Consider the following 72,089-nt stretch of genomic DNA (forward strand, 5'->3'; position numbering starts at 1 on the left):
GGAGATTAGCTACAGTGCCATGGGTTGTAATTAGGGATGATCGAATACTTCAAATATTCGGCTTTGTGAATATTTTCCGAATACCTCGCCGCTATTCGATGCATAATATAGGTCTATGGGAAGCCCGAATAGTACCGAATAGTTGTTATTCAGGTTTCCCATAGACTTACATTGCGCATCGACTATTCGCGAATAGTCGAATAGCAGCGAGGTTTTCAGAAAATATTCGCGAAGCCAAATAATCAAGTATTCGATCATCCCTAGTTATACTCTTTGTGATTATTTTGTAAACCATGGTCAAAGGAACATCAAGATCTCTGGAAATGGATTTGTAACCTTGAGATTGTTGATATTTTTCCACAATTTTGGTTTTCAAGTCCTCAGACAGTCTAAGCTCGATTTTTGTCCAGGTCTGACATTGTGCGTGGAGCTGGGGCGAGACAGGGGTGTGACCTCTCTTACTGGAGTAAGATTAGTAGCAAGGCACATAAGTGCGCACTACTTCACTGACGGTCCCGATTCATGCAGCGGCATATGCCTCTTGATGAATCAGGAACGTCTGACTCGAAATGTTGATGAATCCAACAAGATATCTAAGTCTTAGGACTCAGGAGGATCATACAACGTAATTAATGTCGATAATGTGCAATAATATTTTAAATTGTGTCAGGCCTCATTCATACTTCAGTGATTTTTCTCATACAAAAACAATGATCTGAGTTTTATGTATTTTTTTTTTTAACAGAATTGGGTCATTGTGTCAGTAAAGTTTGGTCAGAGTTTCCTCAGTCTCTCTCTGATGGAAAAAAAAAAGAAATGATGAAGGTTTTTAAGCTTCTTTTATTAAATAGGGTGGGAAAAATGCACACAGATGACCTCTGAGTGCTGTTGCTGTCTGATTTTTTTGATGGACCCATAAACTTTTATTGCATTTTGATCCAAGAATCAAATCAAGATCGATTCTGATGGGGGTAAGATGCCCTTCTAGAATCCTATTAAGAATAGGTGTACTCGGGGTTTTGCACCTAACCTGCAGTATACGTCAAGAGTTTTCCACACAGTATACTGTAATATCATAAGCGAACATTTCTCAGATGGAGACCAGAAGTGTGTTCTTTCAGCCTCCACCTAGTCAGCATGTTTAACTATTTAGGAAAGCATACTGCTAAGAAATATGTGCCATGTGGCATACATGTCACGTGTGTGTCACAGGTGACAGACAATCCTGTGGTTGTTCAGTTGCAGAAGATCGCTGTGTTTGGCTGCACAAACTGCTCCTTGATATTCCATTCCTTCTTCTGTGGTGTGAATGGCATTATATATATTCTCTCTGTTAGGGTTAACTCTTTACATTTTAGGACCCTGCAGATAGCTTTACCTTTCAGCTGCTAATCATTATGCCCTCCCTGTGTCTATATATATATCTGCATTACCCCTTGGATTTTCACAGATTATAGAGTTTTCTAGATGGTCCAGATTGCAAGCAGTCGGCTTGCAATCTCCTTGAAACACATTGTTGTTTGTTGCTGTTGTTTTCCTGAAGTCATCTTGAAGATAAGTTGTTTGTTTACACCTGTTTGTTCTCTTTGTGTGTTGAGACTTAGGGTACCATCTCACTAAATGATGTAACAGCGATTCCGACCACGATACGACCTGGTCAGGATCGCTGGTGCGTCTCTACATGGTCGCTGGTGAGCTGTCAATCAGGCAGATCTCACCAGCGACCAGCCACCAGCGACTCGTGTAACGATGCTGCGCTTGGTAACCAGGGTAAATATCGGGTAACTAAGCAAAGCGTCTTGCTTAGTTACCCGATATTTATCCTGGTTACCAGTGTACACCGCTTACAGGCTGCCAGCGCTGGCTCCCTGTATACGTAGCTAGGGTACACTGATACTGATTACCTGATATTTACCTTGGCTACGTGTGTAGGGAGCCAGCGCTAAGCGGTGTACGCTGGTAACCAGGGTAAATATCGGGTAACCAAGCAAAGCGCTTTGGTTAGTTACCCGATATTTACCCTGGTTACCAGCGTACGCTGTTTACACAGAGTCGGTGCTCGTTGGTCTCCCGCCGTCAAATACACCGATGTGTGCTGTACAGCGGGAGACCAATGAGCAAAAAATGAACCAGAACAGTGTGTAACGATCAGCGATTTCACAGCAGGGGCCAGGTCGCTGCTTAGTGTCACACACAGCGAGATCGCTGATGAGGTCACTGGTACATCACAAAACCTGTGGCTCAGCAGCGGTCTCGCTATGTGAGAAGTACCCCTTAGTAGGTTTGTCTAGTACTCCTTCCGCCCAATCATTACCTAGGGCTAGACATGAGCGAACCTTTGGAAGTTTGGTTCAGAGGGCACAGTTGAATCTTAGCTAAGGGTTCAGTTTGTGACCCTGGCTTGATCCGAGCCTCAAAGGAAGTCCGTAATTGGGCAGTTCATGTCTCCAACCACATGATGCGAGCCATAAGCAGAACACTTACAGGGGAGAATGGGTGGGGTTTTTCAAAAAAAAAATTTGTGTGTGTATACTACTTCAGATCATGCTGATTTTATTCAATCACTGCACGCGGCTCGCACAGGGCTGAGCATCAATCATACCCAAGCACAGCTTGCTTGGGTGCTTGGCACTCGTAACTCACTCAAACTTCGAACCAAAACTTTGTTTTTTCAGTAGTCAGTTTCTGAACCTCAGGTTCGCTCATCTCTAACTAGGGCCCAGTTCAGGGTCAACTATGGTCTAGGTATCCTGCTTGGAGCATAGGTGCGTAACCTATCTAGGGACATCAGGTGAGCCACGGGCCAGCGGAAGGTTTTGTCAGGGGCTACTATCTCCCCCTTCCCTAGACACAGGAATCCCCTCTTTCCACCTCACCCTTTTCGCTGTTCCCTCTGTATATTCCCACACCCAGCATGTCAATACCGTGGTGAACAGATGTCCATCCATTATGACCGTGCACTTTGAGGGCACCTACCTACAGAGCGAACGGCAGATATAGTGTGAAATGAACCAAAAATGTACCGTTTTATAATATTTATTCTATATCAGGCAGGCAAATCCTTCCATTTGTCTTGTTTCTAACCAAGTATATTAGTTTTAGATCTCTAAATAAATCTAGCCATCTCTTTGAGAAACAAAAAGGGGTTAACATTATTTGCTAGGATTTGAAGTAGATATAAGACTTTGGGTAGCATAATCGTTTTTAACAGATTTGACCGACCAAACCAGGAGAATCAAATGGAATTCCAGTCTTTGAAGGTTTTTTCAGTATTTGCTCCTAATGGAACATATATGGGAAGCAAAGAAATTGTCTGCTGTTTTAAATGGAAATTACCTTGTCATATGGTTCCATAGGTCTTTAGGAACATTCTTGTGAAACAATGTCATGAAGTTTATTTTGAAATTTGAGACCAAACTGAAATCTTTCTAGTCTTCACAATTTAGAGGGGACATGTACAGACAATAAATACAAGTGAAAAGTCACTGGTTTGAATTGAGGAGCAGTCATGAAGAAGATTTCTCAAGAAAAGAAAAACATCAACATCCAGCTCATCGATAATGGTGTCTCAGCCAAGAAAATTGCAAAACGGCATCATGTAAGGCCGTGACAGGTGGAAGAATATGAAAAGAAGTCCATACATCCATTCAAAAGCCAAAAGATGCACGTCCAGGAAAAATATCAACAAGTCGGCTCATCACAAGGTCTATCAGTTCTGGCACAACAAACGCGGCAGTGGAGGCTGCTCGTACAGTATGTTTCGTAATGGTGAGATCACAGAAGTCCATGCAAGCACCGGGCGATGCACATTAAACAAGTCTGGAATGGTGGCCTGAAAAAAAGTGAAGAAGCCTTGACTTCAACATCATCATTAGAAGCGTCGGCTTGAGTTTGCAAAAAAAAGGAGGAAAAATGGACAGTAGCAAATTTGAAACAAATAATATGGAGCAATGAGACAATGAAACAAAAATCAATAGACTGCTCTGATTGGTGCCAATGGGTCTGAAATAAGGAAGGGAAAAAGGGGCTAACAAATCAAGAAATTGAAGAAACTGTGAAGTTTGGTGGAAGAAGCCTGATAATATGGGGTTGTTTCCTAGCCAAAGGCATTGACTAGGATCGATGGTGGTCTCAATGCTGAGATATATGTGAGGATCCTACAAGATGAGTTACTTCGTACACTCGAGTACTATGGGTATGAAAATAATGACATAGTGTTCCAACAGGACAGCGGCCCGAAGCATACAGCTAGATTGGGTAAGAAATGATTCAATGACAATGAAGTAGAGGTGCTGGATTGTCCCCACAGTCACCAGACCTCAACCCAATCCAACACTTGTGGGCAGAGTTGGAAAAAAAAGCTGTATACATCCCCAAGTGAGCCGACCAATTTGCATCAATATTGGGAACGTGTAGAAGAGACCCGGGATCATTGAACCTGATCAAGAGCATGCCCAGAAGGACTCAGGCAGTGTTGAAAGCTAAAGATGGATTTACAAAATACTAACAAAATAATATTTTATTTTTTTGGGGAGCAAAACAGTAACAATGCAGTGACATGGCAAGAATCTGTCTAACTAATCATATGCTAAAGTCAAATTTATGTATGAGATAGCCAAGATGATTGTCTATAAAATGATGGTAGCCTCATATTTGCAACTGTCCTGGCTGGTGAGATATGGAACCTGAAAGTCAAAAGTTCAAAACATTGTTACCCTTTTGCTCATCAGTGTAATATAAAGGACCATATTTTGAGGAAAATTTAGGAAAGGAACAGAGATTATTTAGATTGGCTTATCACTTCACCACACCATTCTGAAGAGATATGTTTTTAGGGTCCGCTTAAAGCTGCAGATACTTGGAATAAATCAGATAGCCAGGGCAATGCTTATTAGAGAATTGGCACACCATGAGAAAAGTATTGAAGAAGAGAGCAGGAGGTACCAATTATGGAGAATGTTAATGGTCGATCATTGGCGTAAAAAAATAGAAATCAAGGTTAAAATTGCTGCTTTGTTTAGTACATAAAAGAACTTTTATGAAGGTGTTAAAGTTTAGATATGTTGTCGTGTATTGTCTACACACTTTAAAAGCCAGACTGGCTACTTTTTCACACCACAATCTTTGATTATTAGCAGACTGAAGAACATGCATAGGGTTATAGACAGAGAATGAGGAGGAGATTTAGGATGCCGAAGAACTATGGGGAGCTTTGTGGGTGACAGTGATAAGTTTATGTTGTAGTATGTAATGGAAGGGTAACCAGTGCAATGACTGGCACAGGATGGAAGCAGCAGTGATGCGGCTGGATAGAAATATGACACTGGCTGCTGCATTCAGATTAGTAGAGAGTTGCAGTAGTCCAGACGAGAATGAACAAGACCAATAAAAAAGGGTTTTGCAGTTTCAATGGTCGACTTTGGAGATGTTTTTCATGTGCAGGTGACATGAGTGGGTGAGGGATTAAATTTAAGGAGTGAAGGAAAGATTTTAATTCACTATAACACCAAGATAGCGAGCATGCTGGTTTGGGTTTATCGTAGAGCTGCACACATAAATGGAAATAACAGATTTAGACAGGTTAGTATAGAGAGAATAAACAAGGAGTTCAGTTTTTGAAAGATTTAGTGTTAGATAGAGGGAAGACATGCTGTTAGAGACAGTCTACAGGCAATCTCTTGTATTTTATCATAATGCAGGGGTGACGTTAAAAGAAGATGTATATAATTTAGTGTCATCAGCCTAGAGATGGTTCAGGAAACCAAATCTGCTGATGGTTTGTCCAATAGATCATTTGGAAATTTAGTAAGGGCAGTTGCTGTAGAGTGGAAACCAGATAGTAAAAGGTCAGGAGCAAGTGAATCTGAAAGATAAGAGTGGATTAGACCAAAGAAAAGTTTAGAGATAAAGGAGAGATTAGAGAGAGATCTGTAGTTAGGGTAAGTTCACACAGTGCGTTTTTCGCGGCGTTTTTGCACAGTTTTCGGGTGCGTTTTTGCTCAGAAAACTGCATGACTTTGCTTCCCCAGCAAAGTCTATGAGTTTTCATTTTTGCTGTCTGCACACAGCGTTTTTTTTCAGCTGCATTTTTCACTGCACTTTTCATCCATTGAGTGCAATGGGATGTTGAAAGACGCAATGAGAAACGCAAATAGGTGCGTTTTGGTGCGTTTCTAAGACCAAAAACGCAGCTATAAACGCAGGAGGTGGGTAGTAAAGTGACGTGTACAGGAAGAGGATTCCTTCTGTCAGTAAACATAGAAGCGTGAATCCTCCCGGTACCGTCACCGCCGCTTCCACCTCCCATCCTGTGCATGTCTGCTGCCGTGCGGCGCTGTGTCTGGGTGGGAGGTGGAAGCAGCTGCGAAAACAAAAGTTAACAGTAGAAAAAAAAAATGTCATACTCACCTGTCTGCAGACTCCCGGTGCCATGCCCGCTCCCATCTCCTCCCGGTACCGCCGCTCTGGGTGTGTGCAGTCTCCCCGGGTACGTATGCCTGCAGGATGCAGGACCTGGCGATGGATCACCTGATGCAGTCACCTGACGCGTCAGCTGATCGTAAGTCTCGGGCTGACGCCGGCGCCCGGCCGGTTATCAGCGGATGCGTCAGGAGACTTCATCCCTGATTACCGGCAGCTGCTGCAGCGATCAGACGGGATCAGACTCCGCTCCAGGAGCTGCCGGTAATCAGCACATAAGTGAGTTTTTTGGGTTTTTTTGCACCGATGCATCAGCTGATTGTATAAACGGCTTTTATACAATCAGCTGCTGTGTGATGTGATTCAGGCACTTGATCCTGACATATCATCTGATCGCTTTGCCTTCCAGCAAACCGATCAGATGATATTGGATCCGGATTGGACGGCGCGGGACCCTTGACCCAGGATTACTGCGGAGGGGGGTTCTTTATTTCAATAAAGATGGAGTCACTAATTGTGTTGTGTTTTATTTCTAATAAAAATATTTTTCTGTGTTGTGTTTTTTTTATTTTTACTAGAAATTCATGGTGGCCATGTCTAATATTGGCGTGACACCATGAATTTCGGGCTTAGGGCCAGCTGATAATATACAGCTAGCCCTAACCCCATTATTACCCAGTGAGCCACCCGGCATCAGGGCAGCTGGAAGAGTTGGATACAGCGCCAGAAGATGGCGCTTCTATGAAAGCGCCATTTTCTGGGGTGGCTGCGGACTGAAATTCTCAGCGGGGGTGCCCAGAAAGCATGGGCACCCTGCACTGTGGATTCCAATCCCCAGCTGCCTAGTTGTACCTGGCTGGACACAAAAATTAGGCAAAGCTCACATCATTTTTTTTTTTTAATTATTTCATGAAATTCATGAAATAATTAAAAAAAAGGGCTTCTCTATATTTTTGGTTCCCAGCCGGGTACAAAAAGGCAGCTGGGGGTTGGGGGCAGCCCGTATCTGCATACAAAAATATGGCGAAGCCCACGTCATTTTTTTTGTTTGGGGGGGAAAAGAAATCCTGCATACAGTCCTGGAAGGAGGATGCTGAGCCTTGTAGTTTGACAGCTGCTGTCTGCTCTCCTGCATACACTATTGGATGGAGGATGCTGAGCCTTGTAGTTCGACAGCTGCTGTCTGCTCTCCTGCATACACTATTGGATGGAGGATGCTGAGCCTTGTAGTTCTGCATCTGTCTGCTCTCCTACATACACTAGTGGAGAATGAAGAACATATTGAAGAAGGAAATGACATCAGACCTTTTTTTTTTGTTCACTGATAAAAAACGCATAAAGACGCAGTGAGCAAAAACGCAGCAAAAAACGCAGCAAAACGCGTGCGTTTTTTGCCGCGTTTATTTGACGCGGGTGCGGTTTTTGCCGCAAAAAAAATGCACAAACGCAGCGTCAAAAAAACGCAGTGTGTGAACCTAGCCTTAGCAGTGCAGTTCTGTTGAAGGTTGTTTTTGGTGTGAGGTGTGAATGTATACGGTCTCTGGTGCAGGTAGTAGGGAAAGAATAAGAGAAAAGCCTGAGACTTCTTTGACTATTTCTAAGGCTGGGGCCACACGTGGATCTACTCCGATCCTCGCATGACACTCGGCTCATGCTGGCAGTACAGCAGAGCCGAGTGTCATGAGTGTCACTGCGACTGAGGTCCGATCATGCGATCGGACCTCAGCTGCTGGGGGCGAGCCGACTTTGAGGAGGGGAGGGGCTGCAGGCGCTGCGGAGGGGAGGGAGAGATTTATCTCCCTCTCTCCTCCGTTGCTGGCATTGCCATTCTCGCCCTGCACTCACGGTACACCAGTGTACTGCGAGTGCAGTGCGATTTTTCTCTCACCCCATAGACTTGTATGGGTGCGAGAGAAACAAGACTCGCATTACAATCACAGCATGGTGCGATTGTTTTCTCGGTCCTATTAGGACTGAGAAAATAATCGCTCATGGGTGCTGACACACAGGCTAATATTGGTCCGAGTGGAATGCGATGTTTTATCGCATTACACTCGCTCCATTTTTCATAGCGTGTGTCTTAGGCCTAAAGGCCCCGTCACACGCTACGATATATCTAACGATATGTCGTCGGGGTCACGGAATTTGTGACACACATCCGGCATCGTTATAGATGTCGTAGCGTGTGACACCACCGAACGATTGTTAACGAGCAAAAATACTCACCTTATCGTTGCTCGTTGACACGTCGTTCATTTTCATAATGTCGTTCCTCCTTCTGCGCGCCGGTTGTTCGTCATTCCTGAGGCAGCACACATCGCTACATGTGACACCCCAGGAATGTCGAACACAGCTTACCTGCATCCCGCCGGCAATGCGGAAGGAAGGAGGTGGGCGGGATGTTACGTCCCGCTCATCTCCGCCCTTCCGCTTCTATTGAACGGCCGCTGTGTGACATCGCTGTGACGCCGAACGTCCAACCCTCTTCAGTGGTTTTAGGAGTTTTGGGAATAATTTTGCGCCGGATATGGTCAATTGTTTCAGTGAAATAAGTGACTAATCATCCGTGCTTAGGTTGTAGGCAGGAGAAGGGAGCAAAAAATGAGGAAAAGTCGTTTTGGATTGTTGGTTAGTGTAATGATAAGGGTGGTGAAGTAGGCTTGTTTGGCAGGGTGAAGAGCAGGGTTATATGTTTTGAGCATAAAGCTATATTGGATGAAGTCTTCTGAAGAATGTAATGTTCTCCACAGACGTTTGGCTCACCTAGAGCACTTCTGAAGAAAGTATGTTTGCAGTGTGTACCAGTGTTCCCGTTGTCTGTGTCAGAGTGTTCTGCTTGTAGCTGGTGTGGCTTCATTAAGGGCACTTGTCAGTATCTTAGAATGTATCAAAGATAAGTTGGGACAGAAGGATGAAGAGATTTGTTCTGTTTGCTGTGTCTCTCAGTGGAGATTTTCAGGCTCTTTATTAGGTAGTATTGTCAGCCATTACATCTCTCTCTGCTACCTGCACTCTGTCTGCAGTACCAGCGAGTACCCACTTGCTTGTGGTGAACACATACAACTAGTGAGACCCCTAGAGGCCATACAGCATATACATATTGCTACATCCTTTCTCTTTAAACAAAAAGAACAATCAAACTTAATAAACACAACAGTTAATCTGACCAAGTAAAAGAGAATTACAATATATACAATTAGATATAATCCTTGAGGTGCGCAGGCTTTCTGATCATTCTGCCCGCCCTAGTAACATAAGAAGAGTCAATGTCCACCTCTGGTAGTCGTTCTGATTCTGGTAATGTGCCTTCTGATATTGCCTGTCTCTGGTTAACAGTCTCACCCTGATGGTCAGCAGTCACTGTTGGTACTTGGCTTGGACTTGCTGCCTCGTTATCTTGGGTATCAGGATATTGCTCAAAAGGCCATGAATCATCTTGTTCTTGTGTTTTCCTCAAATATCTCCTATTTCTCCTTAGGCTTCTTCCGTCTTCTGTTACAATTTCGTAGGACCGAGGTCCTAGTTTCTGGACAACCTTTGCCTTTTGCCAGTGTTTGTCGTATTTGCTGCTTGGCTGCAGCTGTATGTTGTCATTCCTCTGGAGATCTGGCAGATCCTTTGCAGATTTATTGTAATAGAAAGCTTGCCTATCTTGATTTTTCTTTAGTTGAGCTTTGATGTTTCCCACCAACTTTGGCTTTAACAGATGACTAGCGGTTGGTATGAGTGTCTTTGTACGTCTACTCATGAGCCTCTGTGCCGGACTACTGTCTATGCCTTGGGTGGGTGTGTTTCTATGATCCAGTATAGACAGATATACATCAGTACCTGCCTGTTTTGCTTTTTTTAGGACTCTTTTGGCCGTTTTTACTGCGGACTCTGCCTGCCATTACTCTGTGGATATCTTGGAGAAGACGTCTGGTGTTCAAATTCCCATCTCTTGCTTGAAGTTTTAAACTCTTCTGAAGTAAACTGAGCAGCATTGTCAGAGAACACGATATCTGGAATGCCATACCTGGCAAAATGGGCCTTGAGTTTTTTTAATCACTGTTCTCGCTCTTGGGTCCTGTAACAAATCAATCTCCCAAAACTCAGATAAATAGTCCACTGTAATCAGGTATTCTTTGTTATCCCATGTGAACACATCTGTTCCAATTTTTGACCAAGGCCTCTGTGGAATTTCATGAGGTTGCAATGTCTCCTTCTGTTGCTTATCACTGCAGGATGCACATACCGTATTTTTCGGACAATAAGACGTACTTTTTTCCCCCAAATGTTGGGGGAAAGTTGGGGGTGCGTCTTATGGTCTGACTGTGGCTGCGGGGAATGAGGTGCTGCGGTGGAGCGGGTCATCGGGGGCACGAGCAGGCTATAGCAGCCTGCTGTGACCACGTGGGCCCGCTCATTACATATGCACGCCCATCCTCCCGCCCATTTCTCAGCGCAGAAGCCGGCGCTGACAGGTGGGCGGGAGGACGAGCGGGGATGCGTGCATAGTAAAGAGCCGTCCGCATGATCGCCCCTGGCAATTACAGCCGGGAGTGATCATGTGCGGCTGTATTCACTGCCCCCCGCGCGTCATCATCAGCGCGGGGTGCAGTGAATCAGTGTACTCACCCGTCCCCGTGTGTGGAGCCGTCCCCCTGCAGCACGCAATGTCTTCCTGTCTGTGCCGGTCAGCTGATCTGTGGTGGTCAGCTGATCGGCACAGACAGGAAGACATCTCGTGCTGCAAGGAAACGGCTACACACACACACACACACACACACACACACACAGTGGTGCAAAGAGGAAGATAATCGGCTGCAGGGAGTGAGGAAAAGGTGAGTATAAACATTTGTTTTTTTTTCTCTGTGCTATAGGATACAGGCCATATACCAGGATGGTATATGAGCACGATGGGGGCATATAGCAGGATGGGAGTATATGAGCAGGATGGGAGTATATGAGCAGGATGGGGGTATATGAACAGGATGGGGGTATATGAACAGGATGGCAGTATATGAACAGGATGGGAGTATATGAACAGGATGGGGGTATATGAACAGGATGGGGGTATATGAACAGGATGGGGGTATATGAACAGGATGGGAGTATATGAGCAGGATGGGAGTATATGAGCAGGATGGGGGTATATGAACAGGATGGGGTATATGAACAGGATGGCAGTATATGAGCAGTTTGGATGGGGGGTATATGAACAGGATGGGGGGTATATGAACAGGATGGCAGTATATGAACAGGATGGATGGGGGGTATATGAACAGGATGGATGGGGGGTATATGAACAGGATGGATGGGGGGTATATGAACAGGATGGGGGGTATATGAACAGGATGGATGGGGGGTGTATGAACAGGATGGGGGGTGTATGAACAGGATGGGGATATATGAACAGGATGGGAGTATATGAGCAGGATGGATGGGGGGTGTATGAACAGGATGGGGGAATATGAGCAGGATGCTGGTATATAAGCAGGATGGGGGTTTATAGCAGGATCATATACAAGGCAGGAGGATCATTACCAGGATGGGGTACCTTAGTAGAGAATTTGGGGACATTACCCCCATAATAGTGTCAGCAGCAGATCCTCGCCCCATAACAGTGCAGGATTACTAATTCTGTTTTTTTGTTTTAATAAAGCTTGTGATATGAGAAAATAAAAATGCAAATTCTTTTTAAAATAGGTCATTTTCTGATGATAGTTCATGACCACATTTTTTTGCTTAAAGTTTTATTTTCCTATTTTCCTCCTCTAAAACCAGGGTGCGTCTTATAGTCCGAAAAATACGGTATTTCAAATTGTGCTATATAGTTTTTAATGTGGTCATTCATTCCTGGCCAATAAGTAGATTCTCTTGCTCGCCGTAGACATCATTCCCTGCCTAACTGAGAAGAGTGCAGTGTTTCCAGTATGTCTCTTCTGAATGCTTCTGGTATAACAGCTCTATCTCCTTTAAAGATGATTCCTTGCTGCACTGACAGTTCATCTCTTATGTGGAAGAATGGAGAAACTTCCCTAGGCGCATGCTGCTTGTATTTTGACCAGCCCTGCAAGTTGACAGTCTTTAAGATCTGGAGTATTTTATCCTTGTCTGTACAAGTCTGTATTTGCTTAAACTTGTCTTTTGACACTGCCAGGTAGTCACACATATTGATGGTTTCAATTTCATTCTCCTCATCATTTGTGACAGGTAGGTATGCTCTGCTTAGAGTATCTGCAATCAGTAAGTCTCTTCCTGGACAGTAACAGATGTTAAAATCATATTTCTGAAGTTGTAACAGCATGCGCTATAGTCTATTTGGGGCATATAGTGGTGGTTTCTTTGTAATGCTCTCCTATGGCTTGTGATCAGATTGCACTGTTACTTGTTGACCATAGGTGTACTGGTGAAACTTCTCCATCCCAAATACCACAGCCAGTAACTCCTCAATCTGAGCATATCCCTGCTCTGTTGTTGAGAGGGCTCTGCTTGCAAACGTGATTGGCTGTTTGTTCTGCATTAGTGTAGCTCCAAGGCCTTTTTCTGAAGCATCACATTGTACCACCACTTCTCGATCTGGGTCGAAATACTTCAGGGTTGCTGCATCTGCAATAGCCTTCTTTACTGACCAGAAAGCAGTTTCCTGGTTTTCTGTCCATTCCCAGAGCACATCTTTGTGGGTTAGCTGTCTCAGTGGCTCACACATATCTGACAGATGCTTGCAAAATGTGGAGAGATAATTTACCATGCCCAGAAATCGTTGTACTCCACACACATCAGTTGGGGTTGGAAATCTTGAATTGCTCTCACCTTTTCTGGATCCACTTTTACACCATTTGAGGTCAGAAGATGTCCAATATATGCAACTTCTGTCATTTTCAGTTTGAATTTGTCCACATTCAGCTTTATTTGTTTTGCTCTACATCGGTCCAAAAATTGTATCATCTTCTGATCATGATCCTTGATTGCAGATTCCATATCTTCGCCTTCTCCCACTATAAGGATATCATCTGCTATTGTTTTTACTCCAGGAAGTCCTTCCAAAGCCTGCATCAATTTCTGCTGGAACATCTCCGGAGCAGGTTTTAGTCCCATGGGCAGTCTCAGCCATTTATAGCGTCCAAATGGTGAAGAAAATGTTGTCAATAAACTTGATACTTCAGTCAGTTCCACATGCCAGAATCCATTTTTGACATCACATACAGCAAATATTTTAGCCTTTGATAGATCTGGGAGAACATCCTCCAATGTTGGCATCGGGTAATAATTTTTTTTCAGCGCCTTGTTGAGTGGCTTCGGATCAATGCATATTCTTAACTTGCCTGATGGTTTCTGCACTATGACCAAACTGCTGATCCAATCTGTGCTCTTCTGGACTGGTTCTATCATGCCTCTTTTCTGTAAATCTTGTAGCTCTACTTTCAGTGGTTGCATTAAAGCTACAGGCACCCTTCTTGTAGGTAATCTGGTAGGCTGCACGGTTTTATCAATTTCTAGCCTGTATTTACCTTCAAAACACCCATCACCTTCAAATAAATCAGCATACTCCATTTTTATTTTTGAAAGTCCAAATTGCGCTCTGCATTTAGTTTGGGATTTGGTATATCCTGGGAAACTTCAACAGACATAATGTTCTGCGACTGTACTTTTATTAAGTCCATTGCCTGCACTGCTTTTACTCCCAATATTGGTACATGGTTCCCACCATGCAGCACGGTACATTCAGCTCTGTAACTTTTCCTGTTACATGGGTTCCGTATTTTGAGCTTACATGTCCCCATAGGTTTCAGAACACTTTTGTTGTACATCACCAGTACCTTGTCCGTTGGCTCAATGGAAACCTGTTTGTTCAGCAGAGCACTTGGAATGACATTGCAGCTTGCTCCACAATCCAGCTGAAATCTAATGGGCTTCTCATCCAACAGGAAGGTTGCATAGAGCTGCTTGGCATCCTTGACTACTGGCTGCCTGATTACATTGACATTCTCTGTTGCAGGTTGCAGCTGTAGCCATGTAATGTCCTCTGCACTGTCAGTGTCTGGTGTCACAGTGTGGACCTGTCTATGCTGTTTGCTTATTCCCAGCCTGCAGACAGCTGAGAAATGATTCTTCTTGCCACATAACCTGCAGGTTTCGCCATATGCTGCACACTTGGTCTTGTCTCTCTCATGTCTCTTACCACAATATTTGCAGTGGATCATGCTTATAGGGGAGCTTGGTCTTGTCTTTCCTCTCATAGATACTGCATGTACCTCATCATCATCATTATTATCACTGGTGCCTGCCATCATCTTCAGGCTGCGCTTTGTCAGCTCTGCAGCCCTGCAGATTTGCATGGATCTCTCTAAGGTCAGCTCTTCGTCTCTGAGTAAACGTTCTCTGAGGCGAGTATCCATAATGCCACATACAATTCTGTCTCTTATGAGGCTATCTCTGATTTTCCCAAAGCCACATGTTGCAGCCAGTGTCCTCAGCTCTGTCACATATCTGTCCACATTTTCACCATCCGCCTGCTGTCTTGTGAAAAACTTGTATCTCTCCACAGTCTCATTTCTCTTGGGGTCACAGTGCTTATCAAATGCCTCCACAATCTCTGCTAGGACGAGGTGGTCTGTGTCTGGCAGTAAGGTCTGGGCTAGTTCTCTGCCCTTTTCCCCAATTAAGTAATAAAACGGCTTTACTTTACGTTTGTCATCACTGGGGGCCACTGTCAGATCCACATAAAGAGTAAACTCCTCTTTCCAGTGTCGCAATGTCTGGGATAGATTACATGAGGAGACATCCAGTTTCTGAGGGGGCTTCAGACCAGTCTCCATCTTGTATAATGACAGGAAATCTATACTCACAGTTGCTATGATGTTCTGTACAGTCCCAGTCTCACACACAAGCTCTGAGGATTTGCAGGTGTGTCACATGAAGGTTCTGTGCCCAGCTGCCACCATGTTCTGTTGTTGTGTCTCTCAGTAATCACACTCAGTGGAGATCTTCAGGCTAATTATTAGGTGGTATTGTCAGCCATTACATCTGTCTGCTGCCTGCACTCTGTCTACAGTACCAGCGAGTTCCCACTTGCTTGTGGTGAACACATACAAGCAGTGAGACCCCTAGAGGCCCCTAGAGGCCATACAGCATATACATATTGCTGCAAGATTGAGGCCAATTCTGACTGTATAGTCTTGGTTTTTGGTTATTGATTCCATGAAGATCTCTATATGTGCTGTATGTATTTGTGTCATGAGTGGCGCGAAAAATATTAACAGAAACTGAAAGAAGACTGTGGTTACAGAGTAGGAGAGAAGTGTTAATAAAATTATACACTGAGCAAAGTTGGAAGAAGAGCTGGTCCAGTGCATTCCCATATTCATATATAAAAGGGTTAGTAAGATGTGAAAGGCCTAGAGAGGAGCTTAGAGACAGAAGATGAGTGACAGATGGGGAAAGTGGATTACCAATATGGATAGTATATCCCTGCATTATGAGAGTGGGAATGTCATAGCATGGAAAGTTCAGAAGCCAGGTTTTAAAGTGAACTAGAAACTGGTTGAGTTTGCCTGTAGAGCAGTAGATAACTGCCACCCTGAGGGAGAAGGGGTGAAGACGTCTGATGGTCCGGATCTTGAAAGATGGGAAAACAAATTAGGGCATTTTGGGGCGGGAATGTGAATAGCTAATTTTGAAGAAAGAAGGTGAACATCTCCACCAGGACCTTCTCCACGTTTTCGTGGGCCCCGGGCGAAAGAGTCTCAGTGGGCACCATGCACACGCAGACATACACAGAACCGTACACATACAGGCATATGTGCAGATACATATGATATAGAAGGGTTAATAGCTTCTGTATTTCTCGATTTTAAATACTTTATTATTCCATTAGTACATCTTGTGTAAGTGTGACGCCCTGGCCGGGCCAGGTAGTCACAGATAGGGCCCTGCATTACACCCAGTCCCCTAACAATGTGACAGCAGCCAAACATTTAAACCCTAGTCACCCCCCTCAGTGCTTGATGCACACACCAGGGGGCGGAGCCAGGCGATTAAACACGCCCACCGAGGAGTTCGGATGGCCTGAGGTGGGAAAAGACAGTAGTTCAGTTTGAGAGTTCAGTGGAGGAGGTCAGGCCTGTGTGACAGGCCTGTAGCAGACTGACAGGTGCCAGGGTAGGAGCCCGGGTACCTTTGGCTAGGAGGCAGACGGAGGCCCCTGTCTGCAGGACACGGGAAGATGGCTCAGTGGAACCGTGGTGGACCGGGACAAGGTAGTGGCCCGCCGGTACCGACCCAGGGAACCGACTCGGAAACCGGAGCACAAAGGGGGGTACTCAGACCCTGAAGCTAGGTCCAGAAGCTACTGGTGGCTAGCTAATTAACTGATTGCGGCCAGGACTATAGGTCCTGTCCCACCCAAAGTCCCGACTGAAGGCAACAGCCCAACGAGGGGGATAGAAAGCCACCGCCACGGTAGAGAGATACCACGGGCCAGCGTCTGCGGGCAAAGGGCTCCTCAGGCAACCACAAGCCGGGGAGCGGACTCCTGAAGTTGCAAGCGCAGGTAGTTCACCATGACAAAACAGGTGCAGGAGAAAGGCAGAGACCACCAACCGGGTAGGGGACCAGACTGCAGCCGGCTCGTGTGTTTACTAATAGTGAATACATCAGTGCCTTCTGGCCGCCCATCTCCCTGCACCACCCAACTCCCCCAACGGGTCCTGGGGCCACCATCCCTGCCCATGGAGGGGTTAACAACTTGCTGCGCAAAATCTCCCCCAGGTGCCCCGTAACTGCAGCGGTGGTGTCCACCTTCACCACATCCCGTGGGTGGCGTCACAAACTTAAACACGGCTCCGGCTGTACACCTACGTCCCCACACCGCCAACCTCTTTTGATCGGAGTGACCGCAGGACCCCCGGGTCTGGAGACCCTCGAGCCACCCACTGAAGGTCCGGACCCGAGCGGCTCGGCTGCCGAGCACGGGGCGGCACATAAGTTCATAGCCACTGTTTAGTTTACTAAAAACTCAAGGATTCTTATTGTCTGGAATATTTTTCTTATGTTATATGCAAGACTCTGTATTTCTGTATTTCTCAAACTTAAAGGTCATATGATCAACTGGTAAATTTCCTAATTAAAAAGGACAGAACAAAACAGCTGCATCACATATTTAACAACAAAGTCACAAAAACACATCTAAATAGACAAATCTATACACAGACATATACACTGACAAACATAGATGCACACAGACGCATTAGAGATATTTTTAATATGGGGAAGTCGACAGCAGCCTCACTCACCTCCTCCACCTATCTCCATCCAGCTTCTCCTGGGCATGTGGTGTGCCGCGCTGATTGGTGGTCATGACTAAAGGTACCGTCACACTAAGCGACGCTCCAGCGATCCCACCAGCAACCTGACCTGGCAGGGATCGCTGGAGCGTTGCTACACGGGTTGCTGGTGTGCTGTCACACAGGCAGATCTCACCAGTGACCAGCCCCCAGCCAGCAGCGACGCGTGGAAGCAATGCTGCGCTTGGTAACTAAGGTAACTATCGGGTAACCAACCCAATATTTACCTTGGTTACTAGCGCACACCGCTTAGCGCTGGCTCCCTGCACTCCTAGCCAGAGTACACATCGGGTTAATTATCCGATGTGTAGTCTGGCTATGTTTGCAGGGAGCAGGGAGCCGGCACTGACAGCGTGAGAGCGGCGGACTATGGTAACGAAGGTAAATATCGGGTAACCAAGGAAAGGGCTTCTTGGTTACCCGATATTTACATTGGTTACCAGCGTCCGCAGAAGCCGGCTCCCTGCTCACTGCACATTTAGTTGTTGCTCTGTCGCTGTCACACACAGCGATGTGTGCTTCACAGCGGGAGAGCAACAACTAAAAAATGGTCCAGGACATTCAGCAACAACCAGCAACCTCATAGCAGGGGCCAGGTTGTTGCTGGATGTCACACACAGCAACATCGCTAGCAAGTTGTGCCTCAGCAGCGATGTTGCTAGCGATGTTGCTTAGTGTGACGGTACCTTAACAGACATTGCCGCACACAGTGCACACTGAACCTATTATATATACACATCACAGGAGAGGTTGGGGACGTACAGCAATGGGGGGGACATACATGTCCAGAGAGGGCATAGAGCTCTAGAGGGGGGAATTCAACTCGAGGGGGTCTACAGCTCTGTAGTGGTATACAGCACTTTGATGGGGAACATAAAGCTCTGGGGGGTATACAGCACTGGGGTCAAGGGACAGACAGTTCTAGAGGGTATACAACACTGGGGTCAGGGGACAGACAGTTCTGGGGGTATACAGTACTGGGGTCAGGGGACAGACCGTTCCATGGGGGTATACAGCACTGGGGTGGAGGGGACATATAACTCTGGGGTGGTATACAACACTGGGGTCAGGGGACAAACAGCTCTGGGGCTATACAGCAATGGAGTCAGGCAACAGACAGTTTTGGAGGGTATACAGCACTGGGGTGGAGGGTACATACAGCTCTGAGTGTATACAGCACTAAGGTCAGGACACAGACAGTTCTGGGGGTATACAGCACTGGGGTCATGGGACATACAGATCTTGGGGGTTTACAGCACTGGGTCAGGGCACAGACAGTTCTAGAGGGTATATGGCACTGGGGTCAGAGGACAGACAGTTCTGGGGGTATACAGCACTGGGGTCAGGGGACAGACAGTTTTGGTGGTGTACAGCACTGGGGTCAGGGGACACAGTTCGGGGGGGTATAAAGCACTCGAGTAGAGTGGACATACAGCTCGGTGGAATGTTGGTGCTTTTATTCCTCTCTCTTCATCTGTGGCACAGGAGGTCAGCACACCGCGCGCTAACTCCGCCAACAGATGAACTGTAATGCCCCTGCACACAGCATTCAGCAGTGAAATCTGTGTGCAAGTGCCGATTTTAGTGCCGGCAATCAGGAAAGTACAGTTGATAGCCTGAGGACTGCCAATGGTGAGTGGGCTCCTCCGGCGGTCCAGGGACCCGGCACTGTCTTGTCTAGGTGTATGTGAAAAATGTATGGGGAGATAAGGTATGCACACCAGTGACTATGTAAGGGGAATACATGAAATAGCAGAAACTGCTGTGTGAATACTGACTTGAAAAATCCAATAGCTATATGTAAGAGTGAAAATGTGAAAAATGGAATCTGCATTACTGCCATGAACATATGAATCAAGAGAAATTTAGCTACTGAATTGATCAATGCAATAGAGCCCCAACACTACGCCAAAGTATTTCTCTACGTTGGGGTCCCTAGCTTGTGTGTGTCCTCTCATGCAGTTAAAAAACTTACCGTGTATGGGAAGCTGAGACCCAGGCTATTTATGCGTATGCTATGGATTGGCAATAGGTGTGGTTGGGGAGGGTTCACAAACGAAAAACTACTAACAAATAAGGAATAACGTTTGGAACACCATTCTAAGTCTGAACTGGGTGCAAAAACCTAAAAAACATCACTATGGGGAGATAAGGTATGCACACCAGTGACTATGTAAGGGGAATACATGAAATAGCAGAAACTGCTGTGTGAATACTGACTTAAAAAATCCAATAGTCCAATAGCTATATGTAAGAGTGAAAATGTGAAAAATGGAATCTGCATTACTGCCATGAACATATGAATCAAGAGAAATTTAGCTACTGAATTGATCAATGCAATAGAGCCCCAACACTACGCCAAAGTATTTCTCTACGTTGGGGTCCCTAGCTTGTGTGTGTCCTCTCATGCAGTTAAAAAACTTACCGTGTATGGGAAGCTGAGACCCAGGCTATTTATGCGTATGATATGGATTGGCAATAGGTGTGGTTGGGGAGGGTTCACAAACGAAAAACTACTAACAAATAAGGAATAACGTTTGGAACACCATTCTAAGTCTGAACTGGGTGCAAAAACCTAAAAAAACATCACTATGGGGAGATAAGGTATGCACACCAGTGACTATGTAAGGGGAATACATGAAATAGCAGAAACTGCTGTGTGAATACTGACTTGAAAAATCCAATAGCTATATGTAAGAGTGAAAATGTGAAAAATGGAATCTGCATTACTGCCATGAACATATGAATCAAGAGAAATGTATCTACTGAATTGATCAATGCAATAGAGCCCCAACACTACGCCAAAGTATTTCTCTACGTTGGGGTCCCTAGCTTGTGTGTGTCCTCTCATGCAGTTAAAAAACTTACCGTGTATGGGAAGCTGAGACCCAGGCTATTTATAAGTATGATATGGATTGGCAATAGGTGTGGTTGGGGAGGGTTCACAAACGAAAAACTACTAACAAATAAGGAATAACGTTTGGAACACCATTCTAAGTCTGAACTGGGTGCAAAAACCTAAAAAAACATCACTATGGGGAGATAAGGTATGCACACCAGTGACTATGTAAGGGGAATACATGAAATAGCAGAAACTGCTGTGTGAATACTGACTTGAAAAATCCAATAGCTATATGTAAGAGTGAAAATGTGAAAAATGGAATCTGCATTACTGCCATGAACATATGAATCAAGAGAAATGTATCTACTGAATTGATCAATGCAATAGAGCCCCAACACTACGCCAAAGTATTTCTCTACGTTGGGGTCCCTAGCTTGTGTGTGTCCTCTCATGCAGTTAAAAAACTTACCGTGTATGGGAAGCTGAGACCCAGGCTATTTATAAGTATGATATGGATTGGCAATAGGTGTGGTTGGGGAGGGTTCACAAACGAAAAACTACTAACAAATAAGGAATAACGTTTGGAACACCATTCTAAGTCTGAACTGGGTGCAAAAACCTAAAAAACATCACTATGGGGAGATAAGGTATGCACACCAGTGACTATGTAAGGGGAATACATGAAATAGCAGAAACTGCTGTGTGAATACTGACTTGAAAAATCCAATAGCTATATGTAAGAGTGAAAATGTGAAAAATGGAATCTGCATTACTGCCATGAACATATGAATCAAGAGAAATTTAGCTACTGAATTGATCAATGCAATAGAGCCCCAACACTACGCCAAAGTATTTCTCTACGTTGGGTCCCTAGCTTGTGTGTGTCCTCTCATGCAGTTAAAAAAACTTACCGTGTATGGGAAGCTGAGACCCAGGCTATTTATGCGTATGATATGGATTGGCAATAGGTGTGGTTGGGGAGGGTTCACAAACGAAAAACTACTAACTGCATGAGAGGACACACACAAGCTAGGGACCCCAACGTAGAGAAATACTTTGGCGTAGTGTTGGGGCTCTATTGCATTGATCAATTCAGTAGCTAAATTTCTCTTGATATTTCATGTATTCCCCTTACATAGTCACTGGTGTGCATACCTTATCTCCCCATAGTGATGTTTTTTAGGTTTTTGCACCCAGTTCAGACTTAGAATGGTGTTTCAAACGTTATTCCTTATTTGTTAGTAGTTTTTCGTTTGTGAACCCTCCCCAACCACACCTATTGCCAATCCATATCATACGCATAAATAGCCTGGGTCTCAGCTTCCCATACACGGTAAGTTTTTTAACTGCATGAGAGGACACACACAAGCTAGGGACCCCAACGTAGAGAAATACTTTGGCGTAGTGTTGGGGCTCTATTGCATTGATCAATTCAGTAGCTAAATTTCTCTTGATTCATATGTTCATGGCAGTAATGCAGATTCCATTTTTCACATTTTCACTCTTACATATAGCTATTGGACTATTGGATTTTTTAAGTCAGTATTCACACAGCAGTTTCTGCTATTTCATGTATTCCCCTTACATAGTCACTGGTGTGCATACCTTATCTCCCCATAGTGATGTTTTTTAGGTTTTTGCACCCAGTTCAGACTTAGAATGGTGTTCCAAACGTTATTCCTTATTTATATGTGAAAAATGTAAGCCACCGTAGTAGAGACCAATTGAGGGGGTGTTGTCCGATTGTTGAATCCTGGTTTCAGTAAAGCCCGCTTTACACGCTGCAATGTATCTTACAATGTGTCGGCGGGGTCACGTCGTAAGTGACGCACATCCAGCATTGTAAGGTACATTGCAGTGTGTGACAGGTACGTGCGATTGAACGTTAAAACGTTTATCGCATGCACATCGTTCATTTCAATAGAATTGAATGTCATATTGTTCAACGTTCCCGGGGTAGCACACATTGCAGTGTGTGACACCCCAGGAACGATGAACACATCTTACCTACGTCCGGCGGCTCCTGGCCGGTAATGCGGAAGGAAGGAGGTGGGCGGGATGTTTACGTCCCGCTCAGCTCCGCCCCTCCGCTTCTATTGTCCGGCTGCCGCGTGTCGTTGATGTGACGCCGAACGTCCCTCCCACTCCAGGAAGTGGACGTTCGCCGCCCACATCAAGGTCATATGGAAGGTAAGTATGTGTGACGGGGGTTAATCGTTTGTGCGGCACGTCCAACAAATTGAACGTGCCACACATACGATGGGGGCGTTAAAAATCGCATACGATATCGTATGCGAAATTGCAACGTGTAAAGCAGGCTTAAGAAACAGAAGGTTAAGGGAAATGGAAATTAAGAAGTTGTGAAATTAGGAAAGATTATTACACACTGACTGAAAGTTTCAGAGTTCAAGGAGAAAGGAGAAGGCATGCAATGAATGTTAATAAGAAAATGAAGGTTTCTATTTGCAGCAGAAAATAAGTTAAATTTAGCAGTACAAGGAGGTCAGAATTAACAGTGATATTTCCTTCAGCTACTAAAAGAAGTAAGTGACAGCGAGCAGTTGGTTCAGTGATTTGTAAGAACATCTTCTGCATTGTATGGTGGGAATGCATGGTTTTGAGTCTTTTAAGAATGTGAGTAAAGCATGTGAGCTGTACATGGGAGAGAGGAGGAGAGATAGAAACTGACATGGAAAAAGTGCACTCAATGCATGCATGAAATGTGGAACATTTGTAAAAAAAAACCCAACAAAACAGCAACTAAGACATGTATGACGCAAATAAACATGGGAAAAAAATTGTAGCTAAGGTGAACTGGAAACAAGTTAGTTTGAGCATCTTGCATAACATATCTGTCTTGCCCTTTCAAACTGCCAAGTTTAACTACTAGTCACTTTGAAAATTCTGATACTTAGAAAGGAAGCCACTTATTGTTCCCCTTCAGTTAAAATTTAAATTAAGTGATATAATTTTGCTGGAAAAGCCAAACTTTTACAAAATTGAATGAGTGATGAACAAAGTCTATCGAATGCATTTTCAACAGTTGACCGATAAACAGCTTAGATATTCCTAAGTCTAAGAAAGTTTAAGAATAGGATTGTTCATAGTATTTTCCGTGGGTAACAATACCTTGGTCTGTATTGGCAAGTAAGGGAACCATTTTTTTAATATACAAGACAATTTATTTGGCATGTAACTTAATGTAATTATTTAAAAGGAGAATTGGTCTATAATCACAACACCTGAGTTATGTCTTTGTTGCGCATTGTAATGTTGCATGGAATTCTTCATGATGTTACATCAGTTCACTTCTCACCACTCAGGTCTCTACAATATTGGATCCTCTCAGCGGAGATCTTCTGTATAAAAGAATTTTCCTGATTAATCCATTAAGAATGGATAGAGACAGGGACAAGATGGCGGAGAGGATATTACACCTCACCCTAGAGATCCTCTTCCGACTTACTGGAGAGGTGAGAGATTCTGATGACGTCACATTACACCATTCTTATCTATGGGAATAACTGTAGATTAACAAACTTAATAAGTAGAAATAGAAGTCTCCTCATCTCACCGCTCCCCTGCCCTGCCACTCTCGCAGCCTGCCATCTGAATCTCCACACATCTTTATGCCCTCCCCGTTACATGCAGAGGAACTCATGTGATTCTTAATTTGAACCTGATGGTAGCACACACAATGATGTCAGAGGCCTAGTAAGAGTCAAGCAGGCCAAAGAAAAATACATGCAATGAAAGAAAACAAAAAAAAAAAGAGGCACGAAAAACATTACAGCCAGATGCATATGTGGCAGAACAGGTGGGCGGGGAGTTATTATTTTTTGTTTTACACACCTAAAATTTCTACGTTTATTATGCGCTGGATTCTGGGGAGACCATAATAAGAAACTTTCAGTTGGCATAATTTCCATGTAAATCGAATTTCCTTGTCAAATTCAAGTGATTTGCCGAATATGAATCTCGCAGACATAACGGGTGAGGTGAGGTGCTTGATAGTGAGATTCACAAATATGTTTCTCTATAAACAGGATTACACAGTGGTGAAGAAGACCTCTATTGAGCGCTGCCAGGCCCCTGTGTCTGAGGGATGGGGAAGACCCCTGAGCCCAATCACGGGGCCTCCACCTCACCCCCCAATACATGAGGACATCAATGAGCAGAAGATCCTAGAACTCACCTACAAGATGATTGAGCTGCTGACTGGAGAGGTGACACTGCTGGGAATGCTGGGACATTATACAGTAACGCTATGAAGGGATCGGGGTGACGGTATCATTGTATGTGTCAGGTTCCTATAAGGTGTCAGGACGTCACCGTCTATTTCTCCATGGAGGAGTGGGAGTATTTAGAAGGACACAAGGATCGGTACAAGGACATCATGATGGAGGTTCCCCAGCCCCTCACATCACCAGGTAATAGACAGGACTAAATACACACGGCCTATAATTATCTGTATGTAAGGAATGAATTCAGTCCCTGTATGTGTCTCCTCCAGTTCTATCCAGTAAGAGGACAACACCAGAGAGATGTCCCCGTCCTCTTCTCCCACAGGACTGTAAACAAGAAGATCCCGATGTTCCTCAGGACCATCAGGTAGAGGGAGAGAAGGTGCCATGAAATTTTCCCTGTGATGTGTAGACTGCTGTGAAGGTCTTTTGATTATTGAACTTCTCTGGGAGCTTAGCTGATTGGAAAGGATTTAGTTTTTTTCATTCCTACCGATCTCACGTTGATGACCTGTCTTAAGATTAGGTTATTAATATCACATACCTGGAAAAAACTTTAGCCCTTTACATGCCGTGGTCAATAATGACTCTGGCTTCTAATCGGTTAGTTGAGAAAATTTACAGACGTTTCGTAGTTACAAATGATCTAACAATCATAGATTGATCTCCCATAGGAAAAAAAGAAGACACTTTCGAACATAAGAGAAACATCTTTTTAGAAATTTAAAATGGATGAATAGGGAGTTTTTTGGTCACTTCATCTCCCCACAAAAGGATAAAGAATGTTAAAAAGTCACACAGCAAAAAATTAAAACAAAGAGATATACATCTCACCCTAAAAAAAAACAACAAACAAACCAAGCCCTCACACACAAAAATAACAAAAAATTATGGTGACAAATACAATGTAAAATATAAATACCATAACAATTTGGTAATTATACCGACTAGGAGAATAAAATTATCATGTCATACTTATTGCACAGTGAATATCTAAAAATTGAAACCTAAACAATTATATGCAAATATTTTGTCTTCATTTCAAACATTTTACTTGACTTCTCCATCCTTCTGTGACTTTTACAATATTTGTTTCAGGGTGAAGATCTGATCAATGTTAATATTATAGAGACATATGTGAGGGGTGATGAGCTGTGTAAAGAGGAGATTCCTATAGATAATCGCCCAGGTGAGTAGTTTATTGTTGCACCATTTGTCGTCGTACTGATGAATATTTTTTTCCCACTTTTTGGATTTGGGGGCTATACTGGTCACTAGGGACTTGGTGGAAAGAATCATACTTACTTGATTATCATTAACATGTATTATCTATCCAATTTGGAGTAGTTTTGCCTTGGGCCACAGCCACTCGTTGAGTTTTTTACCTTTAGTATTTGTTAGCAAAAATCAGGAGTAGATGAAAAATGCAGATGTGGTACACATGTTTCTTTCATACTTTTCCTCTGATTGCTCCAATCCTGGTTTTCACTTACAAATACCGATGTTGCTTTAAAAGGGAACTTGTGCTAGAAACAATTGTCTTCTTTTGTTACCCATGGTTAAATTCAAGCAAACATATGCTGTCATCATTAATATGCATCATAAAGGCTTTATCAGTAAGGACATTGCCGCTTGTAAGATTGACCCTATATTGCTCACTTATCGGATCATCAAGAGGTGCAGTTGCTGTGAAGAAGACATCAGGGCACTTGAGAAAGTCAAAAAAGTGCTGGGACTGTCCCCTAAAGAAAATTCAGATATGAGAAGAATTCAATATCAGTGCATTGCTTGCTAAGGAATCACAGCAGGCAGGTGGGTTTTGGAAGCTCGTCTGTTGTCAAGAAGGGCAGAAAAGAAGCCACTTTGTCTCCAAGAAAAACCTAAAGGACAGACTGACATTCTACATCAAGTACAGGGATTGCGGAGGACAGGGGTAAAGTGATTTTCTCTGATGAAGCCACCTTCAGACTGTGTGATTCTAATAGAAGAATGATTGTGTGAAGAAAAAAGGTGAGTCCAGTGTTATGCCAACAGTAAAGCATCCTGAGAACATTCATGTGTGAGGGCTTTTCATCCACAGGAGTGGTTTCACTCACCATTTTGCCTAGGAACACTGCCATAAAAAAAAAAAAAACGGTATCTAAACATCCTCGAAGGAGCAACTTCTCCCAACCATCGAGGAGGAATGTGATAATGATGCTTTTTCCAGTAGGATAGGGACCATATCACAAGGCAAAAGTGAGAACTAATTGGCTTGATGAACAAAACATTAACATTTTGATTCTATGGCCAGGAAACACCCCATATCTCATTGAGACCCTTTGGTTAATTTTCAACAATGGGTGGACAAACGAAAGTACAGAAATTTTGATAAAATCCAAGGACATTTTAGGCAAGAAGTCTTGAAAACTAAGGGTCAACACTGTAAACATTGAGTTTCTGCATAAAACAAAAGTTTAAATACTTAGTCAATGCTAATTGACCGCCCGTGGGCACAGTTTACTGTAAAGCTGGGGTCACACTAAACGACAGCGACAACGACGTCGCTGTTACGTCACCATTTTCTGTGACGTAGCAGCGACCTTGTAAGTTGCTGTTATGATCGTTGCTTAGCTGTCAAACACAGCAGCCGAAGCAGCGATCATAACGACACGCGTCGCTGTGCTGCAACATTTGCAGAGAGCAGGGAGCCGCGCACACTGAGTGCTGGCTCCCTGCTCTCCTAGCTACAGTACACATCGGGTTAATTACACGATGTGTACTGCAGCTACATGTGCAGAGAGCAGGGAGCCGCGCACACTGCTTAGCGCTGGCTCCTTGCTCTCCTAGCTACAGTACACATCGGGTTAATTACACGATGTGTACTGCAGCTACATGTGCAGAGAGCAGGAGCCGGCGCTGGCAGCGTGAGAGCGGCGGAGGCTGGTAACGAAGGTAAATATCGGGTAACCACCTTGGTTACCCGATGTTTACCTTGGTTACAGCTTACCGCAGCTGCCAGATGCCGGCTCCTGCTCCCTGCTCGCTTCATTTCGTCGCTCTCTCGCTGTCACACACAGTGATCTGTGCGTCACAGCGGGAGAGCGACGACCAAAAAATGAAGCTGGACATTCAGCAACGAGCGGCGACCTCACAGCAGGGGCCAGCTTGTTGCTGGATGTCACACACACCGACAGCGACAGGACGTCGCTGCAACGTCACAGAAAATGGTGACGTAGCAGCGACGTCGTTGTCGCTGTGTGTGACACCACCTTAAGATCCATTCTCCTATCTGGGAGGATGACCAGCTTAAGCTCCCAATAGGTCTACCTGGACCATCTCTGCAAGTTGCCATAAATGAAAATCCTACTGCCAAGATCTAGCCTCCATGTCCATTGACTTGATTTAAAAAAATTTCAGATCCAATTCCAGGTACACTTAGACAGTTTTTGACAGAACGTGGCAGGAAGGTTGTTCCAAACGTTTTTGAGAAGAAACCACAGATCTTCTGTGGATGTAGGCTTATAGAAATCTTTGTCTCTTCATGTCATCCCACAGCGACTTGATGATGTAAGATCAGGGCTCTCTGGGACCTTATCATCACTTTCAGGACTTCTTGTTCTTCGTTACTCTGAAGATAGTTTGTAATGACATTGGTTGTATATTGGTGGTCGTTGTCCTGCAACAGAAAAAAAAATTGAGCCAATCAGACACATCTGATGGATAATATCTGCTTGTATTTCTCAGTATTGAGAACACAATTTATCCAGACCAAAGAGGCAGCTGATTGGCTCTAAATTTATTCTGCAGCAGTACAATGACCTATTTAATTTACTATAAATATTTTTCAGTATTGATAACACCATTAATCATGTGTCTCAGATGTGCTGTTGTCTGTCACGGAGGTATCATGGCCAGCTGACAATCCAATGGCAGGGAGTGCTAGAAGATCACTGACATTGGCGGCACGTGTTGTTATCTGACAGTTCCCTGTTTCTGTAGCTAGTGGACACTATGACCCTGGGGCTCTGTCCTTCTGCCTTTCAGTTGCTATCCTCTGACTTATTTTATTAACCTCACCATGGGGTGGTTTGAGTGCAGTTTATAGTTTGCTCATTGTTGTGGTCTGCAGTGGTCGTCTCCTGTTGCTCCAGAGACTGTGGTTCCTGCTCCTCAGATAAGTGGTTGTCTTTTGCGATCTACCAGGGCTCTGGTGATTGCAGTCGTGTTTCCCCTGTATTATTCCCTTGTGTCTTCCTTTAGTATTAGTGATGTTGACTAGCGCTCATACCCACCATCCTTACTTAGGGCCCATTTGGCAGGGGAAGATAGGGCTCTCGGTAACCAGCCTAGTAACAGGTGTGGAACCTGTATAGGATTGGTGAGGGCAGAGAAGGTGAGCTGTAGATTGTCAGGGTTCACCACTTCCCCCTTTTCCTAGCAATAAGGCATTCCTCTCCCCTTCTTTTGTGTTGTTCTATATGACTGGTATAGCCTTTCTTCCCTGCCATAACATTATGACCAAAGAGGCATCTGATTGGCCTCTAATTTATTCTGCAGCAGGACAATGACCCCAAACATACAACCAATGCCATTGAGAACAAGAAGTCCTGGAAGTGATTACATGGCCCCCTCAAGGCCCTGACCTTAACATTATCGAGTCTGCCTGGGATGAACAAACAGAAGGATTTGTGAAAGCCTACATCCACAGAAGATCTGTGATTAGTTCTCCAAGGGCCTCCTTGCTGAGTTCTTTCAAAAACTGTGCAAATGTTCATGCAAAAATTGATGCCGATTTGAAGACAAACTCTGATCACTCTAAATATTGAATATTGTATGCTTTATATTTCTCTTTTTTCATTTACTTTGTATTTTGTTAATTGATGAAAATAACGTTTCAGGATTTTTTCTGCACCTGCCTAAAACTTTTCTACAGTATAGTATAGTTTACCACATGACTTTTAATTTAAATAAAAAGTGGACATTATAAAAAAAAATAAATTCAAGTTTAGCAAAATTATATATAAACACAATACATATGGGTTTATTTTTGGCAGATAATTATACCAGAAACTCAGATGTTATCGCAGATGATCGTAACATCACACAAGATATACTTGAAGAGCCTGTCAGTACCCCAGACATACCTTCAGCCCATCTCAGCAAAGATCCATCGTCATATGTTTGCATACCAAGTCCTTCTGATTCATCACAGATTGTTAAACAAAAAATCACCAAGAAATCAAATTTTGTTGACCATCAAAAAGTTTTCACTAGGGAGGAGCCTTATACATGTTCAGATTGTGAGACATCTTTTACCAATGAATTGGATCTTGATGCCCATTACAGAATTCACACAGGGGAAAAAACTATTTCAAGCTTAGAATGTGGTAAACAGAAATTAGATTTTGTTCATCATAAAGCTCACACAGGGGAGAAGCCATTTTCATGCTCTGAACATTGGAATATTTTTAACCAGAAATCAGGTTTAGTTGCACATCAGAGAACTCACACAGAAGACAAACCATATTCATGTTTAGAATGTGAGAAATTTTTTAGCTTGAAATCAAATCGTGTTGACCATCAAAAAGCAGTCACTGGGGACAAGCCACATTCATGTCCAGATTGTGGGAAATGTTTTACTAAGAAATCGGATCTTGTTATACATCAAAGAGTTCACACAGGGGAGAAACCATTTTCTTGTTTAGAATGTGGGAAATGTTTTAGCCAGAAATCCAATCTTTTTACACATCAGAAAATTCACACAGGAGAGAAGCCATATTCATGTTCAGAGTGTGTAAAATGTTTTAGCCAGAAATCAAATCTTCTTAAACATCAGATAATTCACATAAAGGAGAGACCATTTTCATGTTCAGAGTGTGGAAAATGTTTTACCAAGAGAACAAATCTTGTTAGACATCAGAGAAGTCACACAGAGGATAAGCCGTTTTCATGTTCTGAATGTGGGAAATGTTTTACTAAGAAAGCAAATTTTATAAGACACCAGAGAAGTCACGCAGATCAGAAGCCATTTTTATGTTTAGAATGTGGGAAATGTTTTAGCCAAAAATCAAACCTTGTTACACATCAAAGAAGTCACATAGAGAAGACATTTTAAATCTTTTGAATGTGCAAAATGTTTTTTTTTGTTTGTTTTTTTTTAAATATCTTAAATATCAGAGGGGTCACCAAGGGTAGAAACCATTTTTATCTGGTTGAAAAATGCTTTAACCAAAACTTGGCTCAAAACATCTTAAATTGGAAAAAAATTATCATATCAGGAATGTTGGAAAAGGTTTAACCACAAATCAGTTCTTCTTAGAAATCAAAGAACTTTTTATTGACAAATTTTTAAAAGCCCCATAGAACAGATAAAGTAAATTGATGTTGACAGAACAAAATAAACTATCTGGCAAGTAGTGTGTAGGAGGGGTAACTATGTCTGATCCTTTAACATAGGAGAGGTAACATGACCAGGGATAAATGCACTGCTAATAATGCTCTTTAGTCATTTTTTGTCTTTGAAGGATATGTAATACTTCCTCAAAGTGTTCCTTTTCGGAACACTGGCATCTATGATTTTCACGGAGAGCACTCATACTCATCACATTCAATGGGACTGCACAAGTCCAATATTTTCCTCCGACTGAGCGGGTCAAGTAAAATATCGGATACGTGTCCAATTTTGATCCAAGTGTTGGACCAAAATTGGCAATGCATGTCTATGGGTCCATGAAAAACATCGGACCACTACCCAAAGTTTTATAACATACTATTCACAAAGTTAGGGATATTTGGCTTTCGGGTGAAGCTTCAGGATGGTAACTCTGTACCCCCTCAAGGACCCCAGTAGACAATATCTCCACTTGTGACCAGCATGAAACGTCGTTGTAAAGCTGTAATTGATGCTCCAGACCACATGACATAAGTTGAAATATAAAGATTTCCGGCAACCGATCTTCTAAAAATACAATTCTTTATTTTCAAGGTTTTAAAAAATCACAGGGATGGTAGTACAAAAATACCAGACCGCTATAGTGTCACAAAACAGACGCGTTTCGGAAGAGATTTAGTCCTTAATCATTGTTTCTGACAAGAGACTTGTGCTGCATGGCTTTTTACATCATTTCCTCACGGTCATGTGTGCAACACAGCAATTCAATTTTTTTTTTAAAAATTGCAATAGTTTTTTTGGGTTTTGATTTTACAGAACTCATTATATAGTAAAAATATAATGTAATGTAAGTCAGTAGTAACTCTAGATCAGTATTATTACGGCATACCAAACTTGTATAGCCTTTTTTTATTTTATTTAAATAAAAAATTTTGGGGGGAAATTCATGAAAAAAAATAAAAAAAAACAAATTGCATGTCATGTCTCCATTTTCCGAGGTCTCTAATGTTTTTATTTTACGTCGATGGAGCTGTGCGAGAGCTTGGTATTTGCGTGGAGAGCTGTTGTTTTTATTGTTACTTTTTTGGGTAGACACTACATTATCATCGCCTCTTATTGCTATCGCAAACAAACACAATTGTGGAGTTTGTTTTTTTGGCATTCAACGATTGGGTTAATTTTAAATTTTGATAGATCGGACTTTTATGGACATAGCCATACAATACTTTTATTTTTCTCATTTCTTTATTTTTAATCTGGGGGAGGGGGATGGAAAGGGTTATTTGGATTTTTTTAACTTTTTAAATTTTATTTTTTTACCTTTTTTTTTTAGCTCCTGTAGGGGCTAAATCTTGTGATCATCTGATTAGAGATGAGCGGTTTCGTGGAGGTTCGGTTTGAAGGCAGCAAATGAGCCGCGCCTCCACTGGCTTGAGCTTGACCCGAACCCTGTAAGTAACTGATTGGCAGTTTCAGTCTCCACCCACAAACAGCCAACCATAAGCAGATCAGTTCCAGGGGATTGTGGGCAGGCTTTTTCATACTATTATTTAGGTACATACTACATGTAATCATGTTGTTTTTACCCCCAGTGTGCGCCATTCAAACACTGTAAGCAGCTTGCACAGGTCTGAGCACTGCGTTGCTCGCACAAGTGAAGTTCGCACATACAGCATCCGAACCTTGAACTCGAACCTTGATTTTTTTACGTTGGTGTTTGGTTCGACAATCAAACCTCAGGTTCGCTCATCTCTACATCTGCTCACACTTACTATATACTGCAGTACATCATTGCAGTATATAATGAATATGACATTCTCCTATGAAATCCACCACAGGCTTGGCTTCACATGAGGAAAACTATTGCAGCTGTGGGGGCCTCCATTGGGTCCCCAGCTACCAAGGCAACACATTGGCACCCCATGATTGTGTTGCAGAGGGTTATGGATGCATAGAATGGAACATACCAAAACTGCATGCTTTAAATGTCGCTGCCTTGTCCACTACTCTTACACTGAAGGCCTATCCTTAAGATAGGTCATCAAAGTCTGATCTTCTGACACCCCGCACCCCTGTTTATCTGCTGTTGGTGCAGGGGCAGGTGGCTGGAAATGCTCAGTTCAGGAGCTGCTCCATCTTCTGATAGCAGCTGCAATACTGCGTGTCTGCTTCCTATTGATATGAATGGGAGGTGGATGTGCAGCACCGGGCTGTAGCCGCTATCAGAAGATGGGGTAGCTCGGGAACTGAGCATTTCGGGCTTCGGCACTGAGAAAAGTTGATCGGTGGGGGTGACTTCGGCTGATCAGACATTGATGCCCCATCAGTGTAAAAGTAGTGGACCACTTCTTTAAGGAGTTAGCCTCAGATGGCGCCCTGCTTGCAGATGTTAGAGGCAGATGCTGGCTGTGTAGCACAGGAGCAAGGTGCAAGCTTAGCTCCTAAGCTGCATCAAAAATGGGGACCCGACGTATGACGTACAAGTACCATATGTCGGAAAGGGGTTACATTTGTTTTAGAAGGAAGATACTTCATTACTGTCTGTTTTATCTGTGTGAACTGTTTTCTGTAGGTAGTGTAGTAATGAGCATCACAATTTGTTGTCTTTTCACTTCTGTCTTTTTGTAAGGATTATCGTTTAATAAAGTGTTCAGATTTAGATTCATGTTTCCCTGTCGAGTCCTTTTTTTTTAATATAACATGTTCTGGATAATTCCTGATCTCTTAATCCTTCTTAACTTCTACTTCAAAGATCATCTGAACCTTTTTTTCTAAGGAGAGCATTTACCTCACTATGCAGTATTTCCAGATTATAAGTCGCACTTTTTTCCCCCCAAAACTGGGGATTCGTCTTATAATCTGGATATGGCTTACCGGGACGGCGGTGGCGCAGGGTCAACTCGCAGGAAGTGGTGTCACTGCAGAGGAGCAGATCAGAAGGGTCACAGGACTAAGGGTCGCAATACTGCGGGCTCGTGGGTGTCGTGGCAGCAGGTGTCATTGATCTTCTTGCAGACTGCAGAGTCCTTTTGAATCGTTGGTGGTTGATGAGATGGACATTCAAGAAAATGGCCACGGAGGCCAATCTACGCACGCGCCACCTCCAAGGCTATCTTCTTGAAGTCCATTGCCTCAACTGCCGGCGATTCAATGGAGCCCGCAGCTCACCGGCAGATCAATGGTGCCCTAAGCCTGCAGTATCGCCGACCCTCCGTCCACTGACGCTCCTGAGCCGCGACACCCCCTCCTCCTCGTCCGCAGCATCGCCGACCCTTCATCCACTGACCCTCCTGAGCAGCGATATACCATCATCCGAGCCCGCAGCATCGCTAACCCTGCCTCATGTGACACTACCACCACTCCCCCTGGTGAGCAAATAGAAAATGCACTAGGATTATGACAGACCCTCATTTTAACATTAAAAATTATTTTTTCCCATTTTCCTCTAAATTTGGGGTATGTCTTATAATCAAGTGTGTCTTAGAAAAAATATTGTACATGACGAAAACGAAGTTTCAACTTTCATATCGGAAGCCCTCAAGACAACATGTGTGGCCTGGCTATAAGCGGCAAAATGAACTCAACTATTGCTCTGGCAAAAATTGGTCATCTGTAATGCTGTCATACTGCTGTATAGATGGCAAAGAGTGGTCATCTGTAGTCAGAATCTCTGTTTCCATGTGCTTACCAAATTATGTGAAATCTTTTGTTACCTCTTATTTGGAAAACATGTCCTCTGGGGCTCGTTTAGACTCTTATTTCCTATTGTTCCAGGAAACAACAAATGTACATAGCCACAATAGTTAGATCCTGTACATATCTTTGCTATTCTAAGATTCCGATTCATCATCGATTGTTTATTGTCTTGTTTTGCGCCTTTTTTATTGCACCCAAATCATTATAATATTTGCATATTTTTTAAGTCTATTTTATATCTATTCTATATGTCCTTGCCTGTTTTCGTTTTCCGTCTTGTGGGCAGAGTTTAATCTTTCCAGATGTTTTTGGCGGATTCATTAATTGCAACTTTTTAAAAAGCCGAAAACTTTAGCACAACTCTACTTCAGTAGTACTTCCCCTTGGCGTATTTTTTTGCATGTGTGTCTCCAAGTTGCAATTTTTTTACGACTTTTTGCTGAAAAAGCCGCAAAAATGGTTAATGATAGGAAACGAGCACTTTTTTCGACTTCGTGCCAAATTCAAGAACTGTGTGCACAATTCTGATTATTTCAGAGCAATAAATGTTTGAATACCTCAACACACGTAAATTAAAAAGTGACTTACCCCCCTCCCCCCCACAAATGATGAAAAGGGGCTAAAGTGTCTGATGAACGTGTGCACAGAGTAATGTAAAGGGAAGTGGGTTAGGGTGAACTGTGACATCACGTATGCTGTCATTGTAATCCTTCTAATAATATGAAGCCATGCTGAAAACGTTTGCTGAGCAAACAGGATGTATGAATCCAAAATAGCCCTTTGACGAGTGTGTTAATGGCAAGATTACTAATTTCAGGGGGGAAGGGGGAGGGTTCTGATTTTTTTTTTTTTTTTTTTTCAATAAATACAGTGATATGAAACCTTGTCAATATTTTTATTTTTTTAAATACATGTAAGTGTCACTCTCAGACAAGGGGATGTCCAGTGCACAGCGCAACACAGGGGTCACAAACGGAGATGGAAACGGGTAGTAAGGCCCTTATGGTAGGGAGAGGGGAAATGAGTCACCACTTGACACTAACCTGACTCTGCACCCTTAGCTTTCTAAGGTATCTAAGCAGATCCTTCCCTCCGCCACCGTCATGTGCCTAGTCCCTAGCTGTCTCCCCACTCATGCTGGCTAGTGGGAAGGCCGGTAAGTACATTACACATCATCAGTACTGTAATAAAACGCAGGGAAAGGAAGTCCAACAGAGGAACATAGACAAAAGGATATGCAACTCCTGTTGCAGTCAAACACCAGGACTGCAGGTGGCACCACTCCAGGACCTTCAGCAAGCTTCCACCTACAAAGGTAGTCAGTTCAGAATGATTTCTCTTTCTCTAACCGGCATCAGGTGATAGGACATGTGACTATTTAAAGGGAATGGGAGTGGTCACAAACCGGTTTCAGTGAGATGAACAAGAAACTACCAACAAGGAATGAGTCATTAACCATTGCTGCACTAAAAAAATGCAAATATGTTCCATATTCAGAGTCTCACAAGGCAATGTGAGACACTGATCCCAAACCTGTCACAAGTTTCCTCAGGACAGGAGACCCTCAGGTCAGTAAGATAAAACCTAATTTAAACAACAGGTAATTTTCTAATAATAGCTTCCTTTTAAAAAAACAAACTGTTTTTGAGTGAAGTTAACTGACATTAAAAGAAATACCTTTATCTCTGAACTATAGCTACGCACTTTTGCTCGATTGAGGACGGGACAGCAGAGACAGAGGTTCCAATGCCCCATTCTCTGGATTGTTGCTGCTTCTAGTGGTAACACCTTCAGCAATCAGCAAATTCAGAACGTTTTTGGGGAGAGGGAACAACCCACCAAATCACACATTCATTAAATTGGAGAACCAATCAACTTATTTTCTTTTAATGGCCTTCATCTCCATTGCAAGCCATGGCGACTTGATGGATGAAAGCTCTGTTGAAAGATTGATCTTGTGCAGCCTAGATAGGTCCACCAAGAACTTCTCCACCTAGATAGGTGCACCAGGATCTTCTCCATCTAGATAGATCCACCTGAGTCTTCACCTAGATAGATTCACCTGGATCTTCTCCACCTAGATAGATCCACCTGGATCTTCTTCACCTAGGTAGATCCACCTGGATCTTTTCCACCTAGATAGATCCACCTAGATCTTTTCCACCTAGATAGATCCACCTGGATCTTCTCCACCTAGATAGATCCATCAGGGTCTTCTCCACCTAGATAGATCCACCAGGGTCTTCTCTGCCTAGATCGATCTATCAGGGTCTTCTCCGCCTAGATAGATCTACCAGGGTCTTTTCCGCCTAGATAGATCCACCAGGGTCTTTTCCTCCTGGATAGATCCACCAGGGTCTTTTCCACCTAGATAGATCCACCAGGGTCTTTTCCGCCTAGATAGATCCACCAGGGTCTTCTCTGCCTAGATAGATCCACCAGGGTCTTCTCCGCCTAGATATGTCCACCAGGGTCTTTTCCACTTAACTAGGTCCACCATGGTCTTCTCCACAATTATCTTGATGTTATCAAGCAATCGGGTTGCTAGTCTTCCTCTTCACCTTGTTCCTTCTATTCCTGCAGCCATGATGTCTTTCTCCAGTGATTGCTCTCTTCGTATGATGTGTCTAAGTTAGGCAATCTTAGCTTGGTGATCATTGCTTAGAGCCAATCAGCACCAAGCATTAGCTCTCAGCTGCACTTAAATATATATTACAAAATGCTACTTAGCAAACACTGTAGGAAAAAATGACCTAAACCATCAGATAATGGGGTGGGGGAGCTTGTTACACTTTTAGAAAACCCCGGCTGTCTTCATTGCTGCAGTTACATATGTACTGTCACTCAAAGAAGTGGATATCTGGAAAAACTGTATGGAGACAACATGTATGTGTCCTTGGTCACAGTACAAAAGTATTGCAATATAGCTGACCAGCAATTAAGCTTGTGACTAATATAAAACAAGTAATAATAGTTAAAAAAATGTTTTGTTTTTTTTTCAAGTATGAAAAAAATAACAGAAACATGTTTCACAACTGTAAACAAAAATAGTACATTGTTGGTTTCGACGTATCCGGACAGTCCTAATCTATAACACTATTCCATTATTTTACCCATGGTTTTATGGTTAACACCATAAAATTTAAATGAAAAAAAAACCATGACAAAAATAAAGCTTTTTCATCATACTGATGCAAGCAGTCCCCAACTTAAGAACATCTGACTAAGGCTACTTTCACACTTGTGTTCATCGCAATCCGCTGCTATGGAAAGTAGCGCAGTCCGTTAATGGACTGTGCTATTCTCCATAGACTTGTATTGACGATGCACTGTGACGCAAGTGTCTGCGTTACATCCGCTGACCGACGCTCAGTCGTTATTTTGACTGAGCGTCGGGCGGAGGGAACCCAGCATGTAGCGTTTTTGGTGTCGTTAAAACAACTTTCCGTTGGAATCCGCTAAGGTATCTAATGATTGTCTATGGTGGCGGATTCCGCCGCAATGCGCTAAGCGGTGGAATCCGCTGACTGATTCCGTCACGTTCGACTGAGCATGCTCAGCATGTCCAGCAGAACGATCTAAATCATTTAAAATCACTTCTGGTATCTCTATCTCTCTCTGTCGGTCGGTCTCTCCCTCTCACCCTCTCTCTCATACTCACCGATCACGGGCGCGGCGCTGCACAGCTGTCACACTGCTCTGGTGGCTTCTCCTCTTTTGAAAATTCTGGCCAACCATTATTCCATCTCGTATTCCCTGCTCCCCCCGCCCACCGGCGCCTATGATTGGTTGCAGTCAGACGAGCCCCCACACTGAGTGACAGCTGTCTCACTGCAACCAATCACAGCCGCCAGTGAGCAGGTCTATATCGTGTAGTACAATAAATAAATAATTTAAAAAAAAAGTCATGCGATTTCCCCCCCCCCCCCCCCCCAATTTTAATACCAGCCAAGGTAAAGCCACACGGCTGAATGCTGGTATTCTCAGGATGAGGAGCCCCACGTAATGGGGAGCCCCCCAGTCCAAAAATATCAACAAGCAGCCGCCCGGAATTGTCGCATCCATTAAATGCAACAGTCCCGGGACTCTATCTGGCTCATCCCAAATTGCCCTGGTGTGGTGGCAATCGGAATAATGCATTACTGGCAGCCTATAGCTGCCACTAAGTCCTAGGTTAATCATGGCAGGCGTTTATGAGACACCCTCCGATGATTAACCTGTAAGTGAAAGTAAATAAACATATACACCTGAAAAAAATCCTTTATTTGAAATAAAAGACAAAAATACACCCTTTTTCACCACTTTATTAAAATCCCCAAATACCCCTCCAGGTCCGAAGTAATCCACAGAGGTCCCACGAAGCTATCAGCTCTGCTAAATGAAGCTGACATGAGCGGCCACAAACCATGACCGCTCTCGGTCTCCTCCACGCAGCAACTGAAGTGAATTGCGCTGTTAGCGGGGATGTCACTGAGTTAGTGCTGGTGTGTGCAGTGATGATGGGGGCGTTAGTGCCTGCGTCTGTGCGGTGATGATGGTGGCGGTAGTGCTGGTGTGTGTGGTGATGATGGGTGCGGTAGTGCTGGGGTGTGTGTAGTGATGATGGGTGCAGTAGTCTCTCTCTCTTCTTCTCTCTCTCTCCTTCTCACCCCCTCTCTCATACTCATCGATCACGGGCGTGGCGCTGCACAGCTGTCACGCTGCTCTGGCGGCTTCTCCTCTTTTGAAAATGCGAGCCGCTCATTATTCCATCTCGTATTCCCTGCTTCCCTCGTCCACTGACGCCTATGATTAGTTGCAGTCAGACGCGCCCCCAAGCAGAGTGACAGCTGTCTCACTGCAACCAATCACATCCGCCGGTGGGCGGGTCTATATCGTGCAGTACAATAAATTAATAAATAAATAATAAAAAAAAAACCGGCATGCGGTCCCCCCCAATTTTGATACCAGCCAAGGTAAAGCCACACGGCTGAAGGCTGGTATTCTCAGGATGGGGAGCCACACATTATGTGGAGCCCCCAGCCTAAAAATATCAGCCAGCAGCTGCCCGGAATTAGATGCAACAGTCCCGGAACTGTATCCGGCTCATCCTGAATTGCCCTGGTGTGGTGGCAATTTGAGTAATAAGGAGTTAATGGCAGCCCATAGCTGCCACTAAGTCCTAGGTTAATCATGGCAGGCGTCTGAGACACCCCCCCATGATTAACGTGTAAATGAAAGTAAATAAACACATACACCCAAAAAAATCCTTTATTTGAAATAAGGCAAAAATATACCCTCTTTCACCATTTTATTAAAATCCCCAAATAACCCTCCAGGTCCAACATAATGCACAGAGGTCCCACGACGCTTTCAGCTCTGCTACATGAAGCTGACAGGAGCGGCCACAGACCATGACAGCTCTCTGTCAGCTCCACGCAGCAACTGAAGTGAATCGCTCCGTCAGCGGGGATGTCACTGAGGTAGTGCCTGTGTGTGCGGTGATGATGGGTGCAGTAGTGCCAGGGTGTGTGTTGTGATGATGGGTGCGGTAGTGGCGGGGTGTGTGCAGTGATGATGGGTGCGGTAGTGTCGGGGTGTGTGCAGTGATGATGGGTGCGGTAGTGCCGGGGTGTGGGCAGTGCTGATGGGGGCTCTCTCTCGGCTAAAGAAAACTAACACAACGCGTTATTTCACAGGAATCTGTTGTCATTATTATCACACTATTTACAACGCATCCATCACATGCGTCACACAACGCATTGTGACGGATGCGAAACGACGCAAGTGTGAAAGTAGCCTTACGTATGACCCGTAGTTAGACTCATAGTTAGAAAAAGCTAATAATTGCCAGTGGAGAGGGAAGGGTAGGGGGAAGATGGGATCCAGCACCAGCAAAAAATAGAGTAGTTTATATAAAAATCTAAAATTTATTAGAACATAGAAATTAAAATGAAAAAAAAATGCAAATGGGCAAAGGAAAAGACAACAATTACATCCTTACGCGTTTCAGACAGGGAATTAAAAACATGTCCTTAATCATAGGTAAGCAAAAAGTCCAATGCGGCAAACCTTTAGTAGTTGATCATCATGGTATGAACTTGGAAACAAGGCAGTTCCGGGTGGAGTGAAAAAAATCAAGAAACAGAGGTGGATCAAGAAAGGGTTAATGCCAATCAAATACAAGAGGTAAAAATAAATATATATATACATACATATATATATGAAGGGAACATATATATATATGGGAAAGAAATATATATTCATAATACATAAAAGCTTAAAGTACGCATATACAAATATATATATATTTGTATGTGTTTTAATGAGATATGTATAGAAAATGTATTGTATACAGTATATATTTGGATAAATATATTTTTGAATAAAAACTAAAAATGAATGATATGTATTATTCTAATATATGATGGGAAATAATATGTTATACATAAGGAAATACATGTACATGAAAAATAATGATAGGGTAGGAAATTACGGGGTAATCTTTTCTATATGAATACCCCGTAATTTCCTACCTTATCATTATTTTTCATCTACATGTATTTCCTTATGTATAGCATATTATTTCCCATCATATATTAGAATAATACATATCATTCATTTTTAGTTTTTATTCAAAAATATATTTCTCTGACGCCTCATTGAGGGACACAGGACCATGGGTGTTATGCTGACTAGCCATAGGAGGACACTAAGTAGATGCAAAAAGCATTAGCTCCTCCTCTGCAGTATACACCCCCTGGCCAGACCAGGCAACCTCAGTTTTAGCTTAGTGTCTGTAGGAGGCACATCCTTTCAAGGTTTTGTTATTTTTTGAGGGCGACGGTTTCCCTTGGGGACCGATCTCCCAATACCCATCAACGGGCGGGAACGCGGAGTGTTACCTCCACGTACCCCCTCCTGTGACGCTGGATCCTGGGCTACCTTTTACTGGACGACGGGTCCCACAGACACCGATTTTCCAGAGCCCAGGGCAGATGCACAATTCCTCAGCCCCTCTTTGCAGGCTCTGAGTTGATACATTGCACCTGTGTGGCCGGGCACAGCAAGCTGACTCTGCTATTTCCACTGCCTGGACTGAGGCAGTGTTAAGGTGAGATCCCCCCTGACTGGTTTCCCAGACAAAGGGAGAAAGACGGTGCAGGGAAGGCTCCCAGGACTGCTGAATTTACAGTCTTTATTCCCACCATAGCTGTGTACTGGCTGGAGGAGGGGAAAGTCCCTTGCTGATTGCAGGGAATCCTGCAGAGATAATCTAACGGTGGCGGGAGGAGGGCTCCCAGGGCTCATAAACTCAGTGTTTATTCCCTCTAGCTGCGTGCTGGCTGGAGGAGGGGGCGTCCCTTGCTGATTGCAGGGACTCCTGCAGAGATAATCTACTGGTAGCTGTGTGCTGACTGGAGGGAGAGGGAGAAAAACTCGCAGAAGCTCCCTTCCCGCCGTTTTTTACTACCGACAGCAGGGGGGCACACTGACTTCTTCTTGGCGCTCTTTAAGCGCTAAGCCCCGCCCCCCGCGGGCCGCGATAAGCCCCCAGGAAAACGCGCGAAGATCTCCACAGAGACTCCTTCCTGAGGACGCAGGGCCATCGGCTGATTCTGGTTAGGTACACCGAAGCAAATACAATCCTTGCTTCCCACTGCTTCACTTGTAGCTCTGCATATCATTGCTCCCCCTCCTGGCATACTCCTATTAGGAACATGCAGAACTCTAAGGGTACTAAGAGTGCTAAGGCTCACATAGTCTATTATTCAGCCTGCACTGCCTGCCACGCTGAGCTACCACGTAAACACACCTCTTCTCTCTGTCAGTCCTGTGCCCCTATAGCCCCCCAAGACCCCTCCCGCCACCACCGCCTCAACCATCAGCCCAGAGCCTAGGGCTCCCAGCCCACCGGAATGGGCACAGTTTCTGTCCCAATCCATGGAAAAACTGTCACAGAACCTGGTGCTGGCTATGCAATGTCGTCCTCCACACCCTTCTGGGCGCCTGAGGATACCCCTATGGAGGATTCTTCTGAGGTAATCCGGGCCCATGCTTCACCGGTTACAGGGATCAGAAAAAGAGCACACGGCCGGGTGTCTCCAGCACTTTCTCATGGCCCCCATGGCTCTCCCTCGGGAGCACACAGGGCAGGCTCTCCCACACGCTCCACGGCTTCTGAAGAGCTGGAGGAGGGAGAATGCTGTTTGTACCAGGATGATTCCTTGGTTTCACCCTCCCCAGATGATCAAACTGCAATAGACTCCCTTAGGCTTTGTGCGCACTAGGCGTTTTTGCTGCGTTTTTAGCGGCGTTTTTTACCGCGTTTTTGTGCTGAAAACGCAGTGACATTGCTTCCCCAGCAATGTCTATGGGTTTTTATAAGTGCTGTCCGCACACAGCGTTTTTTTGTAGCTGCGTTTTTGTGGTGACCACAAAAATGCAGCATGTCAATTATTTCTGCGTTTTTCACGGCGTTTTTCACCCATTGAGTTCAATGAGATATTCAAACACGCAATGAAAAACGCATATAGCTGCGTTTCTATGACTAAAAACGCAGCTATAAATGCAAGGGGTGGGTACTAAAGTGACGTGTACAGGAAGAGGATTCCTTCTAAACACAGAAGCATGAATCCTCCCGGTACCATCACCGCCGCTTCCACAACCCGCCCGGTGCCATGTCAGCTCCCGTGCGGCAGCATGTCTGGGCGGGAGGTGAAGGCAGCGGCAAAAACAAAAGTGAAGAGTAGAAAAAAAATGTCATACTCACCTGTCTGCAGACTCCCGATGCCATACCCGCTCCCAGCTCCTGTCCCGGTACCGCCGCTCTGGCTGTGTGCAGTTTCCCCGGGGCACGTACGATGCTTGCAGGACCTGGCGATGGATGACCTGATGCAGTCACCTGACCCATCAGCTGATCGTAATTCTTGCGGTGTCGGCCGGGCGGCTTAACTTATCAGCTGATCCTGCAATCAGGAGACTTCATCAGCTGATTACCGGCAGCTCCTTCAGCGATCGGACAGGATCAGACTCTCATCTGATCGCTCCAGGATCTGCCGGTAATCAGCACATAAGTGAGTATTTTTATTTTTTTTTTCTACTGATGCATCAGCTGATTGTATAATCGGCTTTTATGCAATCAGCTGATGTGTGATGTGATTCACATTCTAGAACCTGACACATCATCTGATCGCTTTGCCTTCCAGCAAACCGATCAGATGATATTGGATCCGGATTGGACGGCGCGGGACCCTTGACCCAGGATTACTGCGGAGGGGGGCTTCTTTATTTCAATAAAGATGGAGTCACTAATTGTGTTGTGTTTTATTTCTAATAAAAATATTTTTCTGGGTGTTGTGTTTGTTTTTATCATTACTAGAAATTCATGGTGGCCATGTCTAATATTGGCGTGACACCATGAATTTCGGGCTTAGGGCCAGCTGATAATATACAGCTAGCCCTAACCCCATTATTACCCAGCGAGCCACCGTCACCAGGGCAGCTGGTAGAGTTGGATACAGCGCCAGAAGATGGCGCTTCTATGAAAGCGACATTTTCTGGGGTGGCTGCGGACTGCAACTCGCAGCAGGGGTGCCCAGAAAGCTTGGGCACGCTGCACTGCGGATTCCAATCCCCAGCTGCCTAGTTGTACCTGGCTGGACTCAAAAATTGGGTGAAGCCTATGTAATTTTTTTTTAAATTATTTCTTGAAATTCATGACATAAAAAAAAAAAGGGCTTCCCTATATTTTTGATTCCCAGACGGGTACAAATAGGCAGCTGGGGGTTGGGGGCAGCCTGTACCTGCCCGCTGTACCTGGCTAGCATACAAAAATATAGCGAAGCCCATGTAATTTTTTTTCTTTTTGGGCAAAAAACTCCTGCATACAGTCCTGGATGGAGGATGCTGATCCTTCTAGTTCTGCAGCTGCTGTCTGCTCTCCTGCATACACTAGTTCTGCAGCTGTCTGCTCTCCTGCATACAATGAAGAACATATTGAAGAAGGAAATGACATCAGACCTTTTTTTTTTTTTTTCCATCAGCAATCTTTAATGGCATTGTGCACTGATTAAAAACGAAGTGAGCAAAAACGCAGCAAAAAAACGCACCAAATTGCGGTAAAAACGCATGCGTTTTTGCCGCGTTTTTTATCCGCGGGTGCGTTTTTTGAGACAAAAACGCACATAAAAACGCAGCGTGAAAAAAACGCCTAGTGCGCACATACCCTTATAGCAGCAATCAACCAAACTCTGCAGGTGGAGGATCCCCCATCCACTACCACTGACCATGTGGTCTCCTTTAAGAGGGCAAGGAAACCCCAAAAGGTTTTCGCTGATCACCCAGAGTTTCAGGATATCCTCACAAAGCAAAGGGAGAATCCTGACAGGCACTTCGGTAACCGTAAACTCATGGAGTCCCGGTACCCTTTTGCCTCACCTGCCCCTAAGGGCTGGGCTGATCTGCCCTCGGTCGACCTCCCGCTCTCCCGCCTTGCCACAAAAACGCTCCTGTCTTTACCCGATGGTTCCTCCATCAAGGACCCGACAGACAGACAGGTGGAGCACCTCGCCCGCTCTGCCTTTGAGGCTGCGGGTTCCTCCCTCTCGCCCTCCTTTGCCTCTGTGTGGGTCGCAAAGGCGATCTTGGTCTGGGCAGAATCCCTTAACACTTCGCTTGAGGAATCCCAGTTCCTTCATACCGTCACAGAGGTAGCAGCTCAAATTGCCGCTGCGGCGGAGTACCTCATGCAGGCCTCTATTGATGCTGCTACCTGCGCAGCTTTTGCCGCCTCAAATACCATAGCCATCCGTAGAGCTCTCTGGCTCCGACAATGGCAAGCGGACTCTGCCTCCAAGAAGTCTCTCACAGGCCTTCCCTTTTTTCCAGACCGATTGTTTGGCGAACGTCTGGACCATCTCATTTCTGACGCCACGGGAGAAAAAAGTACCTCCCTTCCCCAGCTGAAGCCCAGGACGACCTTCACCAGACGTTCACAGTCCTCATTCCGCTCCTTTCGGAACTCATTTGGTTGGTCGACATCCCACGCTGTCCCCGCCACTAGCCGCGGACTACGCAGAGACCGACCTTCTCAGCTCTCCCTGAAACCCACTTCGTCATGGCAGCCTAGACCGAAACAGTCCAGGACTAGGGAGACTCGTCCACGACGTTTTCCCCCCTCATGACTCCTTAGGCGCCCTGTAAGACACACTCATTGTAGGAGGTCGACTGCGGCTCTTTTAACACATCTGGGCTGCCGCCTCAGACGACAAATGGGTGCGAGACCTTGTGTCTTCCGGTTACCACATAGAATTTCAGACCCGACCCCCGAATCGGTTCCTTCTCTCAAACCCCCAAAGACTCGAAATCGACGCGAGGCCTTTTTCTCAGCAATCCACTCGCTCCAAACAGCAGGAGTGATAATACCCGTTCTGGACGACGAGAAGTTCAGGGGTTTTTATTCCAACCTCTTTGTGGTCCCCAAAAAAGATGGGTCAGTTCAACCCATCCTGGACCTCAAACACCTGAACAAACATGTGCACGTACGGAGATTCAGAATGGAGTCCTTAAGGTCCATTATTGCATCCATGGTCGTAGGGGAATTCCTCGCCTCCATAGATATCAAGGACGCGTACCTGCACATACCCATCGCCCCAGATCACCAAAAACACCTTCGCTTCGCAGTTCAGGACTCCCATTTTCAATTCGTAGCCCTACCCTTCGGCCTTGCCACCACACCATGGGTCAAAAAACTAAATAGTTTTCAAAGCCAGCTTACCCGTACACTCCTGTGTGTGGATTCCAGTATCAATCCAAAAGATAGTCCGCACAGAAAACCAGAGCAGGATCCAGCTACGGGAAATCCAAATGAAAAAACTTTATAACTCCAGCGGACAAATTTGAGGATGCAGATATATATTAAAACATTTTTTGCATTTGCAAATCTTTATTTTGAAAAAATTCCATAAAATTGGAGCCACACTTCTGGGCGGTGAAGGAAAAAGATTAGGAGTGGTAGCCTGCTTGGACTATGCGTTTCGGCGTACAAGCGCCTTCTACATGGTCTATGAGACTAAAGGCTAGACTGCCAAAATATAGAAAAAGGGGGAGGAAAGGAAAAAGTCAAGGAAAGGGATTAAAAACAAACATGAAACCTCCCATGTTTTAACCCTATGGTGGCAAAAGCTCCTTCTATACTTGTTCATGGAAAATCATTAGTATAAGTAACACATATTCATACATGGGATAAATATATTCATATTACATGGCATTAATTCATAGATGTTACAATATAATGGATCAGAGCAGATAGAACTATATATCAAATGTAAATTTATCATTTTTTTATATTTTTTAAATTTTTTAAACAAAATTGTTATTATAGTCACCCATAATTAATGTAACAATTATAGTATTATAAATCAATAATTCCAATTTACTATTTGTTTAGTGTAATTAAATCCCAGCAATATTTTTTTTTTGTTCAAATCAAAGTTTATTAGAATAGAAGAAGATAATCAAACAATTGCACAGCGCGCAGGCTGAGGGTATATATCCAAGCTAGCTGCTAAAAACACAACAGTTCTTTGACTACACCTGCGCCACTGGCGACCAAAAATAACAAGTACAATTCGTATGTGTTTGAAATAGGAAGAACAAGTTGAAAAAAAAGAGCTAAAGAAGAGGAGGTGGAAGAAGAATTTAGAGACAGTAAAGACAACAGAAACGTGGGAAAGTAAGATGAAAGGGGAAGGGTACAAAGAGTTCCCACCCGAGTGGACGCGCCCTCCTACATCAAAACCACATTTTCAAGGCTAACCTTATAGGTACAGAAATAAGAGAATGGAAAATTACCTACATACCTGCCCCCCCCGTGAATCCATAGACCCATATCCGGTGAGTCCCTGAACATGATCCACGGGGCCCACATAGCATCAACTTTGTCCTTGTTGCCGAGTGTCTGACCTATCAAGGTCTCCATCCTGAAGATCTCGTTGCACTCTGCTATGAATTCATCCCGTGATGGGATTCTAGTTTGCTTCCAATATCTTGGAATTAGGTTTCTGGCAGCTGTTAAAAAATGTCTTAATAAACCTTTCCTAAACCCTGAAGCAGAAACATTCCCGAGGGACGGGAGAGCTAACTCTTTTGTGGGCTGGATCTGCCTCAAGGAGAGTTTATTGAGTAACTGGAAAATGCTCTCCCAGAATGATCTCACTGGGGGACATGACCACCAGATATGAGTGAGGGTTCCCCTCTCCTTTTGGCATCTCCAGCACACATCAGAGGCTGATGGAAAGGCAGCATGGATACTCACAGGACACCTATACCACCTAGATAGGATCTTGTAGCACCTCTCCTGTGATATCACATTCAGCGAAGTTTTACCAATAAAGAGAAGGATTTTGGTCCGCTCCTCAGCCGAGAATGACCTCCCCCACTCTCTCTCCCATTTCCCAAAGTACCCAGGCAAGCCGTCCCTCGCACCTCTGCATCTGAGAAACAAGTCATACAAGGTCGAAATGGTATGGCCTGGAGGATCCTTCGCTAGGCAAAGGGCCTCAAAGGGTGTGAGTGCCCTATAGATGTCTACCCTCCTAGCCATAGACACTATAAAACTTTTCAGCTGTTCGAAGAAGAACCACATATCTTGAGATTTGGTGATATCTGAAGAGTAATTATCTAGGGGTGTAATACCTGTGTCTGAGATAAAGTCACGAATAATAGGATGGTCACTCTTCCTTTTATGGAGGAATGTTGATCTATGGAAACCCGCCTGAAAATCTGAATTACTATGGACCGGTGTCAATGGGCCTGGAATGGAGGACAAGTCAAGATATTTATTACCTCGGGACATAAAATTCCGCAATTGCTTTGTGATAAAGGGTACTGTGATAGAGCTGGAGCTGGGTGGTGCTCTGGTCCAAATAACTACCTTCGGATCAACATCAGATTGCGCGCTTTCGGCTTCCACCCATCTTTTCGTTTCACCTGAGTTAAATAGATCCAGAACGCACGTCCCTAAAGAGGCGTAGCTATACAAAAGGAGATTAGGGAGTCCAGTTCCTCCCATATCCCTTGATCTACTCAATATTTTGTGGGAAATACGTGGGCGTTTATGTGCCCAGACAAATTTGGTTATGCTAGATTTCAGACGTGAGAAAAAAGAGGCCGGCAATACTAAGGGGATGGTTTGGAAGTAATAAAGCAGCTTCGGTAACAGGTCCATTTTGATCGCATTTATCCTCCCAAACCATGAAAGCTGGAGTTTGTTCCAGTTATTGAGGTCTAATTCTAACTTCCTGGAAATGTGGCGGTGATTTGATTTAAAGAGGTCAAGGGGATCTGCCGTCAGTTTAATTCCTAGGTATGTCAATGAATCCACCTGCCATTTGAAGGGGAGAGAGGCTTTGAGCTGAGTCACCAGCATTGGAGGAAGAGATATATTCAGTATTTCGGATTTATGAGTATTTATTTTAAAATTACTCAGAGATCCGAACCTCCGCAATTCAGCCATTATGTTGGGTAGACTAATGAGTGGAGAGGTAACGTACAGGAGCAGATCATCTGCGAATAAAGCTAATTTATGGTCCTGTTTGTGAAATGTAACCCCTTTAATTGATATATTGCTCCTCAATGCCACCGCCAGATGTTCCATGGTCAGAATATATAATAGTGGGGAAAGGGGGCACCCTTGTCTTGTTCCATTACATATTGTAAAGGAATCTGAGAGGGAGCCATTTATTTTGATTTGTGCTGTGGGCGAAGAGTAGAGTGCTGTAACTCTGTTCATCATGTGCTCTCCCAACCCTATGTTTTTAAGGACCTGAAACATGAAACCCCAGTGCACCCTGTCAAACGCCTTCTCTGCATCTACCGACAGGATGCACATGGGGATCCTGTGACGTCTTGCGCCGTCAATCAGGGAGATGGTCCTCAGGGTGTTGTCCCTGGCTTCTCTTCTGAGCACGAAACCCACCTGGTCTGGATTTACCAGTCTGGGAAGAAGGTCTCGTAACCTATTTGATATCATTTTAGAATAAAGCTTGATATCTAGATTTATGAGCGAGATCGGTCTATAGTTGCAGCAAAGAGATGCGTCCTTCCCTGGTTTTGGTATAACTGTGATGTGGGCCATCAACGCCTGGGGAGGGAACGCACCCCCTGCAGATATATATCTACAGACCGATAGGAACAGAGGATTTAGAAGTTCTGAAAATTGTTTATAGAAACCCGCTGAGAACCTGTCTGGACCTGGGCTTTTCCCTGACTTCAAATCTGAGACTACCGCATTGACCTCCTCCAGGGAGAAGTCCTCTTCCAGCTCCAGTAAGGTATCATTTGAGATGGAAGGGAGATTATGGGATTTCAGGTAAGCTTTAACATCATCTTGAGTCCCATATGTCGCTATGTGTCCCGATTGTCCCCTAATATCATAAAGCGCCTTGTAGTATGTGCGGAAGCCTGCTAAAATGTCCTGGTTGCTATGCAAATGACCATCACTTCCTGGGTCTTTTATGAAAGGGATGTAAGTATTCATGGAGCGGGGATGGAGGGCCCTTGCAAGAAGCTTCCCACTTCTATTTCCCAGTTGATAAAAGCGGCTTTTGAGACGTTCTCTTAAGCCCCTGGATTTCTGGTCTAATACCTCTAGTAATTTATGTCTGGTTGTAGAGAGTTGTGCGTAGGTTGTAGGAGATGAGTCCCGTTTGTGTTTGCTTTCTAGTGAGGCAATCTGGTTAGATAACTGCGTTATTTCAATGGCTCTTTCTTTTTTCAGGCGGGTACCATGTGAGATCAAAATGCCCCTTAATACACATTTCAGTGATTCCCACTGGATTGCAGGAGAAGTGGTATCACATTCATGATCTCTAATAAAGTTATGAATTGACTGGGTAAGGTCCGCTTTGCATAACTGATCCTGTAATAGGTTTTCATTCAGTCGCCAGGTGAAATTTGATTTGACACGAGGCCCTAACTGAATCGATAAGTAAATGGGAGCGTGGTCTGACCATATTATATTACCTATGGTCGCTTCTACTGTCGTGTCTAGGAGGGCATGAGAAATGTGGAAGGAGTCAATTCTGCTATAGACAGAATGGACCGAGGAATAGAAGCTGTAATCTTTGGTGTCCGGATGAAGAATCCTCCATATGTCCACCAATCTCAGACCATGCATGTGCTTTTTGACCCTTTGTATGACTGAGGCCGGATAGGACGACTTACCCGAGGACACATCGAGGGCCGGGTTCATTGGTAGATTAAAATCGCCTCCTAATATCACCGGAGAGGAGTCCGCAAAATCTTCCAGAATTTTCCTCCCGTCTGCACAGAATCTGTCCTGCCCCTGGTTAGGAAAGTACATGTTAGCAATAACAAAGATATTGGTTTTCCAAGAAAGCTTTAAGAAAATATATCTTCCCTTGGGGTCGATACAGGAGTCTAACACCTCTGGTATGAAGGACCTATGAAATGCCACGGAAACCCCCTTAGACTTAGCATCAGGATTCGAGCTATGGTGCCAAATCGGGTAGTAAGCCGAGGAACACTTAGGAATTGCATCTGACCTAAAGTGAGTTTCCTGAAGCATCAAGATGGCCACCCGTTGCTTATGACAGGAATATGCTATCTGTTTTCTTTTTTCAGGGACATTCAAACCTTTAACGTTGAAGGAGCAAAACTTGACACTATCCATAATGCAGGTCAGCTGGAAGCATGATGTGGTATCTGGGGGCTGGTCCAGTCAGGTGAAAGGGAAGGATAGAGAAGAAAGAAAGACAGAGAAAAGAAATAGCAAGGTTTAGGTCAAAGGACCTAAAAGGTGGGTAAGGAACCCTAGTATTAAGTGGTGCAAAATTTCCATGGCAATGGATTGCCATTTGCACTAAGGGGGGTTAGAGGAAGCCAAGAACAGCAGCGAGTCCGTTCCTTACCCCCCGCCTCTAATACAATATGATATATCATTATAAAGCGCACTAACTATATGCTCCCGCTAAAACTTTATCATCTAAAGAAAAGTAAACATCATAACAGGCTATTATTCTAGGCATTGACCCCAATCAGCATTCCCGGTAGGTAAGCAAAGTGTTCAGATCAGGGACAAGATTCTAGTAATTGTAAAAAACAAGAAAATCACATGGGTCTCCCGGGCTTATTTCTCAAAAGGCCCAAATCTTCGCCTCTAGACGGTCCAGCCCCACAGGGTCCAGTCAGTAAAGGCTAGGGGAAGACACTCCAAACCAGGTCCACCAGGTGGAGGGTCCAAGTGGATGTATAACACAAACAGTTTACTGCTTCCTCCTATGAGGTTTAAGTAGTACTTGACCCAATGTCAGAACCTCTGATAACACCTGTGAAATAACACAATGCTAGTCTGGAAAGAAGCAATATTAGGTGACAGGAGAAAGACTTTCAACAAATCACAGTAACTTGCAACGATGCCTTTGATGCAGTTTCATGGTAAGGCCCTCCCCTGTGGCTCCAGGGATAATTGGCTATCATGCCGGAAGGGCCCATGAAGGTTATCCCCAGTAGGAAACAGGGATGCTACACAGGACCGCTACCCTGTCGGATTGCTCTTGTCAGGACCTCTTTGTCTCCCATGGCGACGGACTGGCTGCCATACTGGGGGTTCCACAGGGAGTTGGGGGCCTGAGGGCCAATCCGGCAGTGCTACCATAGGAAGCTCGAAAGTCCCCAAGAACTTAGCCAGATCTCCGAGTTTGCGAAAGATTGCTGATTTCCCATCCTTATGCGCTGTCAGCTGGAAGGGGAAACCCCATCTATATGGAATGTTTCTGTCCTGGAGGTGTTGGAGCAGGGGTTTTAATGCTCTTCGCAGCTGCAGAGTGCGTCTAGCCAGATCCGGTAATATCTGGACCTGGGACCCCTGGTAGTTGATGGATCCTGCCTGCCGCACCGCGGACATGATGGAGTCCTTTACCTTATAAAAGTGGACTCTACATATTATGTCCCTTGGACGTGAATCTGGAGGGGATTTGGGACCCAGGGCCCTATGTATGCGGTCTAACTCAATCGGCCCAGAGCTTTGTTCTCCCAGAATTTGAGCAAAGAGCTTCTGTGCCATGGCCTCCAGTTCAGGCGTGCCAATACTTTCAGGGATGCCACGGATACGGACATTATTTCGCCGATTGCGGTTCTCTAAGTCCTCTTGCCCTGAAGTGAGCTCATCAATCTTTGCTGAGTGGCTAAGTAATATTTTCCTTTGTAGGGACAACTCAGCAGTGATGGCTTCCTGGGACTTCTCCACTTCCTCTACCCTGTATGTGAATTCAGATTTCAGTGCCTGCAGCTCTTTCTTATAAGTATTCTCAAGCCTGCTAGCAAATCTGTCCAAATCTTTTTTTGTAGGCAAAGCCTTGATAGATTTACTTATCTCATGTAGATTAGGCAGATCTCCCTCATTGTCCTCCTCGCTGGAGAAGTCCTGCTGTGATTTCCCCAGCTCCTGCTGTGTCTGTGTTTGACTTTCCCAGGGCTGTGAGTTTTCCATGAGGGAGGCAGACGCCATCATTGATCTAGTGTTCCTGATGGCTGCTGAGGTGCTCTGCCTGAGGAAACGATACATGCTGCTCACTGTCTCCTTTATCTCACCTCGGTGTCCGGTGACTTTCCTGGATCTGCCCATAAGCAGGGAGATGTTAATGTGCTCTAATGGAGGCTAATGGGGGAAGTTCAGGACAGAGCTCCCAGCAAGTGCAGCTCACTCGGCCATCAGCAAGCCACGCCCCCCGCAATATTTTTTTTAAATTTTTTTTTTCTCTCTTTCCTTTCAGTTCACTCAATTTTCAAATCTTGGATTTCTATGGATTAAATTATTTTCTAGATTTTTTATAATTTTCTATTGTATATTATTAATTTATTTGTCATAGATATTTTCTTTATCATTTTATTCTAAAAAAAAAAAAAAATAAAATTCTGCAATAATTAAATCCACTGATTTCAAATTTGTAGAGCTTTATATAGAAAAATCAGAGATTTATTCAATAACACGTGATGATATCCTGTCTTTTGTTCATGCCCCGAGGCATGCGGCTGCCTAGAGTGAAAATCCAGAAACTCTCTCTATTCAATGGCTTGCGTTTATAATTGCCATCACGGGGGGGGGGTGTAAAAACCTTTTCAATGCCCATGAAAGAGAGAGTGTCTGTACTTCTGTTGTGCGCTGTCACAAAGTGTGTGGTTGCGGCAGAAATACCAAGTGCTGTAGTACTTTCAATATCAGACAAGTGCTTGAGAATGCGTCTTTTTAAAGGTCCTGTAGTGCAGCCTATATACTGAATCAAACAGCTATTACATTCTATCGAATAAATAATATGATCAGAACTACAGTTTATAAAGCTGTTGATTTCATAGGTTTTATTATAGGCAAATGAAAAAAAGGTTTTTGATTTTTTGATAAAATGACAGCACTTGCATTTCTTAGCACCGCATTGAAAAAAGCCTTTAATATCTAACCATGTTGTAGATGTAGTAGTTTTTTTAGAGAAATAACTCGGAGACAAAATGTCTCTCAGAGAAGGTGCTTTCTTAGCAACAAACTTGATTTTATTGTTTTTTAATATTTCTCTAAGTTTAGAGTCCTGATTAAGGATAGGTAAATATTTCAGAAGATTTTTTTTGATGTTATAAAAATCTGTGCTATACTGGGTTGAAAAAACAATTGTAGATTCCTCATTTTTAGGGCATTTTTTTCTTATTGATTAACAGGTCACCATGTACTACCTCATTCACTATTTTATCAGCTCTGTTTAGACACCATTGAGAATATCCTCTTTTTATCAATCTTTTATGAGTTTTTTGTCTTTCACTCTCAAAAGTAATAGGATTTGTACTATTCCTTTTCATTCTTGTTAATTCACCAATAGGAAGATTTTTTATAATATGGGGTGGATGGCAGGAATCTGCTGCTAGGATGTTATTAGAGGCTGTGGGTTTTCTAAAGGGTGAGATTATGACCCGCTTGTCAATATCAAACGTTAAATTTATTTCCAGAAAATTAATTGAATTTTGATCAGAACATGAAGTAAATTTCAGGTTGAAATTATTAATGTTGATGTACTTTACAAAATCCTGCAATTCTATTTGAGTACCTCTCCAAATAAACAGCAAATCATCTATAAATCTACCCATCCATACTACATTATTTTTGAAAGGATTTTTTTCACTATACAAAAATAATTCTTCCCACCTCCCCATTACAGTATTTGCAAGGGAGGGGGAGAATTTAGATCCCATAGAAACGCCAGAGTTTTGCAAGAAAAAAACGATCATTAAAGGGAAAGTAGTTGTGTGATAACAAAACATTATCTGATGATAGTAAAAAATCCTTAATAACAATATCATAACTACTAAAATGATCCAAATGATAAGAAAGAGATTCAAGAGCTATGGAATGTGGTATGGATGGGTAGAGAGCAGTTACATCACAGGAGAGCCAGGTATAATCATCCTGCCATTGAAAACCCTCAAGCATTGAAATAATCGCTTTTGTATCTCGGATGAAGCTAGGTATCTTATATGTGAGGGACTGAAGGTAAAAATCTACCCACTCGCTCAATCTCTCCCCCCAAAGATCCAATACCTGCCACTATGGGTCTTAAAGGTGGTGGAAAAATATTCTTGTGGATCTTTGGGAGAGAATGATACACTGGGACGACAGGGTGACAGACATAAATATATTCCATAAGTTTTTTATCTATCGCACCAGTATGACATCCCTCCTCAAGTAACGATTTTAAAGCAATATTAAATTCTTTTGTAGGGTTGCTGATCAGCTCAGTATACATTTCATCATCTTCCAATGTCAGAAGGTTTAATTTGGCATATAACCCTGCATTCAAGATCACCACTGCACCTCCCTTGTCTGCAGGGCGTATTAAAAGATCAGGATTATCTTTCAATTCTTTTAGGCCCCTTTCACACGTCAGTGATTCTGGTACGTTTGTGCTTTATTATAAACGTACCAGAATCACTGACATACGCAGACCCATTATAATGAATGGGTCTGCTCACACGTCAGTGATTTTTCACTGCACGTGTCTCCGTGCAGCGTACCCGCGTGTGCGTGATTGCTGCACGGAGACAAGTCCATTTTTTTCTGGCAGCACTGATGTCCCACGGACCACGCAGTGGTGTGGTACGTGAAACATGTGCCAGAAAAAAACGTGCATTTAAAATAATAAACATTTTAACTCACCCGGCGTCCAGCGATGTCCTCTGCAGCCCGTCCTCCCTGCTGCTTCTAAGCCGGCTGAATACTGTCGCGCATATTCATTATGCGCGACACAGCTGACCCGGAAGCAGCTGCTGCGGGGGTCACCGCCGGCCGGATGCTGCGTCGCGGGAGCGATCAGCACCATGGACAGCGGGAGCGGGCGCAGGTGAGTGAATCTCTAAGTGCAATCACGGGCCACGGAGAACGGAGCCCGGATTGCACTTAGACAACCCACGTGTGCCGTGATTTTTGGCACACGCAGGGACATGTGCGTGTTTTACACGCCAGTGAAAAACGTCTGTGTTTTTCACTGACGTGTGAAACGGGCCTTAGTGCGTTTTTTTCATTTTTAGATAAATTACATCCAGAAAAAGATTGTTCCCCTGATTTTTTCAGCTCAATCAGATCTCTCTCCACAAGTTCTTGAAAAGAGTCCAGAGCTGATGATCTCGACTGCAGAGGGTTAAAAAGAGGATTACTCCTGGGAAAATATTGGTTCAAGTTCACATTACTAGGATTGCTGCCACTTTCCAGATTCTGCAAGTCCAACATGGTGTTCTGTTCTTCAAATGTAAAAAATGAGTCACTTTGTATTTCAACTGGACACACTGCTCTGGGTTGATATTCCTCATTGCCATCAAAATGTGATTTAATAGTAATGTTCCTGGCCAGTTTATTAATGTCTAATATTGTATTAAAAATATTAAATTTTTGAGTAGGACAAAAACTTAAGCCTCTGGATAGCAATGAGATTTGCGCTGATGACGGGATAAAGCTAGACAGGTTCCAAATTGGGACTTCTAGTACCTCCGACGTCTGCTGCGATGCGGTTGTCTCCTTCTTGTGCTTTCTACCACCACGTCTCCTACGTTTTTTGAGGTCTTGTTATGACCAATGGATGGAGCACCTGTGGTGGAATTAAAGCTGACACCCGTAGAGGTTGAGGCAATGGAGGTATCCGAGAGTTCTTCTGAAGTATTGAACACAGATGTATCTGCGGTGGAATCAAAATTTCTAAAAGTTACCCTATTGTTAGAAGATTTTCTTTTTAAGATGGAATGTGGTTTATAGTGCCAATTATACACTTTGTTGTCAGCATAGTCTTATAGGTCACGTTGAAATTTGGCTTTTTTGGTGTCCGTCATAAAGCCTTCTAATTTTTTTAAATTCATATCCATCTTGTCTTTAAGTTTTTGGAAATCTTCCAGATGTAAAAAATTATTTGCTGCTTGTTGCAGGCCACTTACAGTTAGGTCCAGAAATATTTGGACAGTGACACAATTTTCGCGAGTTGGGCTCTGCATGCCACCACATTGGATTTGAAATGAAATCTCTACAACAGAATTCAAGTGCAGATTGTAACGTTTAATTTGAAGGTTTGAACAAAAATATCTGATAGAAATTGTAGGAATTGTACACATTTCTTTACAAACACTCCACATTCTAGGAGGTCAAAAGTAATTGGACAAATAAACCAAACCCAAACAAAATATTTTTATTTTCAATATTTTGTTGCGAATCCTTTGGAGGCAATCACTGCCTTAAGTCTGGAACCCATGGACATCACCAAACGCTGGGTTTCCTTTTTCTTAATGCTTTGCCAGGCCTTTACAGCCGCAGCCTTCAGGTCTTGCTTGTTTGTGGGTCTTTCCGTCTTAAGTCTGGATTTGAGCAAGTGAAATGCATGCTCAATTGGGTTAAGATCTGGTGATTGACTTGGCCATTGCAGAATGTTCCACTTTTTTGCACTCATGAACTCCTGGGTAGCTTTGGCTGTATGCTTGGGGTCATTGTCCATCTGTACTATGAAGCGCCGTCCGATCAACTTTGCGGCATTTGGCTGAATCTGGGCTGAAAGTATATCCCGGTACACTTCAGAATTCATCCGGCTACTCTTGTCTGCTGTTATGTCATCAATAAACACAAGTGACCCAGTGCCATTGAAAGCCATGCATTCCCATGCCATCACGTTGCCTCCACCATGTTTTACAGAGGATGTGGTGTGCCTTGGATCATGTGCCATTCCCTTTCTTCTCCAAACTTTTTTCTTCCCATCATTCTGGTACAGGTTGATCTTTGTCTCATCTGTCCATAGAATACTTTTCCAGAACTGAGCTGGCTTCATGAGGTGTTTTTCAGCAAATTTAACTCTGGCCTGTCTATTTTTGGAATTGATGAATGGTTTGCATCCAGATGTGAACCCTTTGTATTTACTTTCATGGAGTCTTCTCTTTACTGTTGACTTAGGGAAAGATACACCTACTTCACTGAGAGTGTTCTGGACTTCAGTTGATGTTGTGAACGGGTTCTTCTTCACCAAAGAAAGTATGCGGCGATCATCCACCACTGTTGTCATCCGTGGACGCCCAGGCCTTTTTGAGTTCCCAAGCTCACCAGTCAATTCCTTTTTTCTCAGAATGTACCCGACTGTTGATTTTGCTACTCCAAGCATGTCTGCTATCTCTCTGATGGATTTTTTCTTTTTTTTTCCAGCCTCAGGATGTTCTGCTTCACCTCAATTGAGAGTTCCTTAGACCGCATGTTGTCTGGTCACAGCAACAACTTCCAAATGCAAAACCACACACCTGTAATCAACCCCAGACCTTTTAACTACTTCATTGATTACAGGTTAACGAGGGAGACGCCTTCAGAGTTAATTGCAGCCCTTAGAGTCCCTTGTCCAATTACTTTTGGTCCCTTGAAAAAGAGGAGGCTATGCATTACAGAGCTATGATTCCTAAACCCTTTCTCCGATTTGGATGTGAAAACTCTCATATTGCAGCTGGGAGTGTGCACTTTCAGCCCATATTATATATATAATTGTATTTCTGAACATGTTTTTGTAAACAGCTAAAATAACAAAACTTGTGTCACTGTCCAAATATTTCTGGCCCTGACTGTATATCCGTTTTGATTTCCTTTAGTTCTCTATCCTCCTCTGTAACAATGAGTTCAATTAGTTTCAATGAACACTCACTAAGAATAGTATTCCATTTATTTTGAAAGTCCTCATTGTAAGGAGCTGTGACCGTCTTCCTTATATGTAAACCACGTGGTACCATTTTCTTAATTAAATAGGTTTTAAGGGTATTTTGATTCCACCAAATTCTAAGTTCCTTACCCATCTTAATTTCAAGATCTTTCATGATTGTGATGAGATCATTAGGAACATTGGTGGTTATAGTTGTGTTATCACAGAAGATTTTTGATAGCTTATCCAGCCTAGATGTGTCATCTTGTATGCCATGAAATCCCGTATTGTTGATTTCCATGACTCAAAAAAAGCCTAGAACTTTCAAATTATAGATAAAGAGTGTATACAGGGGTACCATAAAAATCGTAAGCAAGGCTGTAGAAAACAATCCTCCAGTAAATACACCAAGGGTCTTCACCAAAGTCATGGAGGCCGCCATGAGCGTCCTTCACGCCAGGGGAGTAGTCGTTCTCCCTTACTTGGACGATGTCGTCATCAAGGCCCCCTCCTTCCACGACTGCTCAACCAGCGTACAGATCACCGTGGACACCCTATCCCGCTTAGGGTGGCTACTGAATCTAGACAAATCATCCCCAGTCCCAGCACGATCCATCATCTTCCTGGGCATGTCCCTGGACACCCGTCTGGGCTTGATCCTTCTCCCTCAGGACAAGGCGATCGCTCTTCGACAAGCGGTACGCTGCCTTCTACGTCCTCCGTCTCACTCCATTCGATTCAGCATGAAGGTGCTCAGCAGGATGGTGGCGGCTATGGAGGCAGTACCTTTTGCTCAACTGCACCTCCGCCCACTGCAGCTAGCCCTTCTAGCTGCCTGGGACAAGAGCCCCTTCTCCCTGGACAAACATCTTCACCTGACGCCTTCAGTCAGGTATGCACTCCGCTGGTGGCTTCGGTCCTCATCCCTATCGAAGGGGAGATCTTTTCTCCCAGTGAACTGGCTGGTCCTGACCACGGACGCTAGCCTCCTAGGCTGGGGAGCAGTGAACTGGCACCACACTGCTCAAGGACGTTGGACGCCCCAGGAGTCTTCCCTACCCATAAACATCCTGGAAATCCGCGCGATCTTCCTCGCGCTCAGGGCGTTCTGCCCTCTGCTAGCGGGTCATCAGATTCGAGTCCAATCGGACAATGCGACAGCTGTAGCCTATATCAATCGGCAGGGGGGGCACCCGCAGCAAAGCAGCTTATCTCAAGGCCCACAAGATCCTCAGCTGGGCCGAATCGACGGGGTCAGTGATATCAGCGGTACACATACCGGGGGTAGAGAACTGGGCAGCAGACTTTCTAAGTCGCCAAGGCCTGGCCGCCGGAGAATGGTCTCTCCACCCAGAAGTGTTGCTACACATCTGCACTCGCTGGGGCACACCAGACGTGGATCTAATGGCCTCAAGGTTGAACGCAAAGGTACCCGCGTTCATAGCCAGGTCACGCAACCAGCAGTCCGTCGGCGCGGATGCTCTAGTCTGCTCCTGGCACCACTTCCGCCTGCCTTACATATTTCCACCTCTACCCCTGCTGCCGCAGGTAATCAGGAAGATCAAGGCAGAGGGAGTTCCGGTGATACTGATAGCACCGGACTGGCCCAGGCGCGCCTGGTACGTCGAATTAGTACAAATGCTCGCAGACGTACCGTGGCGCCTTCCAGACATCCCAGACTTGCTGACCCAAGGGCCCATTTCCCATCAGAACTCCAGAGCCCTGAAGCTGACGGCATGGCCATTGAGACCTGGGTATTAACAAGAGTGGGATTCTCCCCCGCGGTTATCTCCACCATGATCAGTGCCCGAAAGCCTGCTTCATCCCGCATTTACCACCGTACGTGGAAAATCTTCTTTTCATGGTGCAGGAAAACTAACGTACAGCCTATGCCTCTGGCCATCCCCAAAATTCTCGACATTCTGCAGTCTGGCTTGCAAGCGGGGTTTGCTCTCAGCTCCCTTAAACGGCAGGTCTCAGCGCTCTCAATCTTCTACCAATGCCGCCTGGCTCAAAAACCGCAAGTCAAGACCTTCCTCCAGGGCGTTTCCCATCTAGTTCCCCCGTACAAACCGCCGCTGGATCCATGGGACCTCAATCTCGTTCTGGACGGTCTCCAGAGGTCTCCCTTTGAACCTCTCAAGGAATCCTCCCTTGCTCTTCTGTCCTGGAAGGTAACATTCCTGGTGGCAATTACGTCCATCAGACGGGTTTCGGAGCTGGCAGCACTCTCTTGCCGCGAGCCTTTTCTGATCTTTCACCAGGTTCTGCGCCTCCTTCCGGATTTTCTTCCAAAGGTTCCTATCCCGCTTCATTTGAACAAGGACATTGTTCTGCCTTCCTTTTGTCCACACCCAGTTCATAGGGTGGAAAGGTCTCTGCATTCGTTAGACCTCGTCAGAGCTCTCAGATATTACATATCCAGGACAGCCCCCTTTAGGAAAACTGACTCTTTGTTCGTCATTCCTGAGGGGCCTAAGAAGGGACAGGCAGCTTCAAAGGCAACTCTGGCTCGCTGGATTCGCTCTGCGATCCAGGAAGACTACCGCTTGCAACTCAAGCCCATTCCTAGTGGGCTGCGGGCTCATTCCACGCGAGCAGTTGGCGCTTCGTGGGCCATTCGGCATCAGGCTTCAGTGGAACAGGTGTGTAAGGCTGCGACCTGGTCTAGCCTACATACTTTTTCAAAGCATTACAGAGTGCATACCCAGGTTTCAGCTGAGGCAAATCTGGGTAGAAAAATTCTGCAAACGGCAGTAGAGCACCTCTCTCAGTAGGCACTCCAGGCTGTCTGGGACTGGTTCCTAGTCCTTGGGTTGTGTTGTCTTCTTTTATTTTTCCCACCCATGGACTGCTTTAGGACATCCCATGGTCCTGTGTCCCCCAATGAGGCGTCAGAGAAAAACGGATTTTTGTGTACTCACCGTAAAATCGTTTTTTCTTAGCCATCATTGGGGGACACAGCACCCACCCTGTTGCCCTGTTGGGCCTTGGTTCTCTCAGTACCTTATTTGGTTATAACTCTTTTTTCTCATGTTCCTCCGTTGAGATAAGTTTTTACTGTTTTTTTCTCCTACTGCTTGTGTACTAAAACTGAGGTTGCCTGGCCCAGCCAGGGGGTGTATACTGCAGAGGAGGAGCTAATGCTTTTTGCATCTACTTAGTGTCCTTCTATGGATAGGCAGTATAACACTCATGGTCCTGTGTCCCCCAATGATGGCTAAGAGAAAACGATTTTATGGTGAGTACACAAAAATCCGTTTTTATCCAAATATATACTATATACAATAAATTTTAATGAGATTATATTTATAGAAAACACATACAAATACAGCAGATCCAGCTGTGCTTCAATGTGTCTTTGGATGCGGCTGCAGATGATTCAGCAGAGCAAGGACTGGCGCAGGGAGATGATGGGGATAGTGGCAGCAGTGCGGACCCAAGCTGGTCCTGCATGAGGAGCGGCACCATGAGCCGGTAAGCGAGGCATCATGCTCAGCCCCACTTCACCCCCGTGGTCGCGGAACCAGCAACACCCGTGCCCACTGACCCACCGGTAATACTGGATCCTCCCACTGCAGTCAGCCCAGATCGGGCCACTGCGCCTCCGTCCACAACCAGACCAGGCCGCAACTGCCTCTATCCACAGCCACACCAGACCAGGCCGTAACGCCACTGTTCATGACCAGACCGGACCTAGCGAAACACAGCCCTGGGAGACTTGACGACCACAAGAGAAGGCGCCGGTGACCAGCCTGACCTGGAGCCCGCTAACGGTAATCTGGATGTGGGTAATCTGGGTTCAGGGAGCATCAGGTTCGAGAGGGAGTCCGGTATGGCTGCTGCGGCACAGAGGGCTGCTGTGAGTGAGGAGGCCTGCCAAACCATCATCCAGCAGCTGAACTAGGAGCGAAAGGCTCGAGCTGCCAAGAAAAGGCAAGTGATCGCCCGCGACTTACAGGAGAAGCAGGCCTGCGCCGAGACACCTGGAGTGCCCGTGGGGTCCGGTACCAGGGCACCGTCGATAAATTTGACCAGCACAAAAAGTGGGGATTCATCAAGGAGCCCGGGATGCATGCTGGCATTTGTGTGCTGGACCACCTGGCACAGGGACATCCGGATCGTGACCTGCATCTGGGAGACGTGGTCACATACACCAGGCACCTCGGAGAGAGGGGCTGATATGCCCTTGATGTCTAGAAAATCCTGGACCTACGCCAGCCAACACCTATTCCCCCACCAGTTCCAAGGTCCTCCACGCTGGGGTAGAGGAGCCAGGCTACCCCAGCAGTTGTTACAGTTCAATTGTTATACTTGTTATTATTTCTGCTAATAATCTAAAAATGTTTACCAAAATTTGAAAATGTTTTGAAAAAATTGAATTGCTTGGGACAATCACCTGATTAATCTGTTCACCAAATTAAGTTAAATATGGACCATGGCTGCAGGACTGGCAGCAGCCAACACAAACTTCTTTATGTAAATAGTTGCACCCAGTGTGCCTCCCAGAGTAAATCCCATTTGCACCATCAGGACATTGATGCCACCACCAAGGAGAGGAAGGTTGGAGGAAAGGTCTGGGATAGAGAAGGCCCAGACCTGATCACCAAAGGGATCGGTGACCTACCTCCTCGAAGGGTTTTGGGGAACCAGGACCTTTTTGGGTGGTGGGTTGATGGGGGAGGGTTACTCGATGCAACGTTCAAGAAGTGTTCCTCCTCTGCGAGGGAAGATTGTTATGCATTAACCCGTTGCAGGTAGGTTTTCTATTTGCGGTTTAATAAAACTCTGCTTTGCTTATAGCCCGAGGACGTGCTGTGTTTAACCAAGGGGGAATGTAGCGCCCCTGAGACCCTCAGGAGCACTACAGGGAACTGAATACTCTTGGGGATGCAGGACTTACCCCCTGGGACCTGGAGTATTAGTGCCTTTTCCACCAAAACTCAGTCTAAATCCTAGTTCTCCTCTCCACACTGGGCATAGAGGGTTAACCACGTAAGGGGACGGTCGCCATGGGAACAAGTCCCTGCATATAGCCAGCCTGGTGGGAGGGGTCAGGGAGTCAGTAGTGAGGAGGGAGTCAAGTAGCACTCAGGAGAAGTGTGCGGACGTGCCTGAGCTGGGGCCGTGTAACTGTGACCTTGGGGCACAGGAGAGAGGTCGCCAGGACGGGTACCGAGATACCGCTGGGACCGGAGCACGCACGGGGCACAGGGCCCTAGGTCAACCGCAAGTTTTACACTGTTTGGTAAATACCTGCCCGGTGAGGACACCTTCACGGACTTCACCAAACCAAATAATCCGGGGGCATCAGCAGTAAACTAGGATTGGGGTTTGGACACTTACCTTTCCGCAGGGTCCGCACTGCCTGCCATACGGAGAAGGAGACTGTACCCCACAAGGGACAGTCGGGGTCCCCAAACGCTCCACTCTACGGGGACTCAATCTACAGAGAGTGCCGGGGACAGAGCAACCTGGGTCACTACATTGGCACTGGTCCTCCTGGGAACTGAACCAGCAACCCCTGGATCCACAGTGAGTAGAGACTGTTAAAGACAACCTGGTGTGGTCTCCATTATTTCCCCTCTACATCTCCCAGGCACAGCCCTACCTGCAGGGGGCCTACCATCACAGCTGCCACTACCACCAGCCCTGGGAGTACCTACGTTAAGCAGCGGCGGTTCTCCATCCCTAACCGCAACCCACAGCTGGCATCACATGACAAAAACTCTTATCTCCCCTGTAAATACACCCCATTAACAAAAGGGGCCCAGAGCACGGGACTGGGCAAAGGCCACTAGAGTGACATTCCCATTTGTTACTGCCTGGGACCGAGTACCCCCTTCTCTGGGCACTACAATAGGAAACCAAGTCTCCAGGTCCAGGCGATTTACACCCTAGAGTCTTGAAAGAGATAGCCGAGGTCCTTCTAGATTGGAAAAGGGCAAATGTTGTTCCTATCTACAAAAAGGGAAAAAAAGAGGATCCAGGGAATTACAGGCCAGTAAGCCTGACCACCATAGTAGGAAACATCTTCAAGCAAATTGTTAAAGAACATTTACTTTGGTACCTGGATGGGAAGGTATTAATTAACCAGAGCCAGCATGGCTTTATGACCAATAAATCTTGTCAGACCAACCTACTATCCTTCTATAACAAAGGCACTGAATGGTTGGACCAGGGGAATGCTGTGGATATAGTATATCTTGACTTTAGTAAGGCATTCGATAAAGTATCACACAACATCCTCATTGAAAAAATGATCAAGTACTGAATCGACAAAAAATCAGTTAGATGGATTCACAACTGGTTTAATGATCGGGTGCAATGAGTAATACTAAATGGCTACACATCAGACTGGAAGAAAGTTATAAGCGGGGGCCACAAGGCTGTGTCCTGGGGTCAGTGCTGTGTAATATCCGCAAGGTTCTTTCCTGGGACCAGAGCTCTTTAATGTCTTTATAAATTATCTGGACAATGGAATTATTGGGAAACTTGTAAAATTTGCAGATGATACTAATATAGAAGGAGTAGCCAACACTAGAGAGGAAAGAGTGTATTCAGAAGGATCTAGACACTAGCGCAATGGGCCGATGAGAACAAAATGGTGTTTAACAGGGACAAATGCAAAGTCCTACATCTGGGTAAAAGAAATATAAAAAGCATATATAGTTTGGGAGGAACAGAACTAGGTGATAGCACTGGGGAAAAGGACTTGGGCATAATAGTAGATCCCAGATTCAACATGAGCCAACAATGCGGACCTACAGCTAAAAAGGCCAATAAAATTCTCAGATGTATCAAGATAAGCATTAACTCTAGATCAAGAGAGGTCATTATTCCCCTACAGTCTGCCATGGTCAGACCCCACCTGCAATATTGTGTACAGTTCTGGGCGCCCCAATTCAAGAAAGACATCAATATACTAGAAGCAAGTCCAGAGAAGACCAACCAAGAAGGTAGAAGATCTGCAAACCATGTCCTATGAAGAATTATGAATGTTTAGTTTCCAAGAGAGAAGGCTGAGAGGAGACTTAATAACGGTCTACAAATATCTGAAAGGAAGTCAGAGTGCAGAGGGAACTACCCTATTCTCATTATCACAAAGCACTACAAGAAGCAATCGGATGAAACTAAAAGGAAGGAGATTCAGATTAGACCTTAGGAAAAACTTTCTGACAATGAGGGCAGTCAGAGAGTGGAACAGGCTACCACGGGAGGTGGTGAGCTCTCCATCAATAGAAATCTTCAAGCAGAAGCTGGATAAACATATAGCTGGGATGATTTAGGAAAACCTGCACTCGCAGGGGGTTGGACCCGATGGCCCTTGAGGTTCCAACGCTACCATTCTATGATTCTATGACAGGGGTGGGGAACCTTTTTGCTGCCGGGGGCCATTTGGAAATTTCTGCCAACCTTCGGGGGCCGCACAAAATTATCAATGTGAAAATGAACCAACTATATTTGGTCAAACAGTTAGTTAACTCACCCCTATTGTGGTGGCTGGAGCGGCTTCTCTTTTGTGCGGCTGTGATGTTCGGTGATACTTATGTTGCTTCTCGCTTTTCCAGGTTTGTCAGTGTCTGGAGCGCAGGCAACTCTTTGTGATAATAAGATTGGTAGACTATATAAATCACACAACAGACACAGGGACTGGTGTATATAAATCACAGGAGACACATACATCACTAAAGGGGCTGTTGGCATATACATTACATAGGAGACGCAGGGACTGCTGTATATACATCACATAGGAGACGCTGGGTCTGCTGTATGTACATCACATAGGAGACGCTGGGACTGCTGTATATACATCACAAGAGACACCTACATCACAAAAGACACTGGGGGCACATACATCACACAAGGGGCTGGGGACATGTATATGCCCCCTCCTGTGATGTATATGCTTTCAGCCTCTCCTTTGATGTATATGCGCCCAGCCCCTCCTGTGAGGTATATGCCCCCAGCCCCTCCTGTGAGGTATATGCCCCCAGCCCCTCCTGTGAGGTATATGTCCTCAGCCCCTCCTGTGATATGTACAGCCCCAGCATCTCCAATGTGATGTATATACCCCAGTGTGTGATGTATATATCACAGGAGGGGTTGGGGCATACACATCACAGGAGACACTGAGGCATATCCATGACAGGAGGGGCTGGGAGCATATACATAACAGGAGATGCTGGGGAACACACATTACCAGGTCACAGGGAGGCATAAGCATTGCTGTGGGACACACACATCACTAGGGTGGCACAGAGAGCACTAGGGGGGGAAAGGACATCACTAGGTGCACACAGGCATCACTAAGGGGGGGCACAGAGACAACTCTAAGGGGGGGGGCACAGAGACAACACTAAGGGGGGGGCACAGAGACAACACTAAGGGGGGGGCACAGAGACAACACTAAGGGGGGGGCACAGAGACAACACTAAGAGGGGGGGCACAGAGACAACACTAAGGGGGGGCACAGAGACAACACTAAGGGGGGGAAGGGGCACACAGACATCACTAGGAGGAGACTGGGAGGCACAGACAGCACTTGCAGAGCACAGACTTCACTAGGGGGTATACTGCACTTGGGGTGGTAAGGAGCACTGGAGAGAACTCAACAGTGGGGGTGATCCACATCGCTGGGGAGTCTGCACACAGCACTGCAGGGGGCACGCTGCACCGGACAAGGGGCAGAGAACAGGCAGCACACAGCACGTGGAGCTGCACGCTGCACCGGAGAAGGGGCAGAGAGTGGGCGGCACACAGCGCCGGGGAGCGGCAGCACACAGGACGTGGAGCTGCACCGGAGACGGGGCAGAGAGCGGGCAGCACACAGCACGTGGAGCTGCACCGGAGAAGGGGCAGGGAGCGACAGCACTGACTGAGGCACGCTGCACGGGAGAAGGGGTGTAGAGCGGGCGGCACAATGCAGGAAACGATGAAGCTGCTGTGGGACTGTGTGACATAGATTCTGTCAGTTGCTTGATCTGTTTACGATCAACATTGCGTGCAGCAGCCAGCACAGCCTCCCAGACACTGTTCCGAGAGGTGTACTGTTTTCCCTCCCTGTAGATCATTTTATGAGGGACCACAGGTTCTCTATGGGGTTCAGATCAGGTGAACAAGGGGGCCATGTCATTATTTTTTCATCTTTTAGACCTTTACTGGCCAGCCAAACTGTGGAGTAGTTGGATGCATGTGATGGAGCATTGTTATGCATGAAAATCATGGGGTTTTTTTTGAACGATACCGACTTCTTCCTGTACTACTGCTTGAAGAAGTTGTCTTCCAGAAACTGGCAGTAGGTCTGGGAGTTGAGCTTCACTCCATCCTCAACCCGAAAAGGTCCCACAAGTTCATCTTTGATGATACCAGCCCATACCAGCACCCCACCTCCACCTTGCTGGCGTCTGAGTCGGAGTGGAGCTCTCTGGCCATGTCCCTGAGTATGGCACACCTTGCGCTTTTTGATACTCCAGTAACGTTGCAGCTCTGAAATATGGATAAACTGGTGGAAAATTGCATCTTGGTAGCCTCACGCTTGATTTTCCTCAATTCATGGGCAGTTATTTTGCACCTTTTTTTGCCCAACATGCTTCTTGCGACCCTGTTGGCTATTTGCCATAAAACGCTTGATTGTTCGGTGAACACGCTTTAAAAGTTTGGCAATTTCAAGACTGCTGCATCTCTCTGCAAGACATCTTACAATTTTGGACTTTTCAGAGCTCGTCAAATCTCTCTTCTGACCCATTTTGCCAAAGGAAAGGAAGTTGCCTAATAAGTATGCACCCCTTACATACTGTATGGTGTTGATGTCATTACACCACAGTCCTCCTCATTACAGAGATTCACATCACCTAATTTACTTAATTGGTAGTTTGCTGTCAAGCCTATACAGGTTTGAGTAGGACAACATGTATAAAAATTATCATGTGATCAAAATACTCATTTGCCTAATAATAACATAATGTATGTTCCCAATCCTGCGCCTATCCTAGTATATATGTTCCACATCCTAGTATATATGTTCTCCATTCTGGTATATATATATTCCCCATCCTGGGCCCCTTGCTGGCATATATCATCCCCATCCTGGTATATATGTTCCCCACCTTGGGCTTATTCTGGTATATATGTCCCTTATCCTGATATATGTGTTCCTCATCCTGGTTCCACATCCCGAGCCCCTTACTGGTATATATGTTCCCCATCCTGGTATATACAATATGTCCCTCATCCTAATATACAGTATATGGGGCACTTCCTGGTATATATGTCCCTCATCGTGGTATATACAGTACAGACCAAAAGGTTGGACACACCTTCTCATTCAAAGAGTTTTCTTTATTTTCATGACTCTAAAAATTGTAGATTCCCAATGAAGGCATCAAAACTATGAATTAAAACATGTGGAATGAAATACTTAAAAAAGTGTGAAACAACTGAAAATATGTCTTATATTCTAGGTTCTTCAAATTACCCACCTTTTGCTTTGATTACTGCTTTGCACACTCTTGGCATTCTCTTGATGATCTTCAAGAGGCAGTCACTGGAAATGGTCTTCGAACAGTCTTGATTGAGTTCCCAGAGATGCTTAGCACTTGTTGGCCCTTTTGCCTTCACTCTGCGGTCCAGCTCACACCAAACCATCTCGATTGGGTTCAGTTCTGGTGACTGTGGAGGCCAGGTTATCTGGCGTAGCACCCCATCACTCTCCTTCTTAGTCAAATAGCCCTTACACAGCCTGGAGGTGTGTTTGGGGTCATTGTCCTGTTGAAAAATAAAATGATGGTCCAACTAAACGCAAACCGGATGGAATAGTATGCCGCTGCAAGATGCTGTGGTAGCCATGCTAGTTTAGTATGCCTTCAAGTTTGAATAAATCCCCAACAGTGTCACCAGCAAAGTACCCCCACACCATCACACCTCCTCCTCCATGCTTCACGGTGGGAACCAGCCATGTAGAGTCCATCCGTTCACCTTTTCTACAAAGACACGGTGGTTGAATCCAAAGATCTCAAATTTGCACTCATCAGACCAAAGCACAGATTTCCACTGGTCTAATGTCCATTCATTGTGTTCTTTAGCCCAAACAAGTCTTTCCTGCTTGTTGCCTGTCCTTAGCAGTGGTTTCCTAGCAGCTATTTTACCATGAAGGCCTGTTGCACAAAGCCTCCTCTTCATAGTTGTTCTAGAGAGGAGAAGGTGTGTCCAAACTTTTAATCAGTACTGTATGTCCCTCATTCTGGTATAGATGTCCCCCGTCATGGGTCCCTCCGGGTATACAGTTAGGTCCAGAAATATTTGGACAGTGACACAATTTTCGCGAGTTGGGCTCTGCATGCCACCACATTGGATTTGAAATGAAACCTCTACAACAGAATTCAAGTGCCGATTGTAACGTTTAATTTGAAGGTTTGAACAAAAATATCTGATAGAAATTGTAGGAATTGTACACATTTCTTTACAAACACTCCACATTTTAGGAGGTCAAAAGTAATTGGACAAATAAACCAAACCCAAAAAAAAAAATTTATTTTCAATATTTTGTTGCGAATCCTTTGGAGGCAATCACTGCCTTAAGTCTGGAACCCATGGACATCACCAAACGCTGGGTTTCCTTTTTCTTAATGCTTTGCCAGGCCTTTACAGCCGCAGCCTTCAGGTCTTGCTTGTTTGTGGGTCTTTCCGTCTTAAGTCTGGATTTGAGCAAGTGAAATGCATGCTCAATTGGGTTAAGATCTGGTGATTGACTTGGCCATTGCAGAATGTTCCACTTTTTTGCACTCATGAACTCCTGGGTAGCTTTGGCTGTATGCTTGGGGTCATTGTCCATCTGTACTATGAAGCGCTGTCCGATCAACTTTGCGGAATTTGGCTGAATCTGGGCTGAAAGTATATCCCGGTACACTTCAGAATTCATCCGGCTACTCTTGTCTGCTGTTATGTCATCAATAAACACAAGTGACCCAGTGCCATTGAAAGCCATGCATGCCCATGCCATCACGTTGCCTCCACCATGTTTTACAGAGGATGTGGTGTGCCTTGGATCATGTGCCGTTCCCTTTCTTCTCCAAACTTTTTTCTTCCCATCATTCTGGTACAGGTTGATCTTGGTCTCATCTGTCCATAGAATACTTTTCCAGAACTGAGCTGGCTTCATGAGGTGTTTTTCAGCAAATTTAACTCTGGCCTGTCTATTTTTGGAATTGATGAATGGTTTGCATCTAGATGTGAACCCTTTGTATTTACTTTCATGGAGTCTTCTCTTTACTGTTGACTTACAGACAGATACACCTACTTCACTGAGAGTGTTCTGGACTTCAGTTGATGTTGTGAACGGGTTCTTCTTCACCAAAGAAAGTATGCGGCGATCATCCACCACTGTTGTCATCCGTGGACGCCCAGGCCTTTTTGAGTTCCCAAGCTCACCAGTCAATTCCTTTTTTCTCAGAATGTACCCGACTGTTGATTTTGCTACTCCAAGCATGTCTGCTATCTCTCTGATGGATTTTTCTTTTTTTTCAGCCTCAGGATGTTCTGCTTCACCTCAATTGAGAGTTCCTTAGACCGCATGTTGTCTGGTCACAGCAACAGCTTCCAAATGCAAAACCACACACCTGTAATCAACCCCAGACCTTTTAACTACTTCATTGATTACAGGTTAACGAGGGAGACGCCTTTAGAGTTAATTGCAGCCCTTAGAGTCCCTTGTCCAATTACTTTTGGTCCCTTGAAAAAGAGGAGGCTATGCATTACAGAGCTATGATTCCTAAACCCTTTCTCCGATTTGGATGTGAAAACTCTCATATTGCAGCTGGGAGTGTGCACTTTCAGCCCATATTATATATATAATTGTATTTCTGAACATGTTTTTCTAAACAGCTAAAATAACAAAACTTGTGTCACTGTCCAAATATTTCTGGACCTAACTGTATATGCTTCCCATTATGTCACACACATAAAATATAAATTATTCTACTCACTTTCCCTCTGCTCCCC

General features: G+C 44.7%; 1 protein-coding gene across 1 annotated transcript; it reads left to right on the top strand.

The window, feature by feature from the left end:
- The first annotated feature begins 23,916 nt into the window (after nucleotides 1-23,916).
- On the top strand, nucleotides 23,917-33,829 carry LOC142312372 (uncharacterized). The gene is made up of 6 exons (XM_075351311.1): nucleotides 23,917-24,062; nucleotides 24,636-24,815; nucleotides 24,896-25,019; nucleotides 25,103-25,200; nucleotides 25,932-26,022; nucleotides 29,870-33,829. The coding sequence occupies exons 1-6, from the start codon at nucleotides 23,985-23,987 to the stop codon at nucleotides 30,928-30,930; spliced, it is 1,632 nt and encodes a 543-aa protein (XP_075207426.1). The 5' UTR covers nucleotides 23,917-23,984; the 3' UTR covers nucleotides 30,931-33,829.
- The last annotated feature ends 38,260 nt before the right edge of the window (nucleotides 33,830-72,089 follow it).

The sequence above is a fragment of the Anomaloglossus baeobatrachus genome, chromosome 5 (assembly GCF_048569485.1).
Source record: "Anomaloglossus baeobatrachus isolate aAnoBae1 chromosome 5, aAnoBae1.hap1, whole genome shotgun sequence".
Taxonomy (NCBI): Eukaryota; Metazoa; Chordata; class Amphibia; order Anura; family Aromobatidae; genus Anomaloglossus; species Anomaloglossus baeobatrachus.

Coding starts and splice junctions, on each gene's coding strand:
- LOC142312372 (XM_075351311.1), top strand. CDS start 23,985: ATGGATAGAGACAGGGACAAGATGGCGGAGAGGATATTACACCTCACC. Junction 24,063..24,635: donor TCTTCCGACTTACTGGAGAG/GTGAGAGATTCT, acceptor CTCTATAAACAG/GATTACACAGTGGTGAAGAA. Junction 25,020..25,102: donor CCAGCCCCTCACATCACCAG/GTAATAGACAGG, acceptor TGTCTCCTCCAG/TTCTATCCAGTAAGAGGACA.